At 50.1% G+C, this 67,788-nt stretch overlaps 5 protein-coding genes across 5 annotated transcripts in view; 2 read left to right on the forward strand and 3 right to left on the reverse strand.

The window, feature by feature from the left end:
* Positions 1-1,210, forward strand: part of STX4 (syntaxin 4) — a 5,680-nt gene extending 4,470 nt beyond the window's left edge. Inside the window, exons 9-10 of the mRNA XM_007950264.2 lie at positions 936-1,046; positions 1,127-1,210. Of these exons, the coding sequence (XP_007948455.1) occupies positions 936-1,046; positions 1,127-1,210 (195 nt within the window). The remainder of the gene's footprint in view (positions 1-935; positions 1,047-1,126) is intronic.
* A 26,868-nt stretch (positions 1,211-28,078) lies between these two features.
* On the reverse strand, positions 28,079-30,631 carry ZNF668 (zinc finger protein 668). Its single transcript, XM_007950265.2, has 2 exons — positions 29,982-30,631; positions 28,079-29,291 (listed from the first exon to the last, which is right to left on the reverse strand). The coding sequence occupies exons 1-2, from the start codon at positions 30,626-30,628 to the stop codon at positions 28,079-28,081; spliced, it is 1,860 nt and encodes a 619-aa protein (XP_007948456.1). The 5' UTR covers positions 30,629-30,631.
* Positions 30,632-40,749: 10,118 nt separating this feature from the next.
* ZNF646 (zinc finger protein 646) lies at positions 40,750-47,427 on the forward strand. The gene is given in 5 exon segments (XM_042782235.1): positions 40,750-45,524; positions 45,526-45,701; positions 45,704-45,721; positions 45,724-46,048; positions 47,310-47,427. Coding segments are annotated over 5 exon segments (5,412 nt in total).
* Positions 47,428-48,220: 793 nt separating this feature from the next.
* On the reverse strand, positions 48,221-53,014 carry PRSS53 (serine protease 53). Its single transcript, XM_007950306.1, has 11 exons — positions 52,957-53,014; positions 52,002-52,022; positions 51,747-51,909; positions 51,200-51,465; positions 50,895-51,049; positions 50,533-50,752; positions 49,506-49,653; positions 49,176-49,420; positions 48,947-49,092; positions 48,486-48,702; positions 48,221-48,240 (listed from the first exon to the last, which is right to left on the reverse strand). The coding sequence occupies exons 1-11, from the start codon at positions 53,012-53,014 to the stop codon at positions 48,221-48,223; spliced, it is 1,659 nt and encodes a 552-aa protein (XP_007948497.1).
* Positions 53,015-55,259: 2,245 nt separating this feature from the next.
* VKORC1 (vitamin K epoxide reductase complex subunit 1) lies at positions 55,260-56,795 on the reverse strand. The gene is made up of 3 exons (XM_007950267.1): positions 56,623-56,795; positions 55,857-55,966; positions 55,260-55,468 (listed from the first exon to the last, which is right to left on the reverse strand). The coding sequence occupies exons 1-3, from the start codon at positions 56,793-56,795 to the stop codon at positions 55,260-55,262; spliced, it is 492 nt and encodes a 163-aa protein (XP_007948458.1).
* Positions 56,796-67,788: the final 10,993 nt, after the last annotated feature.

Below are 67,788 nucleotides of genomic sequence, written 5' to 3' on the forward strand. Positions count from 1 at the left end.
GCAGGGCTGGGGAAGGGCTTCTCAACAGCTGGGAGACTGGCCTGGAAGAAAGGGTGAATTCAGACAGATTTGTGAGAGAACAAAGGTTCCCCGTCTGTGAAAAGGTTGGAGCCACCAGTGCAAATGAGATTATGCTGGGAGCAGGGGAGAGGGATCATGTGATGACAGCAGGGGGCTTGGAAGCCACCACTTGGGAATCTGAACTTCTGTCAGGTCTGATCCATCCTCCATCCTTTGTTAATGCGGTGTCTTTTGCTGGGAATATCTTGCAGTCATTCGAGGCTTGGTATTTCAGTTTACTAGTGCTGCTCTGACAGGAACAGACCACAAATGGAAAGGTTTAGACAAACAGGAGTTTATTCTCTTACAGTTGTGGAGGCTGGAAGTCTTGAGTTCCAAGTGCCAGGCTCTAGGAGCTGGGTGAAAGCCCCTCAACCTTGGGCTTCAGCTCTGCCTCTTGCTCCCAGCCCACTGGAGCTAGAGGCTTTTCTTCACTCAGGCAGCTGCTGGCTGCTATGGCTGACAAACCCAAGGCTGACAAGTAAAAAGGCATAGTCCCAGTGTTACCAGACAATACAGCAGGCCACTAATTCAAATCCAGAAGAAGTCCTAAGATCAGCAACGACTTGACTACATGCAGGGTTCAAGCGTGCCAAAAAGCTAGAGACCTTCCTCAAAGCTGCTGCTTACATACGGGAAGCAGCCCATGTCCCTAAAGCAGCTACTCAGCCGCTCCAGTAGATCCCACCATGGAGTTGATTGCCAGTCTCATCATGGGGAATAACTACCACCAGCTGCCCAGCCACTCAACCAGGCCCAGCCAAGTTGACACACAAACTTTTAACTACCACCCTCGGGTAGGCAGACAGAGGAGCTACTGGGCCCCTATCCCCAACCATCCCTATCCACCTGAGCTGCCGCCCTCCTCTGAACAGGGAGAGATGATCAACCGGATTGAGAAGAACATCTTGAGCTCAGCAGACTACGTGGAACGTGGGCAGGAGCATGTCAAGAAAGCCCTGGAGAACCAGAAGAAAGCCCAGAAGGTGAGCCTCTCCTTGCTTTGGCCTGAGAGCCCCACCCTCCCTTCCTGAGTGAGCTTCCCTGAGCCCCTTTTCTCCTGCAGAAGAAAATCTTGATTGCCGTCTGCGTGTCCGTCATTGTCCTCATCCTGTCTGTCATCATTGGTATCACGATAGCGGTTGGATAGCATCACACATTCGGTGAGATACTGCAGGCCCAACCATTGGCCTGGCCCATCCTTAACCTTCCTCCTCCCCTCCCGTTTGCTCCTCCTCTCTGACTGTCTTTCCCTCCTTCCCTTGCAGGCACTGGGAGCACCAGGAATCTAAAGCCTGGCCTTCTCTCCCAGCAGCTGAGGAATGGGACAGAGCCTTCAGCTGGACTCCCTTCCCCACACTGGCTTCTATGCAGAGGAGGGGACAGTTCTTCTGGGGTTGGCACCTTGGCATTCATGGGGGCCTCCCCTCTCAGGCCACAATGCCTGGGGAGGAACTGCAGCATCCTCTTTGGCTGGGACACATGGTTTTGTAAGAAATTAAAAAAAAAAAAAAAGAAAGAAAGAGCTTGGAGACTCCCCTGTGCATGTGTGTTCCTGCAGGGACTTGCCCAGGGCCTCCAGGTGTCCAGCCTCCCCATCCTGTTACCATCCTTGTGGTCAGGCCCATCCCAGGCAAGCTTGGATCAAACTGACTTTGACCACAAGCAGGCTGGGACTGCTTTTCTCTCTCACCCTGGGCTCTCCCAGCTCAGTATCACCTGTGAGGAAAGACCACTATGAGTAGCTGTCCCTGAAACAATGAAACTGGGCCGGACCAGTCTGGGACACAGGTGAGATGGGGTGGCATCAGCTCCGTACTCCTGAGGCCAAGAGGAAGAAGAGCGTGGAAGAGTGACTGAGGTGGTAACTTTGGATACAGTGCTTAGAGAATGTCATCTGTTAGAGGAGGTGACATCTGAGTGGAATATAAATGAGGAGGAGCAGATTATAAGAAGTAGTGGAAGAGGTTGCCAGGCAGAAAAACCAGCAGGCCAGCCCCTGTGACCAGAAAAAAGCATTGCCTTTTATAAGAATTAAAGAGCCAGTGACCCCAGATCGGGCCCCCTGGTTTCTAAGGTGGTATCTGGCAGAGGAAGAGGAGGCAGTGGAGCCTGACCCCTGGTTTCCAGGAGGCATCTGAACCCTAGAACCAGACTAAACTTCTAGGTTCCCAGTGCCTGGCTTCAGGAGGGGATGTGGCTCCTGGTCCCTGACACACCAGATGCCAGGTTTCTAGGGGTAAGCTGTCTCCGGGCTCACGCTTCCTTGGAATGTGGGTCAGCGCCTGCATCCCCCACTCCCCCATCCCGCCGCTCGCCCCCAGGGCTGGGTCTGGGGTCCTAGTGCCAGCCGTCCGTTTTCGATCTCACAGGCTCCTGCTGCAGCTGTTACTGATGCTCCCGGCTGCCTGGCCTTGGCTGTGCAGTGCGCACCACAAATGGGTGCTGGGTTTGACACGAGTCACGGAAGGGCTGGATGCTGTGTCTCCGGTCGGTGGTGTGGCCTTGGACCCCGGCCCTGGACCTAGGGATGGGGGGAGGGATCAGGGAGCGGACTGGTCCCAAGGGCAGGGCCAAGCCAGGGTCCTGCCTGCCCTGCTTTAATGTCCGGCGGCTGCCTGCAGCTTCTTTCAGTAGCCTGAGCCTGGTCCGAGCTCCCGAATACCACTGTGGCGTAGAAGATACAGGGCGAGGTTGAGGCGGGGGCAGGGTCGGAACTAGAAAACGATTGGGCAGTGGACCTGAATGTTGCCCCTTAGGAAGCTCGGGATTGGTCTGTAGGGAGCTCCGCCGGAATGCCCATGCGGTATTAAATGGCGATTGGACCTAGGAAGCTGGTGTGGGCGGGGCCTTAGAGAGTGAGTACCCGCAGACGCTCCGAAAAGTAACTGGATCACTGCGATCAAGGGGCGTGGTCAAACCTTCGAAAGAGGCGGGAGGCGTAGACTTTATGAGACTAGTCCGGGGTTTAGAACCCAAACCTTGGCCAGGTTCAACCCCCCAATCACTAAATTCCTGGATGCCCGAATACGGGAGGACACCTATGACTTTGGCCTGCGTGAGAGCCTATGTCTGTGTACAGATAAAGCCCTGGATAGCTACAGGAAAGATCTTCTCATTCCTAGGAGTGTGCAAACACAGTCTGGATGCCCATCTGATGAGGGCAGGGGGATCCCCAATGGAAGACTGGGGCCCGGGACCCTCCGGGCTTCCCTGATTTTCTTCCATTCCTCCTGCAGCCTGCATTTCTTCTGGAATCGCGTTCCGTCTGCCATCTTTGCCCATGTCTTACATGTCTGCCCTCAGTGTAAAAACCGCAGGACCTGTGGCACCTCCCAGGAACTGGTGGAACCTTCAGCACCCATTATGCTCATCTGTGCAGGTGGGTGGAAGCTCTGGTGGCGCAGTGCCTAAGGCATTTGACTGCTAACCAGAAGGCTGGTGGTTCAAACCCACCAGCCTTTCATCAGAAGGAAGATTGGGAAATCTACTTCCGTGGAGATACTGCCTGGGAACCCAAGGAGGGATCACTGTGAGTCGGGATCCACTCGATGGCGGTGAGTTTGAGTTTGGTTTTGGTTTTGGTTTTGGTTTTGGTATTCAGCCGGGTGACCTTGTGTGGCCTGTGTCTTCTGCCTGGCCAGGGTGGACAGTGCCACTGGCAAAAGCCTGCACATCTGTCTCACCCACCAAGCTGCCCAGAACCTCCTGGCAGAGGTGGCTAGACGGCCAGGTGGGGTCTCGGATGCCAGGTTTTACTAGTTTTGAACTGTCCTTGTGGGCAGTGGGAATCCTTGTGTTAGGGATTCAATTATAGCCCCCCAAAATATGTTTTGGAATCCTAACCCCTATACCTGTGGATGTAACCTCATTTGGGAATAGGGGCTTCTTTATTAGGTTAATGAGGCCGTATCAGTGCAAGGTGTGTCTTAAACCAATAGCTTTTGATATAGGAAAGAGCACATTAGTCCCAGAAGCAAAGGAGGACAAACAGAAGGAGCTAGATGCCAGTAGAGATCTCCAAGGAATGCAGAGAGGAACCACTGGAGAAGCTGAGACAAGGATTTTCTCCCAAAGTGGACAGAGAGCCTTAGACCTAGAAAGCCTTCACTAGGGCTGGTGTCCTCAATTCAGACTTCTAACCTCCTAAACTGTGAGAAAATAAATTTGTTTGTTAGAGCCATTCACCTATATGCTATTTCTCTTACAGCAGCCGTAAGAAACTAAAATATCATGGCAGGTTTCTAAGCAGGTGAGTAGCAAATCTAGAGCAGACCTCGCACAGGCAAATGGACAAGTGGACACACCCACTGGAGATTTCACAGGCTCCCCTGTGTATACTCTTTTTTTTTTTTCTGTGGGACACTGACTTGAATGAGGGGCAAAGGTTGTTTTCCATACAACAGTTCATACACGTTTTGTTTCATAACATTGACTGCAATTCCCTACAATGTAACATCTCTTTTCCCACTTCCTCCCTGTAGTTACCTCTTCCCTGTGTCCTTCTTTCCTATGCATTCCTGCCCCCTGAGCTATTTCCCTGTATAAATACTGCCCTTCTGATTTCCCATGATTGATCGTTCTACGGAGTGTTATCTGTGTGATATAAATGTTCACCCTATATGCCTGTCTGGTGTTTGGCAGGAAGCCACGGGAGTGAGTTCAATTCCAGACCTGAAGGGTAACTAGGGGCCATAGTCTCAGGGGTCTCACCAGGCTCTATCAGATCAGTAAACCTTGTCTTTTATGATTTTGAGTTTTGTTCCACGTTGTTCTCCCACTCTATCCCGGATTTCCTGCACTGATCCCTTTCTGAGAGGTTGAAAGTGGTAGCCAGGCACCATCTAGTTCTTCTGGTCTCATGGTCGTGAATCACAACTTTTCATCTGTAGCTTTCTCCACTTATTGCCTCCCTCACGCAATAGTCCATGGTTCAAATTCCCAAGAAAAGGAATCTGATTGGTTTAGTTAACTTCCCAAGTCAGGCTACATTGACCTGCCTGTGAATTGTCTGCTGTAGATTGTGTTATTGTTCGAAATGGTTACCGTCCTTTCCTACTGGTTCTCTCAATATAGGAGGATTACACATTCATGGCCCACTTACACCAGGCTTGGCTATGACTTGACCAGTGCAATGTGAGTGAGAATGTCAAGTACCTCTTCCAAATAGAAGCTTTATGTGCCGTGAATAGTTTTCCAGCTTCACTTATCTTTTTCTTCTACCATAAGCCTGGAAATTTCCAAGATTTCTCCTTCAGCCTGGAATCCAGAATGAAGATGATGAGGATGTGAGCTGTAGCCCAACAGTAAGGTGATGTACATACACAGTAAGTGAGACATACACTTTTCTTGCTTTAAGCCACTGATATTTGAGGTTTGTTACCATAATTCAGTCTCAATGAACTGCTTCAAAATTAGTGCCCAGACTGAACTATTAGGTATGTCTATGCAGGGGAGCGTGTGCCTAAGACCATGTATAGGGTTGGCAGACAATGTTTCTACAAGTGTATTCGTATGTTCTGTAAGATTCCCAGGCATATAGTAGAGCTGACAAGGGACAAGGTTGTAGTCACTTCTTGGCACAGCCAGCTACCCAGAGGGACCGAGTAGTTGGACCTGTGGGCTTGGGACCATAGTCTCAGGGGACATCAAGCTCAGTTGGCATAACATGCTATACAAAAACATTGTTCCACATCCTACTTTGGCAAGTACTGACTGGGATCTTAAAAGTTTACAAGCGGCCATCTAGATGCAACGATGGGTCTCTCCTCATCCAGAGCAAAGAAGAACGAAAAAAACCAAATGCACATGGAAACAATTAGTCCAAGGGACTGGTATACCATGCAATCCTCAGCTTATATGACCATGAGACCACAAGAACTAGATGGTACCCAGCTACCAGTGTCAACCACTTGGAGGGGATCTATGTAGGAGATCCTGGATAGAGCAGGAGAACAATGTGGAACAAAACTCAAAGTCATTGGGGGGGAAAAAAGGGGGGGGGGGAGCAGGTTTACTGGTGTGATAGAGCTTGGTGGAACCACTGAGACTATGGCCCCTAGCTGCCCTTCGGGTCTGGAATTGAACCCCTGTGGCTTCTAGCCAAATAAAAGACAGGCATATGAGCTGAATATTTACACTAGGTAGATACACTCCTTGGCGAGAACAATCATGGGAGAATAGAAGGGCTGTGTATGCACAGGGAGACATCTCAGGGGTCAGGAATGCATAGAGGGATGGACACAGGGTAATTATGGGGAGGAAGTGGGTGGGGAGCTGTTGCATTGTGGGGAATTGTAGTCAATGTCATGAGACAAAGTGTATGTGAGCTGCTGTATGGAAAGTGAATTTGCTCTGTAAATGTACCCAAATCACAATTTAAAAAAAATGTACAACACAATAAAACAACAACAACAAAATTAGTGCCTAGAAATGGGGTGCTGTTACAATAAAAAGTAAACCTAGATTATGTGGCTGGGCAGTGCATGGTGAAGAAATTATCAGTGGAGGGTGGAAAGATAGTGATCCATGTTATACAGTGGTAAAACATTTGGTTAAACTGTAAGCTGACAATAAGTAAGAAGATAAATAATGTCCAAATGAGCTTCGGGCTTTAGGGAAAAAAGATTGGGAAAGAATATTAGTAGCATGGCTCGGTTGCTATAGGATACATCTGGTAAGTTAGAGAGAAATGACTCAGAAATGAATTTGTCAGTTTTTAAGCAGGAATGGGAGAGAAAATACAAACTTCAGGCAAGCGATCCACATTTTCAAACAGTAAAAATACAATTGAGACGGTATTTAAGCAACAAAGCTTAATTAAAACTCGTCTTTCTAGCAAGGGCCCTATCAAGTGTATGGTTGTTGTGTCTGTAAAAAGCTCTGAATTGGTCAAAGTGGTTGGTGTTCATTAAATCCTCTCAGTCGAGCAGATTCAGAGAAAAGAGATTATAGTTCTTCTAATTGAATTAGCTGGTTCAATTTGCCTACAATTAAGTCTAAAGAAAGAGGCATGCTAGAACAGTGGGGAACAAAACTCAAAAATACTAAGTTTACTGGTTTGATAGAGCCTGGGGAGACCCTTGAGACTGGTTACCCTTCGGTCCTGGAATCGAACTCACTCCTGTGGCTTCCGGCCAATGAAAGACAGTCATGTAGGGTGAACATCTATCCCAGGTAGATACATTCCTTAAGGAGCTCTGGTGGTGTAGTGTCTAAGGCATTTGACTGCTAACCAGAAGGTTGGTGGTTCAAACCCACCAGCCACTCTGCAGAAGGAAGACTGGGCAGTCTACTTCTGTAAAGATTTACTGCCTCAGAAACCCAAGGAGGAGTCACTATGAGTCGAATCCACTTAATGGCAGTGAATTTGGAGTTTTGTTTTGTTTTGTTTTTTGAGATACATTCCATAGAACACTCAATCTTGGGAGAACAGAAGGGCAGTGTTTGCACAGGGAGATAACTCAAGGGGCAGAAATGTGTGGGAAAGAAGGACCCAGGAAAGAGGTAACTACAGGGAGGAACTGGGAAGAAACTGTTACGTTGTGGAGATTGCAGTCAATGTCATGAAACAAAATGTGTATGAACTGCTGTATAGAAAATGAATTTGCTCTGTAAACTTTCACCCAAATCACAATAAAAATTTTTTAAAAAAAGAAGAAAGAAGTGTGCCTGAGAAGAATAGTGGGTACGATGATTGGAGTCGGATCTGACTCATAGTGACCCCTCCTTGGGTTTCTGAGGCAGGATCTCTATGGAAGTAGATTGCCTCGCCTTCCTTGGGCCCCATATTTCTGTGGACGGGAAGGGGGCTGAGAAAGTTGCTCTACTGTTAATGAGGCATGCGCTCTAATATCCTCTTGGAAGGTGGCTGTCTTAGTTATCTAGTGCTGCTATAACCAAAATACCACAGATGAGTGACTTGAACAAAGAGAAATTTACTTTCTCACAGTTTAGGAGGCTAGAAGTTCTAAGGCAAGGTGCCAGCTCTGGGGAGGGATGTCTGTGTCAACCCTGGAAGAAGGCCCTTGTCTCTTTGAGTGTCCCCTGGGTAATGTTCATATGGCTTCGCATCTCCCTTCCCCCATCTCGACCCAAGATATATCCTACACTAACCTTGTTTCGGGAGCTCTGGTAGCATAGTGCCTAAGGCACTTGACTGTTAACCAGAGGGCTGGAGGTTCAAACCCATCAGCCACTCCTTGGAAGGAAGATTGGGCAGTCTACTTCCGTAGTGATACACCTCAGAAATCCAAGGAGGGGTCGCTATGAGTCGGTCCAGTCGGTCCAGCTCCACGACACACAACAACAACAACAACAATCTTGTTTCATTGACATAACAAAGACAATGCATTCTCGAATGGACACAGGCCTAAAAAAAATTAACCAAAAACCAAAACTCACTGCTGTCTTGTGGGATCTGATTAATAGTGACCCCTCCCTGGGTTTCTGAGGCAGTGTCTCTACAGAAGTAGATTGCCCCATCTTCCTTCTGAGGAGTGGCTGGTGGGTCTGAACCACCAGCCTTCTGGTTAGCAGTCAGATGCCTTAGGCACTACGCCACCAGAGCTCCTAACACAGGCCTAGAGGTTAGGATTTATAACACATGTTTTTGGCAGACACGATTCAATCCATAACACTCCACCCTTTTGTCTTCAAAAGTTCACATCCTTGGCACATGCAAAACACATTCTCCCCATCACATCATCCCAAATGTCTTAAATCAACTCCAAGTCCAATATCTCATCTTCTGAATCATCTAAGTCACATATGGGTGAGATTTTAGGCATATTCCATCCTGGGGCAAAATTCGTCTTCCTCCAAGACCCTGTGAAATCTAGACTACAAGTTATCTGCTTCCAAAATACAATGGTGGAACAGGCACAAGGCAGACATTTCCATTACAAATGGGAGACTTGAAATTAATCTTTTGTTCTCTGAGACCATCTGGGCAATGGCCTGGTCCTCCAGACCCTGGGTGTTATATACACTCTGCATTCTGTGTGGAGGCCCTTAGGCCCCCTGGGATGGCAACTCTTGTTCTGTTGGCTTTCGGTGGCCCCATTCTCCCAAAATATCTGATTGGAGACCTCACCCCCTCAGCCTCATTCTTCAGCCCCTTGATCAATGCAGCCCTGCCCCTTCAACTTTGGGCAGCAGCCCCATCCCCCTGGCACACCTTATCGGCACCCCACTCTCCAGAACCAAGCTGACAAAATTCAAGTCTTCTAGGAGGGTGTGGCCCCACCCTTTGAAACCGAGAAGGCGGCTTTCCTTCCTGTGCTCCTTCCGGCAGTTCTGCTGGTCTCTGAGCTGCTCCAGGGATGGTTCTTTCCTTTTCTTGGAGGACAACAGATGTTGCTCCTTTGGCCTATTTCCTGCCTGTAGAAGAGGCAGACAGTGTTCTTTCCTTTCCTTTCTTTATCTGCCCCTTTGGTCTAAGCCAGTGGGTTTTCTGCTGTGGCAGTTGGTTAGATACGTCAATCACAGACTTAATCTCTCTAACAAAAGATTGTGTGGCCACATCCTTGGTGAACATTCTAGGCACATGCCCTTAGTTAGTACAATAGAATTTTCCAAATTTTTAAGTTCTGTTTTCATTTTGCACAGTGCATTTTTTTTGTTTTGTTTTTTAATTGTGAGTTGGGTGGAAGCTTACAGAGCAAATTCATTTTCCACACAGCAGTTCACACGCATTTTGTTTCATGACATTGATTGCAATCCCCACAATGTAGCAGCTCTCTTCCCACTTTCCCCCTGTGATTACCTTTTCCCTGTGTGTTTCCTTCCTGTGCATTCCTGCCCTCTGAGCTATCTCACTTGTTGTTGTTGTTATTTGCCGTCGAGTCGGCCCCGACTCATAGCGACCCCCTCCTTGGGTTTCCGAGGCAGTTATCACTACGGAAGCAGGATTGCCCAACCTTCCTTCCAAGGAGTGGCTGGTGGGTTTGAACCGCCAGCCTCCTGGTTAGCAGTCAAGTGCCTTAGGCACTATGTTACCAGAGCTCCCTTACACAGTTCATTTTTAAGTCCGTTTTTTTCTTGCATTTTACTATAAGCAGCAAGGAGAAACCACGTGGCCCCTTTAAGATATTGCTTAGAAATCTCAATCAAATATCAAAGTTTATCATAAGTTTTATCTTTCACCAAACATTTGAACATAATTCAGATTAAGTTCTTTGACACTGCATAAAAAGCATCACCCTTCCTCCATTGTGCAGTCACATGTTCATCATTTCTTTTCAAAGCCTCAGCAGAAGCACATTTAATGTCACATTTCTAGTAACATTCTGTTGCTGGCATCATACATATTCTCTAAGACGATAGAGACTTTCTCTACAGCTCTCTTCACTTGCTTGTAAGCCGTCACCAGAATTGCCTTTGATGTCCACAGTTCTACCAACAGTCTGTTCGAGGCAGTCTAGGCTTTTACGGTTAGGCAGCTTAAACCTCTTCCATCCTCCCTTACCCAATTCTAAAAACACTGTCACACTGTAGGTATCTTTTAAGGCAGCACCACACTGTTGGTACCAAATTCTGTCTCAGTTATCTAGTGCTGATAGATATCACAAATGGTGGTTTTAACAAACACAGATCTATTTGCTCAGTTTAGGAAGCTAGAAGTTTGAATCCAGGGTGCTGGCTCTAGATGAAGGCTTTCTTTTTTTTTTTTTTTTTAATTAGGATTTGGGTGAAGATTTACAGAGTAAATTTACTTTTCATACAGCAGTTCACATATACTTTGTCTCATGTCATTGACCAAAATTTACAATGCAGCAGCTCCCCTCCCACTTCCTCCCCATAGTTACCTCCTCCCAGTGTCCATCCCTTCATACTCTTCTGCACCCTGAGCTATCTCCCTGTGCATAAGCAGCCCTTCCTTCTCCCATGATTGTTCTCTCCAGGGCGTGTGTCTACTTGAGGTAAATGTTTAACTCACATGCCTATACTTTGTTTGGCTGGAAACCACAGGTGTGGGTTCAATTCCAGACCTGAAGGGCAGCTAGGGGCCATAGTCTCAGTGGTTACACCAGGCTCTATTGGACCAGCAAACCTGGTCCCCACCTTCTTTTATTTTTTATTTTTTGGAAGGCTTTCTTTTTGTCAGCTCTGGAGGCAGGTCCTTGTCTCTCTCAGCTTCTGCTCCTGGGCCATCTTCATGTGCCTTGGCATCTCTCTTCCTCCATCTCTGCCTGCCAGCTTGTGTCTAATCTCTTTTATTTGTTTAATTTCTTTTATATCTCAAAGGGAGCTCTGGTGGCGTACTGCCTAAGTGGCGTCAAACCCACCAGCCACTCCTCCAAAGTAAGGCTGGACAATCTACTTCCATAGTGATACCACCTTGGAAACCCAACGACGGGTCAGTGTGAGTTAGGATCAACTCCATGGAAGTGAATTTGGTTTTTAGTTTCACATCACAAAAGAGATTAACTCAAGATATAACCTACACTAATCCTGTCTCAACACAACAAAGATAACACATTCCCAAATGGGATTATAAACACAGGCACAGAAGTTAGGATTTATAACACGTATATTTTGGTGAACACAATTCAATCCATAATTGTGGCCAAGGAGGATAATAGAAAAGGAAAGGGTCCCTCTAAGGGCAGAACCAAAGACAGGGAGAAGGATGAACTAATGAACTATTTCCAGGAAGCAGAATGGGAATCTAATCTAGAAACAGCTCCACTCCCAGGAGCAAAGTAGGGCCCCTCTCACCATCTCCACAGCAGGATTTTACAGTTACTAAGGCATTTGACTGCTAACCAGAAGGCTGGCGGTTCAAACCCACCAGCTACTCCTCGGAAGGAAGATTGGGTAATCTACTTCCATAGTGATACCGCCTCGGAAACCCCAGGAGGGGGTCACTATGAGTCAGGACTGACTCGACGGCAGTGAGTTTGGTTTGTTTTTTGGTTTATGGACCAATGAGGAGCCTTGGTGGTGGTGCAGTGGTTAAAGTGCTTGGCTACTAACCAAGGGGTCAATAGTTTGAACTCTTCAGCCACTCCATGGAAAAAAGATGTGGCAGCCTGCTTCTATAAAGATTACAGCCTTGGAAACCCTCTGAGGCAGTTCTATTCTACTCTATAGAGTTGATATGACTTGGAATCAACTCGATGGCAGTGGGTGTGGGCCAAGGGTTACTGAGTGAGTGCCTCCCATTCTTCCTTCTGAATGGAGTGTTTACTGCTGTGTTTCTGTCACTGTTTACTTTGTATGTTGGATGTGTAGGGATGTATGTGTTGTTGCTGTTCATAAATCTCTGGATCAAGAGATGTCACATCTAGAACTGACATAGATACTAGTATAGATCCTGGACTTGAACCTGATACCATAATTAAATGGGCCATTTAGGGGGTCTCTTTTGGGGAGGGGATACATTTATTTTACATGTGGAGGGGAAAAAAAGTAAATATAGTATTTGTGACACAAAGGGAAGACGGGAAGATTTTATAATCATTTAAAAATATTTGCTGGTCCTCGTTACGGGGCCTACCATAGGGGAGGATTATAGATTCCCCAGACCACTGACATCAGGCATGTGGCTTGCTTCAACCATGGAACTTGAAGTGACATGTACCACTTCCAAGCCATTGTGGGGTCTGCCACCTTTCCTTTCTTCTCTCTGTGCCTCGAGATTGACAAGTGCCAGGCTGAGGCTGTTCCTTCAGAGTAGATCTTGAATGAAGCCTGGAATGAGGAGATATAGAGCAGAGCCACAGCTTTCCCATGGAGAACATAAAATATGCATGAGAAATAAACATTTATTGTTCTGAGCCACTGAGATATTTGGGTTCTTGTTACTGCAGCATAACTTGGTCCTAGCTGACTGGTAGAAGTTCCTGCCATATTCCAGAGTTTCTTATTCAGTTCTCCTTTCCCATCACTATGACAAATTGCATTCTGTCATGAGCTATGGTGATGTTAGGAGGTCTGAACCTACAATAAACTCTGCCACCTATTCAGAGATGTTGACCCTCATGTCCTATCTACTGAAACGTCTTCATTCTTGCTGGCTTTTGGCAACTGGTGACAACAATTCATGAGAACTAGAAAAACATCCAGTGGCCATGGAAACCCAGGTTTAGCATCAACTTGGTGACTAGTAAGTGGCGATCTCACATACATCCTAAGACCATAATGGCACGATTACAAAGGAGCTGCCCAAAGAGAAACAACAGGCAGAAAGGTAAAGCCCCAACTCATGTTAATTCCATAGATGACCACTCTTCCAAGTAGCTGCAAAATAATAGACAGTAAGTAAAAATTCTGTATTAGTTTGTGAATGAGCACAACTGTATGAAACAGAGAGCCCAACTAACCATGGCTTAAACTATATGAAAGTCCAAACTGGTATGGTGGTCTTTCTATGAAGACGTAAGGACCTAGGTGCTTTATATCTTGTTTGCTGTTCCATTCCTTCAGTGTTGCCCTCACCCACATGGTCCAAGATGGTCTACTACCACTGCCGCAGTCAGCTCTTGTAAAGGCAGAAAAACTAAGGAAATGGCATGCCCTTTTCCCTAAATTGCATAGCCCAGAACTTGTACAGATCATTTCTGCTCTAATCTAATTGGCCAGAATGTAGTCACATGGTCATATTCAGTTGAAAGGGAGGCTGAGAAATATAATACTTACTCTGAGCAGCTTTTTGGCCAACTAAAAGTTCTCTTACTCTGGAAGAAGGGGAGAATGAATATTATGGGATCACCAGCAGTTGCTGCCACAAAAAATGAAGGTTAACTCATTCCTGGCCTCATTATTTTCTCATTACTGCTGTAACAAATTACCACAAATTTAGAGGTTTAAAACAACAATGTACTCTCTTAGGGTTCTTGTTCTGGTTCCCTAGTGCCGCTCTGACGGAAATATACCACAAATGGGATGGCCTTAACAAACAGGAGTTTACTCTTACAATTTGGAGGCTTTAAGTCCAAGTTCAAAGTGCCAGGCTCTAGGGGCTGGGTGAAAGCCCCTCAACCTTGGGGTCCAGCTCTGCTTCCTGCTCCCGGCCCACTATTTGTTTGCCTGGATTTTGAAATTGCTGTGGCCTGATGACTCCGTTTTACCTTCCATTTTTCCCCTTTCTGAATGAGAATGTCTATAACCACGATCCTATGCCTGTCCCACTATTGCATGCTGAGAGTCGATAACTTGTTGCTTTAGTTTCACAGGTCCACGGATAAGTGAGGAATGGGGCCCCAGGATGAATTATACCCAGAGCCCGATTTAGATCGGATGATTTAGGTGCTGAGATTTGAGACTTTTGAACTGAGGATATATATTTTTTAAAACTTTTATTTGATGCTATACTGGGATGAGAACTTTGGGAATCCTGAGGGGGTGGTGAATGTATGGGATAGATGTGAATCTTTGAGGGCTAGAAGGCAAACTGAATAATGGTCCCCCAAGTGGCTGCAACGATGGGCTTAAGCATCGCAAGGACTGTGAGGATGGCATAGGACTGGGCAGTATTTTGTTCCGTTGGACACAGGGTCACTATGAGTTGGAGCTGACTTGAGGACACCCAACAACAACAACAACAAGATTCCATGCCCTAATCCCTAAGAATATACTACGTTAGTTGGTAAAAGAGATCTTTCAGTGGTAATTAAGGTTACTAATCAGTTGACCTTAAAAATAAGGAACTTATCTTGAATTATTCAAGTGGGCCTAAGGTAATTGCAGCAACTCTTAAAAGCACAGAAGCTTCTCTAGTTAGCAGCAAAAAAGGAAGACAGAAAATTCAGAGAGATTAGAAGCAGAAGAACTCAATGTGCCATTGCTAGTTTTGAAGATGCAGTGGCTACGAGCCAAGGAATGTAGAGCTCTGGGGGTACAGTGCCTCAGGCACTTGACTGCTAACCAGAAGGCTGGCGGGTCAAACCCACCAGCCACTCCTCGGAAGGAAGCTGGGGCAATCTACTTCTGTAGTGATACTGCCTCAGAAACCCAAGGAGGAGTCGTGATGAGTCGGACCCAACTCGACAGCAGTGAGTTTGATTTTGGTTATACCAAAAAAAAACTCCAAACACACTGCCATCAAGTTGATTATGACTCATAGTGACCCCTATTGGGTTTCCAAAGTGGTAAATACATATGGAGGTAGATTGCTCAGTCTTCCTTCCACAGAATGGGTGTTGAGTTTGAACGACCAACCTTCTGGTTAGCAGTCAAATGCCTTAGGCACTGTACCCCCAGAGCTCCTTAGATGGCCTGTAGAAGCTGAGACTTACCTCTAGTTTACAGGCACCTCATCCTTAAGCCATATGGAACTGAATTCTGCCAATGACCTGAATAAGCCTAGGAGAAGATTCTATTCCAGAGCCTGTAGTTAAGAGCCCAGACTGGGCAACACCTTGACTTTAGCCTTGGGAAATTCTAAACCGAGTACCCAGCTGAGCCTGCCTGGACTTCTAAACTGTAGAATTATGAGATAATAAATGGATGTTGTTCTAGGGTCTAAGTTTGTGGCAATTTGTTACACAGCAATAGAAAACTAATACAATGACAGGTGAGCTAAGAACTGAACGATAAGAAAGAGCATCAGTGACACATGTAGAGCAGTAGGTTTCCACCCAGAGGAAGAGCAAGTGCAAAAGCTTTGAGGCTAGGAAGGACTTGGGAGTTCTGGAGGAACAACCAGAAGGGACAAACAGGAGGCTGGAGCCTCCTGAGAGAAGGAGCAGGTAGGAGATAAAGCCAGAGCTGGGCAGGAGCTGAAAGGATGCCAGACCTCAGTGGGAAGGATTTCTGTTGAGAGTGGGCTGTATGTAAGAACTGATCTCTGAATCTCCTCTGCGGAGTCCAGAATGACTGTCCCACTGCTTGGATAATTTCTTTTAGAAGGATCAGCACAAGGCTGGTCCCTGTGAGGTGGGGGTTAAAGATGTCCCAAAATGTCCAACTTTTCCAAACGACTGTGCCACTCCGTCATCTCTGACATCAACTTTTCTTCCTCTTCTCAGTAATCTGCCCCCATCTTAGGGTTCCCTATTTTGCCGTAACATCTCACAGAACTCACAGACTCCCAAGGCAACTGCTCACATGGTGGTGATGGAGGCTGGCAGTCTGGCAAGTCCCAAGTCTATGGGTAGGTCTGGAGGATTTTCCCAACTCACGTGGTTTTAGGGGCTGGCAAACCCAACTTGGTGGTCAGAGGACTGGCTGCTGTCTCAAGTGCAGGGGTGAGATGATGACAAACCAAATGCAGCAGGGAACTTTTCTATTCACATATACACCCTCAAGGAAGCTAAAGGTGGTGACTTAGGTCACACCCTCCAGTAAGGCAGGACTCAAGATACATCCCACCCTGAACAAGTATAGAGTCTAGGATTTACAATACATCACAAAATGGAGGACGATGGCTAGAAGAGCCATAGTAAGCAATTCATTGACCTGCACTACCTACCAAACCTACTGTTAGGACCTCTGTCTCAGCCCTTGTCCTGAAAAATTCCCCTGTGAGGAGCACCAATTAATTTGGCTGGGGATGGGATGATGACTGCAGCCCACACTGTGACTGAGGGGTGATGCCAGCTATTGCCCCAGCAGCAGAATGTGTGGTTTTGCATTCTCCAGAGGCATTTACCACCTGGGATGACCTGGGACAGACCTGTGGGGAGTTGGTGATGTAAGAGAAGCAGGGCAGAAGAAAGGTAAGAATCAGAAATCAGACTGTCTAGATATTACCAGAACACTGGGTAAAATATAGAAGCTGACAATTCATTTAATAAGATAATTTACCCTTAAACATATAAAAGTGTTTCCCATTCATAAGAGATAAATGCAGCTATTGGATTAGCAAGTATTTAAACTCTTGACAATGTACTCTGATGACTGGGTTTTAATGTAAGCAGCATTCTAAATCATTGCTACTGGGAATGAAAACCAATAATAAGTCATCACAAGGTCAACATTTGTTATAAATATAGGTGCAAAAATCCTCAATAAAAATACTAGCAAACCAAATCTAGCAATATATAAAAAGACTTATACAGCATGATCATGGGGTATTTATCCCAAGAATGCAAGGTTGGTTTAATATTCAAAAATCACCTGATATCTGAAGGGAAGGGCAGTGTACCAAATGTGAGTGATCAACATAGTGGCATTGAGGAAGAGGAAGACAGAGAGAGATGCATGGGTGGAACAGACAACAAAGCAGAATGCTTTTGCACATACAACACTGTGTTGCCAGTGATGGCAAACATTGACTGGTGGATAGATGGGTGGACAGGCTGAACTATTAGGTATGTCTGTGTGGGTGGGAGTGTGCCCATAACCATGTATAAGGTTAGCAGACAGTGTTTCTACAAGTGTATTTGTATGTTCTTTAAGAATTCCTAGGTAAATAGAAGAGCTGACAAGGGACAAGGGTATAGTCACTTCTTGGCTACAGCCAACTACCCAGAGGGAGCAAGTAGTTGGACCTGTGGGCTTGGGACCATGGTCGCAGGGACATCAAGCTCAATTGGCATAACATACTACATGAAACATTGTTCCACATCCTACTTAGTGACTGGGATCTTAAAAGCTTGCAAATGGCCATCTACATGCAATGATGGGTCTTTCCTTGTCTAGAGCAAAGAAAAATGAAGAAAACCAAAGACACACAGAAACAATTAGTCCAAGGGACTTGTACACCATGCGATCCTCACTCTATATGCCTATGAGACCAAAAGAACTAGATGGTGCTTGGCTACCACTGTAACCACTTGGAGGGGGGATCTATGTAGGAGATCCTGGATAGAGTGGGAGAACAATGTGGAACATAACTCAAAATCATTGAAATAAAAGGGGGACCAAGTTTTCTGGTCTGATAGAGCCTGGTGGAACCACTGAGACTGTGGCCTCTAGCTGCCCTTCAGGCCTGGAACTGAACTTACCCCTGTGCCTTCCGGCGAAACAAAAGACAGGCATATGAGCTGAACATTTACATTAAGTAGATACACTCCTTGGAGAGATCAATCATGGGAGAATAGAAGGGCTGTGTATGCACAGGGAGACAGCTTGGGGGGGGGGCAGGAGTGTATGGGAGAGAAGGACACAGGGAAGAGGTAACTATGGGGAGGAAGTGGGAAGGGAGCTGTTGCATTGTGGGAGATTATAGTCAATGTCATGAGACAAAGCGTATGTGAGGTGCTGTATAGAAAATGAATTTTCTCTGTAAACTTTCACATAAATCACAAGAAAAAAAATTTTTAATCACCTAATATCATATAAGGAGCTCTGGTAGCATAGTGGCTGAAGCACTTGACTGCTAACCAGAAGGCTGGCGGTTCAAACCCACAGGCCACTCCTCGGAAGGAAGGTTGGGCAATCCTACTTCCGTAGTGATACTGCCTCGGAAACCCAAGGAGGGGTCGCTATGAGTTGGGGCCGACTCAACGGCACATAACAACAACAACAACAATATCATATAGTATATTAATAAAAGACAAAACTATATCGTCATCTCAATAGACACAGAAAGTGCATTTGACAAAATCTAACATTATTTCATAATAAAAACACCCAAGGAACTAGGAATAAAAGGGAACTTACTCAAATTGATACTTATCAAAGGGCATCTGTGAAAAACCGACTGTTAACTCACACTTAACAGTGAAACAATGCTTTCTCTCTAAAATCAGGAACAAGACAAGGATTTCTGCTGTTACGCTTCTACTTAACATTGTACTGAAGGTTCTAGCCAGGGCAATTAAGCGAGAAGAAGAATGAAAAATACTAAGTTTGGAAAGGAAGAAATAAATGATCTCTTATTGCATATAAGATGGCTTGATCTTATATATAGAAAATCCTGAGGAATCTTAATAATAATAATAATAATAAAACTATTAAAGTTAGCATGGTAGTTAAGTTTGTGTGTCAACTTGGCTGGGCCTGGTTGAGTGGCTGAGCAGCTGGATGTAGTATTCCCCATGATGAGGCTGGTAATCAACTCTGTGGTGGAATCTACTGTGAAAAGCTGACTAGCTGCCTTAGAGATGTGGTCTGCTTCCTGTATGTACGGAGAAGCCTTGGGAATGGTCTCTAGTTTATGGCATGCTTGAACCCTGCATGTAGCTGAGTCATTGTTCAGCAGCCTGCCATGCTCTGCTGACCTTGGGACTTTCAATAGCCTTGAATTAGTGGCCTGCCATGTTGTTTGGTAACACTGAGACTGTGCCTTTTTACTTGTCAACCTTGGGTTTGTCAGCTTCAGCAGCCCACAGCTGTCTGAATGAAGAAAAGGCTCCAACTTCAGTGGGCCGGGAGTAGGAGGCAGAGCTGAAGCCCAAGGTTGAAGGGCTTTCACCCAGCCCCTAGAGCCTGGCACTTTGAACTTGGACTTAAAGCCTCCAAACTGTAAGAGAATAAACTTCCGTTTGTTAAAGCCATCCTATTTGTTGTATATTACTGTCAGAGTGGTACCAGGTAACTAGAACAGTTAATAAGTGAGTTCAGCAAGGTTACACAATATAAGATCAATGAACAAAAGTCTATTGTATTTCTCATCACCAACAATGAATAATCCAAAAATGAATTAAAGAAAAAAAATTCCATTTACAATAGCAACAAAAAGAATGAAATACTTAGGGCATAACATACTACACAAAAGCATTGCTCTACATCCTACTTTGCTGGGTAGTGATGAGGGTTTAAAAGCTTGCAAGCTGCCATCTAAGTGACAACAATGGGTATCTCCTCATCCTGAGCAAAGAAGAATGAAGAAAACCAAAGACAGATGGAAACAATTAGACCAAGGAACTAGTGGACCATGGGAACCTCAGCCTACATGACCCTGAGACCAGAAGAACTGGATGGTGCCCGGCTACCACTGTCAACCACTCAGAAGGGATCAGTGTAGGAGCTCCTGGATAGAGTGGGAGGAAAATGTGGAACAAAGCTCCAAATCATAAAAAAGACAAGGGTTACTGGTATGATAGAGACTAGTGATAACCCCAAGACTATGGCCCTTAGTCACCATTCAGGCTTGGAATTGAAGTCACTCCCATGGTTTCCAGCCAAACAATAAAAAACCAACCAAACTCACTGCTGTTAAGTTGGATCTGACTCATAGCGATCCCTCCTTGGGTTTCTGAGGTGGTATCTTTATGAAAGTAGATTGCCCAGTCTTCCTTCCAAGAATAGACAGGTATATATGGTGAATATTTACACCAGGTAGGTACACTGCTGAGAACAATAAACCATGGGAGATCATAAGGGCAAGGAGATGGCTCAGAGAGCAGAAACGCAGGAAAAAGGACACAAGATGACAATACTGCACAAATTGTTCTACGGATTCAGCCCCACCAAAATCCCAGCTAGCTTTTCTTCTCTCTCTCTTTTTTTTTTTTCCGGCATAAATTGAGAAGCTGATCCCAAAATTCATATGGAAATGGGAGGGATCTACAATAACCAACATAATCTTAAAATAAAAGCATACGTTGGAGAACTCCCACTTCCTCATTTCAAACTTACTACAAAGCTATAATAATTGACACAGTGTGGTGGTGGCATAAGGTTAGATATATAAACATGGAATAATATTGAGAATCCAGAAATAAACCCTCACATTTATAGTCAATTTATGTTTTAAAAGAGTTCCAATTCAATAGGGGAAAGCACGATCTTTTCAACAAATGATGCTGGGACAATTGGATGTTGTGGTTGTTGGGTGCCGTCGAGCTGAGACTCAGAGTGAGCGTATGCACAACAGAACAACAGCTGAATGTCTGCAAGAGAGTTAATGTATACCGGTTTCACACCATATACTAAAATTAAATGGATCAAAGATTTAAATGTAAGAGCAAAGACTATAAAACTCTAAGACAACTAAATTGCTGTCGAGTTGAATCTCACTCATAGCGACCCCTCCTTGGGTTTCTGAGGCGGTATCACTATGGAAGTAGATTGCCCAACCTTCCTTCCGAGGAGTGGCCTGTGGGTTTGGACCACCAGCCTTCTGGTTAGTAGTCAAATGCCTTAGGCATTATGCCACCAGAGCTCTCTGTCTACCAACAGATGAATGGAAAAACAAAATGTGGTATATTTGTACAATGGAAGATTATTTGACCATTAAAAGAATGGAGTACTGATACATGCTACAACGTGGGTGAACCTTGAAAAGATGATGCTAAGTGAAAGAAGCCAGTCACAAAAGACCACATATTGTATGATCCCATGTGTGTGAAATGTTCAGAATAGGTAAATCTAATGAGACAGAAGGGAGCTCTGGTGGCTTAGTGCCTAAGGCATATGACTACTAACCAGAAGGCTGGCAGTTCAAACCCACCAGCCAGTCCTCAGAAGGAAGGTTGGGCAATCTACTTCCGTAGTGATACTGCCTTGGAAACCTATGGAGGGGTCACTATGAGTCAGATTTGACTGATGGCAGTGCGTAATGAGACAAAAAGTAGACTTGACTGCTAACCAGAAAGCTGGCGGTTCAAACCCACCAGCCACTCCTCGGAAGGAAGGTTGGGCAATCCTACTTCTGTAGTGATACTGCCTTGGAAACCCAAGGAGGGGTCGCGATGAGTCGGGGCCGACTCGATGGCACATCACAACAACAACAACAGGGCTTGGAGAAGGGGCTGGGAGAACAGGCAGTAGTATCTCGTAGACATGGGGTTTCCTTGAGTGGGATATATCCTACAATCTGTTCATTATGGTTGCATAATGCTGTGAATATGCTAAAAATCACTGAATTGCACACGTTCAACAGATGAATTGTGTGGTATGTATGCTGTATTTCACTAAAGCTGTTAAAATATTTTGTTTTAAAGTCAGATTGAGTCCTCAGGGACTGGAGTAGGGTAATGGGAACCAAGGAATAGATTGTCTGGGACCAGAAAGGAAGCAGGGGTTGCAGATCCCTCTCAACATCCCAGGGACTCACTTCATCTGTTGACTAGTGTATGTATCTGTGCCAGTTTTTACAAAAAAGCACCTCACTCACTCCCAAAATAAACCATTTTTTTCCAAGGTCATAAAACAAGTCAGTAGTAAACAAAGCCACCCTTCTTCCAAACCCCTGGTCCAGTCTTCATTTCTTTCCTGTACCCCATTAGACTTTGGTCCCTGTCTGGATGGGCAGGAGGCCTGAGGTCAATGCTTGCCCTGCTCTAGGTCTAGGAGTGGACAGTGAATGTTGTTATTGTTGTTATGTGCCATCGAGTCACATCCGACTCATAGCGACCCCTCCTTGGGTTTCTGAGGCAGTATCACTACGGAAGTAGATTGCCCCATCTTCCTTCCGAAGAGTGGCTGTAGCATAGTGCCTAAGGCTCTTGACTGCTAACCAGAAGACTGGTGGTTCAAACCCACCAGCCACTCCTAGGAAGGCCAGTGAATAAATATCCTTAATCAAACTGGTGTCCTCCTTTGAGCCATGATGCCCCTTGCCCCTATTGTTGCCATCTGGTCATTGTTCTGCTGTGCAGACCAGGAGTGGGTGCCCCTCCTACAGCTGGTGTCTGAGTTTGTGGGCATAACAATGCTGAGTAAGGCCCCTGCCACCAAGAAGACATTTGCTAACCTGCTCCTAGGCTCTGGCCACCTGCAGCAACGTTCCCCACCACTCGTGTACGTACCTGGAGATGGTCATGTCCTGAGTCTGCCAATTTGGTGACCCCCAAGTCTTGAGAGAAGAGCAGAGAAAGGAGGATTGGGTTCATCCTGACCTTTGGCTTAGTTTCAGCTTATAAACGAGGACCTAGTGGCTAGAATTTAGAACCCAGAATCGGTTCTTAAGTACCCTTCTAGAAATAGTCCATGGAAATCTGAGCACTTGAATGTAATTTGGCCCAAATGGAAGCAAACAGAGCACACAGCTTTGCACCTTGTTTTTTTGTTTTGCTTTTTTCACTTCATTTGTTTTGGCTATTTTTCAACAACATGGTATTATTTTTTAAAATGGCTACATAGTATTTTAGGAGCTCTGGTAGCATAGTGCCTAAGGCACTTGACTGCTAACCAGAAGGCTGGCGGTTCAAACCCACCAGCCACTCCTCGGAAGGAAGGTTGGGCAATCCTACTTCCGTGTAGTGATACTGCCTCGGAAACCCAAGGAGGGGTCGCTATGAGTCGGGGCTGACTCGATAGCAAATAACAACAACAACAACACATAGTATTTTACACAGTGACTAGCTAGCTGTATTTCATAAGTTCTCTGCTAATAAGCATGTATGGTATTCCCAGTCCTTTACTACCTTTAACTTCTTCTATCTTCCTTCTTGCCATGGAAGTGAAGGAAAAATCTGTGGCACAAATTCCTTGATGTGTATTTGCTGAGTCAAAGGTTATGCACAGTATACTTTTATTTTTTGCGAAAAGTATCTTTATGATAAGCTGCAGTAGTCACAAAGTCATATTCTCTTACAATTCCATCAGAAAAATTACAGTTGGTTTCTTTCTTTGTTCTAAGAATGAACACCTCACAATTTAAGGAGCGCTCGTGGCGCAATGGTTAAGTGCTCGGCTGCGGATTGAAAGGTCGGCTGTTTGAATCCACCACCAACTCTGAGAGACACCTGGTGATCTGCTCCCATAAACATATGCAACCTAGGAAACTCTGAGGGCGTTTATTCTGTCCTATAGGGTTGTTATGACTAAGAATAGACTCCATTGCACACAACAATTTTAACCTAAATTTTGTTAACTACAAGCTTATATAAGGAGCTCTGGTGGTATGGTGCCTAAGGCATTTGACTGCTAACCAGAAGGTTGGTGGTTCAAACCCACCAGCCACTTCACGGAAGATGGGGTAATCTACTTCTGTAAAGATTTACCGCCTTGGAAAAAGGGGCTGCTGTGAGTTGGAACTGACTCAATGGCAGTGAGCTGTTTCTTTCTTTTTTTTTTTAAATAAGCTTATGTAAACTTACTCCTGTAATATTTTTATTTCACATTAAAAACCCAATCGATCTTTTACTTCTACCATTTATCTTTTGAAAAACAATTACTGTAGAGAAATATATATAAAAGTTTGTGACCTTAACCATTTCTGAGTGTACAATTCAGTGACATTCGTAACATTCACCATGCTGTGCTACCATCACCAGTATTCACTTCCAAAAGTTGTCATCACCCCAAACTGAAACTCAGTAGTCCTTCAGCAATAACTCCCATCCCTCTTCCCTCCAGCCCCTGGTCCTCACGGCCATCCTCATTGCCTGTTGAATCAGATGCGACTCATAGCAACCCCTCCTTGGGTTTCCAAGGCGGAATCACTACGGAAGTAGATTGCCTCACCTTCCTTCTGAGGGGTGGCTGGTGGGTTTGAACTGTCAACTTTCTGGTTAGCAGTCAGTTGCCTTAGGCACTATGCCCCAGAGCTTCCCCAGCCCCTTGCAGCTACTGAGAACACTTTGTTTGTATGCATTTGCCTGTTTTAGAGATTTCACTGACATGAACTCATAGGATACTTGTCCTTTTGTGTCAGGATAATGTTTTCAAGGTTTATCCATGTCATAGCATGTATCAGAATTTCATTTCTCTTTGTGGCTGAGTAATATTCCACTGTATACATACACCATATTTTGTCGATCCATTCATCTGTTGATAGACCCCTGGGTTGTTTCCACCTTTTGGCTATTGGAAATAATGCTGCAATGAACATTGGTATACAAGTATGTGTTTAAGTCCCTACTTTTAAGCCTTTTGGGCCTATACCTTGAAGTGGACTTGCTGTGTTTAACTTTTTGAGGAGCTGTTCTAGTTACCTAGTGCCACTCTGACAAGAATATACCACAAATGGCATGGCCTTAACAAACAGGAGTTTATTCTTACAATTGGAGGCTTTAAGTCCAAGTTCAAAGTGCCAAGCTCTAGGGGCTGGGTGAAAACCCTTCAACCTTGGGGTCCAGCTCTGCCTCCTGCTCCTGGCCCACTGGAGCTAGAGGCATTTTTTCACTCAGACAGCCGCTGGCTGCTAAGGCTGAGAAGCCCTAAGGTTGACAAGTAAAAAGGCACAGTCCCAATGTTACCAAACCACAGGGCAGGCCATTAACTTAAGCCCATTGTAAGTCTCAAGGTCGGCAGAGCATGGCAGGCTGCTGAACGACGACATGGTTACATGCAGGGTCCAAGCGTGCCATGGGCTAGAGACCATTCTCAAAGCTTCTCCTTCTATACAGGAAGCAGGCCACATACCCAAAGGCAGCCACTCAGCTGCTCATAGTGGATTCCACCATGGAGTTGATTACCAGTCTCATCATGGGGAATACTCCATCCAGCTGCCCAGCCACTCAACCAGGCCCAGCCAAGTTGACACACAAACATAACCACCACAGGAGCCAAAACTGTTTTCCACAGCAGCTGCACCATTCTTCATTCTTAGCAGCAAAGTGGGAGAGTTCCAGTTTCTCCACAGCTGGCCAACACTTGTTCAGTTGTTTTGTTTTTCTCCCCTGATAATACCCATCCTATTAGGAGCTCTGGTAGCATAGTGCCTAAGGCATCTGACTGCTAACCAGAAGGCTGGTGGTTCAAAACCACCAGCCACTCCTCGGAAGGAAGGTTGGACAATGTACTTCCATAGTGATACTGCCTCAGAAACCCAAGGAGGGGTCTATGAGTAGGGTTCCTTTCAACTGGCAGTGAGTTACCCATCCTAGTGGGTGTGAGGTGTTAGCTCATTGTCGTTTTGATCTGCATTTCAATTGGCTAATGAGCTTGAGCTTCTTTTCATGTGCTTATTGGCCATCTGTATATCTTCTTTGGAGCACGTACATTTAACTTTTTGGTAAGTATGATCAAACTATCTTCCCAAGGGGCTGTACTAATTTATACTAAATGTCGGGCCTTCTTCTTCTTCTTTTTTTTTTATTTGGGCCTTGGAAAAATTATTTAAGTAATATGAATATTCCAACTATAGAGGATACAGAAAAAAATATGACTGTCATCCTGTCAGTACCCTCCAATCCTGGTTCCTTGCTCTGGGCTTTTTCAGTGATTTGGGAATTAATCCTTCTCTTTCTATGAATCTATTTATGTTGGTTTATAGTTTGGGGAATTAGTCTCTGCAGAAGGTTTACACTTGCCCTACAATCTTACTTTCTCATTCAATAAAATATTTTAGAATTTATTTATGTCCATACTTTTAAAAGCTAAGCAGTCTATTCTTTTTCCACTGACTTAAACAATCACATATCAATTTAATTTAAGAGATATTCAGGGCTATTTCTGAACCCTTTCTCTCACTCTACTGATTAATTTGCTTATTCCTGTGCCAATTGTATCCTGTTTTTGTGTCTGATTATCTACTACGTCGAATATCTCACCGGTTTTTATAAAACATATTGATGATGAACTTTAGACTTTTAAGGTTCTATTAAAAAATCCTTTTGGGTGGCAATGAATTTAAGGATTATACTGAAGAGAATCCCCATCTTTTAACAATGAGTCTTTCCTATCATATACCTAGTATATTTCTCCATTTAGAAATATACATTATCCATTATCCTTCAGAACAGAAATATAATTTTCTCCATATAGGTCTTATAAGTTCTGGTAGCATAGTGCCTAAGCCATTTAACTGCTAACCAGAAAGCTGGCAGTTCAAACCCACCAGTCACTCCTCAGAAGGAAGGTTGGGCAATCTACTTCTGTAGTGATACCACCTCGGAAACCCAAGGAGGAGTCACTATGAGTCGGGTTCGACTCGATGGCAGTGATTTTGGTTTGGTAATATAGGCCTTGCATGTTCCTTGTGAGATTTCTTTGTAGTTTGTGGGTTTTTTTATTATTGTGAACGGAATCCTTTCCCCCCCTAATATATTCTCTAATTTGCTATTGCAATATACAGGAAAGATAATAATGTTTGGCCTTATAATCTGTAAAAGGATAAAAGTAGAAGTAAAAGATTTCCATGGTCAAATAAACACAGGCTGTAGCTGTTAGGTGTTTTAGTTGATTAACACTCATCATGACCCCACGTGACAGAGAACTGCCTCACAGGGCTTGTCAGTTCTTTCTCCCGCAGAGTGTCTGGGTGGGTTCAAACTGTCAACCTTTCCATTAACAGTGACAGTGGCAAACCAGGGCTTCATCAAGCCCAGTAGAGTTGTTCATTGCAGGGCTCCTTGAAGCTTTAATACACTTTTGATCACCAAGAATCCCCAAGAAGGGCATGCAAGGAATTTCCTGTACTTTCTTAGCCATGGAGGCCTTTGTCATAAGACATCATAACGGGACTGGTGTATTCTGAAACATACACCAGTTATGTTTTAGGCAACAATGCCCAACCCAAGCCATGGTGTTTTCAATCACCTCATATGCATGTGAAAGCTGGACAATGAATAAGGAGACCGAAGAAGAGTTGATGCTTTTGAGTTGTGGTGTTGGAGAAGACTGAAAGTACCCCGGACTGCCAGAAGAACTACCAAATCTGTCCTGGAAGAAGTGCAGCCGGAATGCTCCTTGGAAGCAAGTGGCCAGACTTCCTCTCACTCACTTTGGTCATTGTCAGAAGGGACTATTCCCTGGAGAAGGATGTCATGCTTGGTAGAGGGTCAGTGAAAAAAGGGAAAACCCTGAAGGAGATGGACTGACACAGTGGCTGCAACAATGGGCTCAGGTGTAAAGTGTTGTGAGGCTGGCACAGGACCAGGCAGTCTTTTGTCCTATTGTACAGAGGATCGCTGTGAGTCGGAGCTGACTCAATGGCACCTAACCACAACAACAGTCCAAAACAAAGACTCTTCTGGTATCTAATTTGTAAATGCAGGGGTCTTCACTGAACCTCATCTGGTGTCTGATGCCCAAACTCCCACTCCCGCCCCAACCAGAACACAGGACAACCCAGCTCAGAGTGAATGCTTTAATGACTGTTGCTTAGAGAGAACCTTGTGTTTCAGCGGCCACTGCCAGGCCGCACTGTCCCCAGCTCTGTGGGTAGGCTCTGGTGAACCAGCTGCCACAGGCAGGGATCAGGAGTCTAAGGAGTAAGCTGGGGCAAAAGGAGGTTCAGGAGGCACCCTGTAGGGGCTTGGCTTCTGGGAGTGTGACTGAGGTGGGATGGGCCTCAGGCTGGGCCCTCTTCAGGCATTCCTAGCAAAGCCACAAGGGGCTCCAGGGGCGTGGGGGTCCCAAGGGGCACCGGGTGTGTGCGTTGGTGCTTGCGGAGGTCGCTGGCACTCAGGAAGCCCTTGGGGCAGTGAGGGCAGGTGTAGGGGCGCACAGAGCTATGGGTGCGGCTGTGTTTGCGCAGCCCGGCCCGGTCAGAGAAGCTCTTCCCGCACTGGGTACAGGGAAAGGGCCGGAGCTCGGGGTGCGAGCGCTCATGCCGCCGCAGTAACGTCAGCGTGGAGAAGGCCTCCTTGCACTCCCGGCACGCAAACTGTGGGGGCTTCTCGTCCACCTCCTCACTCCCCGCCTCACCTGACCCTCCCAAGGGACCAGACGCCTCCCCGGAGCCAGCATTCTGGCTCTCCACGTGCTCCACCGTCATGCCCACTACTTGCCACTGTGTGGCCATCACCCCACTTGACTCCGGAGGCAGCCCTAGCAGCCCTGCCGGAGGGTCCCCGAGCCCCGTACCAGCTGCTGGTGCAGCCGAGCCCTCGCCGGCCACACCAACAGGCAGTGCCAGTCCCACTACCAGCTCCTGTTGCGGGGGAGCCCCTGCGGCCTCGCTGCTTCGGTGGGTCCGCTCGTGCTTCCTCAGGCTTGACGACACCACGAAGGACTTTCCGCAGGCGTTACAGTGGTACGGGCGCTCCCCCGAGTGCACTCGGCTGTGCTTGGTGAGGCTGGCTCGTTCGGCGAAGGCCCGCCCGCACTCCTCACAGCGGAAGGGTCGCTGGCCCGAGTGGACCAAGGCGTGTCGCTTGAGGTCCCAGGACGCCACGAACGTCTTGTCGCACTGCAGGCACTTGAACGGCCGGTCGCCTGTGTGCACGCGGCGATGCATGGCCAGGTCGGCGGGCTGCCGGAAGTCCTTGCCGCACTTCTCGCAGCGGTAAGGCTTCACGCCCTCGTGCGCCCGCTGGTGGCGGCGGAAGCTGGAAGGGTCGGAGAACATGCGGCCGCAACGCGGGCACAGGAAGGGCTTCTCGCCAGAGTGCGTGCGTTCATGGCTCTGGTAGGAGCTGAGCTGCGTGAAGCCCTTGCCACAGGCCGGGCAGCGATAGGGCTTCTGCGCCGCGTGGATGCGCTGGTGACAGGTGAGTGAGGACGAGCGTGAGAAGCTCTTCCCACACTCAGAGCAGAGGAAGGGGCGCTCGCCGGTGTGGGACCTGTGGGAGAGGCCCAGGCGTGAGGATGACCCTGCTCCCTGTGTGGGCTGCAATTTAGGGGCCCCTGGTGGCGTAGTAGTGCCTAAGGCATTTGACTGCTAACCAGAAGGGTGGCGGCTCAAACCCACCAGCCACTCTTAAGAAGGAAGACTGGGCAATCTACTTCCGTAAAGATTTACTGCCTCGGAAACCCAAAGGGGGTCACTATGAGTTGGAATCGACTCCATGGCAGTCAGTTTTTTGGTAACATCCTTGGGGGCCTTGGCATAATCCCCTAAGGACGACAGGACTGCATCCCAGAATAAGAAAACTTCAGACTTTAGGGGCTTATGGGCTGAAATTCCAGATAAGACCCTCAGCAGACCAAAGACCTAGACAGACCTTTCTCACCTCCACCCAAGACCTTTTGAGCTGCCCCAATTCTAGCCCTGCCCCCTTTCCTGCTCTCTAGGAACCCAGGCCAATCAGACCTCACCCCAGACCAACGCAGTTGGAGTTTCCCACCCTCACGCCCCACCTGGGTCCAGCTGCCACCAGCTTCTCTCCGGTGTCCACCCCTTCCCATAGTTCCGCCTACCCACCTTCCCACTGGCTCACTCCAAACACTCTTTGAGGCAACCCTGGACTCATTGGTCACAGGCAGCCATTGTAGTCCCACTTCCGCCCCATCTGCCAGCTCCAGGCCCTCACCTCTCGTGGTTGCGGAGGTCCTTGAGCTCAGCGTAGGCCTTGCCGCAGCGCTCACAACTGTAGGGCCGCAGGCCGGCGTGTGTGCGCCGATGCTTGCGGAACACCGAAGGGTCTGCGAAGCTCTTGCCGCAGTCGGCACAGGCGTAGGGCCGCTCGCCGGTGTGGCCGCGCTGATGGATCTTGAGCTTGGAGAGCGCGCCGTAGGCCTTGGGACAGTGAGTGCAACGGAAAGGCAACTCGCCGGCGTGCGAGGCCAGGTGCACGCGCAGGCACACGGGCTGCATGAAGCGGCGGCCACACTCGGGGCACGGGAAGGGCTTCTCGCCCGTGTGGCTGCGCCCGTGACTGCGCAGCTCAGGTGCCGTCTTGTAGGCCTTGGGGCACAGTGGACACGCATAGGGCCGAGGCTTAGCCGCTGCACCTGACACCTTGTCCCCACTGGCCTCTTCCGGCTTGGGTTCCGCTTCCGGCTTTGGCTTGACCTCGGCCATCTCCTCTTTACCACTTTCAGATCCATGTGTGGCAGCGTGCCGCGCGGCCCTGGGGGCATTTGGAAAGGTCTTGGTACATGACAGGCACTTGTAGCGGCGGCCAGAGCGCTTGTAGCCTGGGGCTGGCGACAGGGCCTCTGCAGACTCCACCTCCATGGCCTTGGTGGGCGGGGCTTCTCTGTGAGAGAGGCAATGTTAGACAGAAGCCCTATCCCTGCGCCAGTTCTCCAAGGCCTCTCTTTAGCAAAGCGCTCTCAAGGCCTCAGAGGGAACCCTACCTTATCTGCATTTCCCACCCAAGGCTTCTCAGCCTGAACCATGGGACCCCAACTTCCTTTTTTTCCCAAGCACTACTGGCTCTGACAGCCCACACCCAAGTTTCCCCTCTCATCCACTCACTGATGAAGGAAGGTTGGACCAGGGGACCTCAGAGGGGCGAAGCACCAGAAGGGTCACCTACACTTCCCTTTCCCAATCTCTGGCCTTCTCCAAACCCTGACATTCCCAGAGGGCCAAGGGTCCGTCTGTTCCACCATCTTCCTTCTTTAGCTCAGTGGCCAATGCCAAGCAAGGCTGTGGATATAGAGGGTACCCAGAGGGAAGCCTAGCCTGAAGGTCTCCGAGTGCCCAGGGCAGACAGACCTGAACCCAGAGGAGGGTGGCACCATCTGTCTGGCAGCTACACGTCCCCAGCATGTGTTTTGTCTTTCTCCTCTGGTTGGTTAGCTCTTGAGGCAGCAAATGTTCACACAGTATTCTGGCCTTGCACAGCTGTAAGGGACTCCACCCTAGACAGGAATCCTGGTCCACCCTGTGCTCTAGATTCCGTCTGCCTTCCGCTCCCATACCCCTGCCAATGGGGAGCTCATTCTCTCACAAGGCAGCGTCAGCCATTGCTGGCAATGAGATGTCTCGAGACATAATCCATGTATCTGATCTAGCAGGGGTTCCTGGCACACCTGCTGTGAGACCCCTGCTTTCTTGGTCCAGAACCAGGCACTCTCCACCCAGATGCTCCTGCGGATCATTGTTGGAAGGAAATAGGATTGCTGCTGTGTTAGTCTTAACACCAGCTCATCCTCCCCGGGGATGAAAGGAAGAGGATTACGTCTGATCCACTTAGGGAGGGCTCAGCAGCAGCTGCTGGGGGGTGGGGGGTGGGAGTAGGGGAGGGTATTGGTGTGGAGAGGGGAGGAGAGCCAGGTATACACAGAGACTAGGCTGGGAGGTGAGAGCCCTCGATTCTACTCCCAGCCCTTTGATAACTTGCTGTAAAATGAGTGCTCCTCTTAAGGCCTCTTTTCCCTCATCTATACTCTGGTTGGGAGCGCTGATAGCATAGTGACTAAGGCACTTGACTGCTAACCAGAAGGCTGGCGGTTCAAACCCACCAGCCACTCCTCGGAAGGAAGGTTGGGCATTCCTACTTCCGTAGTGATACTGCCTCAGAAACCCAAGGAGGGGTCACTATGAGTCAGGTGTGACTCGACGGTACACAACAACAACATACTCTGGTGGCATAGTGGCTAAGGCACTTGACTGCTAACCAGAAGGCTGGCGGTTCAAACCCACCAGCCACTCCTCGGAAGGAAGATGGGGCAATCTACTTCCGTAGTGATACTGCCTCGGAAACCCAAGGAGGGGTCGCTATGAGTCGGGTCCGACTCGACGGCACATAACAACAACAACAACAATAGACCTCAGGACTTGGTGGTTTCTAAGTAAAGACATTGGGGGAGGCTGGAGCTGAGCTGTCCAGGAGGGTGCTGGGGAAGTACAGGTCTCTAGACCTTGCCCCAGGAAAGGACTGTGGGAACAGCTTGCCTGGTTGACCAGGGAGAACACAGGAGCCACCAGGCTGAGTGCATCCTGTTTGGCCTGGTGGACCTGCCTCAGTTTCCCCTCTTCCCTGTGCACCATCTATTTTTTAAAGTATGTACTGCAATTTGGGTAAAAGTTTACAGAGCAAATTCATTTTCCATACAGCAGTTTACACACATTTTGTGTCATGACATTGACTGCAATTACCCACAATGTAACAGTTCTCTCCCTACTTCCTCCCGGCAGTTAACCTCTTCCCTGTGTCCTTCCCTCCCATGCACTCCCACCCCCAGAGCTGGCTCCCTATGCGAATACTGCCCTTCTCTTCTCCCACAACTGATTGCTCCAAGGTGTGTCTCTACCTGATGTAAATATTCACCCCATATGGCTGTCTGTTGTTTGGCTGGAAGCCACAGGAGTGAGTTCAATTCCAGACCAGAAGGGCAGCTAGGGGCCACAGTCTCAGGGGTCTCAACAGGTGCTATCAGACCAGCAAACCTGGTCTTTTTTCTTTTTCTTCTTCTTTTTTTTTTTTTTAATGATTTTGAGTATTTTTCTACATTGTTCTCCCACTCTATCCAGGATCTCCTGCACTGATCCCCCTCCGAGTGGTTGACAGTGGTAGCCAGGCACCATCTAGTTCTTCCGGTCTCGTGGTCATATAGCCCCAGACCCAATCTAAATATTCACAGGCATTGGCCACAGTCGTCTCCCTAAAGCACCATGGGATGCTCTCTGTCCTATGATCAAGAACTTCCATGCTTCCCATCGTATCTTTCAAGTTCCCAGAAACTTCCTGGCTGCTCCAAATCCCACTTCGTTTGAGCCCCACCTCCCCTGGGAAGCTCTTTCTAAATCCCCCTCTGGGTGTCCTCAATCCGACACAACCGTGTTTACCATCATCTTGGTTACTTTACTTTTATCACTAAATCCTGGGGCTGAAAAGGTGAGTCAAAGGGCTTGAGGTCCGATCTCCCCCACGGCTTGAATTCCTTCCCTAGTTTCTAAGGGATCCCGCCTCCTTCCTGGATGAGGCGCTCCTTCCCTTCCTTCCAGACGCCCTCTGCCAGATGGAAGATTCCTCTTTAATAAAAATGATAACTCACATCGGCTGAGCAGTTGCCAAATAGCAGGCAGTGTCCTAAGCTTTTTACAGGTTGTAACTCACTTAACCTTGATATCATCACTATGAGGAAAGTTCTATTAGAAGCCCTGTTTCACAGATAAGGGAACTGAGGCCCAGATGGTGGTATAGCATCATGGTTACATGCACCAAGTCTTTGAAACCAAACTGCCTGGCTTGGAATCCTGCCTCCACCATTTCCCAGCTGATGGGGCCTTGGGCAATTTACTTTACCTCTCAGGACCTCAGTTTTCTCATCTGAAAAGTGGAGCTAATAATAGTACTTACCTCAAAGGGTTGGGTGAGGACTGAATGAGGTAAGAATAATTATTGAGTCTTCTTAGAGACAAGCACCCTACTCAGCATGCTAACGTAGTTACTCATAGCTTCCGAAATGAGGATTCCTGTTATTTTATAGACAAGTAAACAGGTCCCAAGAGCTTGTCCTCCATCACACAGCTAGTAACCCTTGTGGCTGGGACTTGACTCCAGGTCTACTTAATTTGCCTTCTTTTGAGCCCTGCTCAGTCATCTGGGGCCTCCAAACTTTGCTGCCTGGGCACAAGGGCTAAGTAGGCTAGGCCACTGCTTAGAATCTCACCATTAACTCCACTCTTCACTGTTTACTGAGAATTCTTCCTACTACCATTTCCCTAGAGTGAGGTCTCTCCCAGTTAGGTCTGTGAAACTCCTGCATCAGAGTCATCATCTAGGGGCTTGAGAGAGAGCTCCCACTCTGTACTTTAAACCACATTTCTCAATCATTCCTATCCAACACTTCAGAATTAAACACTCATCCCTGGGTCTTCACAAGCTCCTAAGAGGGAAGCTTTTTTTATTTTTTTCCCCTAATATTTTACTAGGAACTCTGGTAGCACAGTGCCTAAGGCATCTGACTGCTAACTAGAAGGTTGGCAGTTCAAACCCACCAGCCACTCCGTGGAAGCAAGACTGGACAATCTACTTCTGTAAAGATTTACCATCTCAGAAACCCAACAGGGGTCACTATGAGTCAGAATTGACTTGACAGCAGTAGGTTATTATTTAATTGTGTTTTTGGTTTCCATAGCAGTTTAGGTTCCTATTCAACAATTTATACACATGCTATTTAGTGACATCAGTTACAGTCTTCACAATGCATGAATATTATCTCACTTCCATTCTGGTTGTCCTGTTTCCATTAATCTAGTTTCCCTGCCCCTTACATTCTCATTCTTGGTTTAAAGTAATTGTTGACAGTTTAGTATCATACAGAATACAAAGGAGTGTAGTATTTACAGGTGATAGTCATTATTTTTTAAGCCAATTTGTTAATTTAGCTACAAGGTGACCTCAGGGTTAGTTTCAGTTGAAGGATTGATGAGTATCTCAGGGCAATAGTCTTGGGGAGTTCTCCAGTCTCAACCAGTGAGTAGGACTTTTGTTCTGTTTAATTTTTAAGAATTTGAGGTTCTGTTCCACATTTTTCTCCCATTCCACCAAGGTCCATCTCTTGTGGCCCTGATCGAACTGGTTGTTGGTAGTAGCCGGGCACCACTCTTCTGGTCTCAGGGTAGATAAGTCCATGGTTCATGTAGACTATTTGTCCTGTAGACTAGTTTCTTCTCTGAGTCTTTGGTTTCCTTCTTTCTTTTTTGCTCCAGACAAGTACCAAACAATAGTTGGATGTCAGATGGCCATTCACAAGCTTTTAAGACCCCAGATGCTACTCCCCAAACTAAGATGTGGAACATAACTTTATATTATGCCAAATGACCAAAATGTCCCATGAGACTATGGTCCTTATTCTTCAAACCCAGAAACTGAATCCCTAGGTGCTGGTTATATCTAGACAGTATCTATAACTATACACATACAAGGAGCTCTGGTGGTGCAGTGGTCAATGTTTTAGGCTGCTAACCAGAAAGTTGGTGCTTTGAACCCACCAGCCACTCTGCAGGAGAGAGATGAGGCAGTCTGCTTCCATAAAGATTCATGGCCTTGGAAACCCTATGGGGCAGTTCTACTCTCTCCTAAAGGGTTGGTATGAGTTGGAATCAACTAGGTGGCAGTGGGCTTGGTTTTTTTTGCCTAATACATATACATACACATATATAAACCGCATATATATGTATTTTTGGGTTGATTTTGCTATTGCTTCAAAATTATATAAGCCATAGCAATTACCAACAGGTCCTTTTTTCTTGCGTACCTTTAGTGACATCATTTACTTTTACCAAGCTGCATGCTCCTCACACTCATTCAGTATTACCTTTCAGAGAGGGAGGGAGGCATTTTGACTACAGCCCTTGGTCACTATGAATCAGAAGTGACTCGATGGCAGTGTTTTTTTTCTGACAGATTTGGAGACCAAGGTCTCCAAAGGGAAAAAAAAAGTTGTCCAAGGGCACAGAGCTAGCCAAAGACCTACATTCACTCAAGGTTTATTAGGCAAATCCTGAGACTTCTCACTACTCCAAGGACAAAGAGAAGGCCCCAAACGGGACCAATCTAAGCCCTGCCTATATTATCTCTAACTACCTGCCCCCTTCCCGCCCCCAGTCCCAGTAGGCTCCACCCACACAGGCCCCCTTTCTTTTTCTCAAAGGGCTAACTCACCTCAGGGCCTTTGCACTAGTGGTTCTTCCAGAACCACTTTTCCTCCAGGATCTTTGCCTCTCTCACTTCACTTGGTCTCAGCTCCCTGTCATCTCAAGATGACATCATTTTCTTAATGCTGCCTGCACTCCCATTCATCACTCTCTAATCTCCTTTAGGGAGCTCTGGTGGCATAGTGCCAAGGGCATTTATTTGACTGCTAACCAGAAGGCTGGCGGTTCAAACCCACCAGCCACTCCTCAGAAAGAAGACTGGGCAATCTACTTCCATAGTGATACCACCTGGGAAACCCAAGGAGGGATCGCTAGGAGTCAGACTGACTGGATGGCAGTGAGTTTGGGTTTTGGTTTTTTTTTTTGTATCTTCTTCATGGTGCTTATCTGGGTAACACTGTGCAAGCTTACCATGGGCCATGTTCCATTCTAAGCATTTTGTGTATACTACCCAAGCTACCCTAACCCATCAGCCACCCAGCAGAAGGGGCAATCTACTTCCGTAAAGACTTACGCCTTGGAAACCCTATGGAGGTCACTATGAGTCAGAATTGACTCAATGACAGTGAGCTTGGTTTTTGGTTTCCCAAAACTAAACCTCACACTGCTAACTGAAACAGTATTATTTTTCCCATTTTACAGATGAGGACTGAGGCATAAAGAGGTGAAATAATTTGTTCACAGTCACAGTCAAAGTCGTTATTCGACCCCCCGAAACTTCTGCTGTTTGATTATTGCTATGTCAGGACTTACACGTTTATAGTTTGCTTGTTAATTCTCTGTCTCTAGCACCACAGCCCAAGCTGGTAAAGATCATGAGCTTGGATTACGCTGTACCCTCTACACCTAGAGGCAGGGTGGGTGCTCCAAAGAGAACTGAAGGAGTCAGTCTTCGAGATGGAATTCAAACCCAGGTCTGTAGCTCTGGTCACCTTGGATTCAATCAACCAACCAACCAACCAAACCCTGCTGTCGAGTCAGATTCAACTCATATGCACTACGCCACCAGCTACCTTGGATCCAGGGCTGTTTAACCTGCCCCATTTAACCTAAGATCACCTCCTCCATAGTGCTAGTGCAAGGAGTTGGTGACAGAGTGGGATAGAGCCTTCTATCTGTGCTTCCTACTGGCTTAGGAGGGAAATGAAGTTGCCTGAGCCAGTTCTCAACTGCCAGGGATGCAAAGAGCTTGGGCCAGCACCCTGAGGCAGGGACCAAGTGGGAAAGGAACCACTTTTAGTGCCTAAGGTATTTGACTGCTAACCAGAAGGCTGGTGATTCAAACCAGCCACTCCTCAAAAGAAAGATTGGACAATCTACTTCCTAGTGATACTGCCTCGGAAACCCAAGGAGGGGTCACTATGAGTCAAAATCGACTTAGCAGCGGTGAGCTCCCCCCACCCCACCCCTGCCGCCCCTCCAGCACTTCAATCTGGATTTCTAAACAAGCAGTCGCCACACAGACACAACAGGTTGTGAAAGACACGGTAAGCTGGCAGATAGGGAACTGTGCAAGGTACAGAGGTGAGCGCTAATCACCTCCCAGGCCTCCGACTGGGTCAATTACCACTTGATCCCAACCTATTCTTTCCGCCTCAGTTCCAGTTGCAGCATCCCTCTCTCCTGCCAGCGATCTAAGCTCCAGCCACAATCCTCATCCTTCCCCACCTGCAGGCATCTCCACAGTTTCCTCTGCCTCAGAAGTCTTTGCTCGCTTTCTCCCATAAGAAAACTCTTCTGATATTATCTAAGGGATACTTAGTTGGCACTGGAGATAGGGGCTCCACGGCGCTCTGTGCCTCGCCACTAAAATGTTGCCTCTGAGGCATGTGGGGGTTTGCAAGGCATTAAGGCCGATGAGACGGGCTGCGGAGGGGCCGTGAGCTGCAGAAACGACGTCCTGCATCTAAGCCTGCACTGCTCGCTTTCTGCAACCATCCAAGTGTCCACACCCTACTAGACAGGCAGCTTTCGCAAGGCAGGGACCCAGGTTGTTTCGTCTCGGAATAAACCCTGGGGAAACGTGGCCTCGGAAAACATGGCAAGAAGGAATCCACGATGAATGAGGGAATGAATGGACGGAGGGCCGGGCGCGAGACAAAGGCTTGCAAAATGGCGTTCTCTAGGACCGCGGGAGGGGCGGCCAGGGACACGGCGGGGGAGGGGGGCCGTAGACGCCGGGGACCTTGCTGGACTGCCGCGCGACTGGGACAAAAGCTCGCAACAGGGCGGGCTCTAGGACCCCCGGGTCCGCGCTGCCCATAGCGGGCAGGCGCGTAGGCCGAGTCCCGGCGCCCGCATTCACCTGGCCCGCGAGGATAGCCGGCGGGTTCTAGGACCCGCTGGGCCCGGCGGCCGCTCGCGCCCGCCCGGGGCCGCTCTCTTCCCGCCCCGCCCGCTTTGTCCGCGCCCTGCCGGCCCTGTCCTCCCTCGGCGCCTACAAGGAAACTGAAGCCAGCTCGGATCCCGTCCACGCTGCAGCTGGCCACGGACTCGGTGGCTTCCCGCCGGTGTTTCCTACCTGAATGGAGTTGGATTGGCTCTGCGACGTCAGCGGTGGCTCCTCTCACCGACTGAACCCGGGACTCTGCCAGAGAGGGGGCAGGCACTAGGACCCAGCGGGGGGGGGGGGGGGGAGGGAAGGCGGGGCCGGCGAGCGGAAGTAGAAGGGAGATTTCACTGACTCCGGAGGAAGGAAAAGGTTTATGGGAGTACCCCAGCCGCTGGTGGCGGGGAAGTATCTTTGCTAGGGGTTTGTGGTGCTGAAGGAAAGGAACGCTGGACGGGTTTATGGTATATACTTGGCTCTTGCTCTAGCTTGGGGCCAGGTCTCCAGAAATGTCCCCAAAAACTAGAAGGTGGGAGGACAGAAAGGCCATGCTCAAGGCTTTGTAGTTCCTAAATCCGCTTATAGTCCACATTTCCTTTAATAGCGAGAAATGAGTTTAATGAAGCTTTCCCCATCGGTCTTGGGAACAGTCTTCCAGAGAGCCCCGCGAAACGTATCGTCAAGGTACTGAAGCCAAAGCTGCAGAACCCTTCCCTCCCCCCTCTTCAGCGTTCACCTAATATGCAGCGGAACGACTTTTGAGACTTGCCGGAAGTGTGGCTAAGGTTAGTGCGTAAACGGCAGCGCCGTGACCTACGTGGGCAGGACCAAAGTCGCGTTTGCCTGCTTCATCCCTGACGCCGGAAGTGTGTCTTCGTAGACGGCTGTTTAGAGGCGGGACAGGAAGTGTTCCGGAGGCTGAGGTTTCGCGGGGACGCATTTGCGGCTCGGATACTTCCTGTTTCCTAGTAACAATAGGAAGTGTCCGCGGAGCTCGGGAGTACACTCTTGATCGTACCAGCTGCGTTCTCATCCTTCTACCCTCTTTTTACTCCTCTCCTGCCTCACTTTCTTTTCCTCCCCTCGCACCTCTAGGGGAGCCCTGTCTGAGTGCGTACGTGGGCGCGCGCGAGCCCCCCCCCTCCGCCACCCCTTGGGGCGCGCGGCTGCAGTTAGGGTAAGGGTCCCAGTGCGCAGGCGCGTGCTCGTTCGCTGTCCCACTGCCGGCCGCCCGCAGTCCCCAACGGACGCGCCCGCTGCGGGAAACAGAAGGGGTTGTCCGTGCGAGGTGGGGTTCCTGAGAGGATATTGGCAGAGGAAATGAGGGGAGAGAACCTTGGTGGCGATAGACTGAGGGAGGGACTCTTTAGCGAAGGGGTTTTGTGAGGTTCGGTGGAGGGGTTTAGAGTCGGAGACAGGAATGATAATGGGGCCCCATGGAAGTGAAGAGTCAGAGACCGAGAAGGCCAAGGTGAGGTAGGAGGAGGCACGAGTTGCTGCTATGAGGACCGAGCAAGGGCTTTGGAATGAAGGCTGCCTGAGTCATTGCGTTTGCTCATGTGTAAACTGGGTTTACAGAGGCATTACAGTGTGTTGTGAGGATTAAGTGACAATGAGTGTACTTTGTTTAGTGCGGTGCCTGCCACTTAATGCGCAGCATAAGTTGCTGTCGTCATCAGTAATGTTTAGGAGAAGTAATAGAGGAAAAAATGAGAAGGCATGATGAATCTAGGGTGAGGAGCCATGGGAAAGAAGAGGTAGGCGTTGAAGAGCAACCGGAAATGAGATAAGATTTCCACAATGGAAGGTCGTCTGGGTACAGCGGAAGTAGGTGAAGGAAATGGTAGAGACAGTTTTTTGGGAAGGAGACCTTTTGAGACTGACAGAAATAGGGGATATAGAAGAACAAGTCAGCCCTTCCAAAGGGGCTTCTGACCTTTCAGGTCTCTAGCTGTTAGCTAGAGAAAGAGCCTGCTTTTTTAGTACCCACAGCCACTATCATTAGTCGTTTGTCTTTAATTGAGAGGTGAAAGAAGGATTGGGCTTCTCTAAGGTCTGGTAACAGAAGTATTTTGCATTCCTCTGAACTTTAATTTCCTCATCTGTAGCTCTGGAAATGAGTTAGGTCTAGGGGAGCTTCCATACTTGGGAAGTTTATATATAGAAAGACTTTAAATGATGGTGCCCGTAAGTCAAATCCAGTAGAAAGTAGGTCCCTGGGCATTGATACTTAGAAAACTTCTCTTTGGTTCCTGGTGAACTTGTGGCTCATAGAGTCAAGAGACAAAGGTAATTTAGGCCAGCCTTCTGACCACTGCTCCTTCTTCCTAGGCCTTGGCTCCTCCGCCAGAGGAAGATGCTGCTGCCACCTGTCTGCTCTTCCTGAACCTCCAGGTTTCTGCTACGCTGCCCCATGGAGGACGTGTCTGCCCCGCTCAGCTGCTCTGATTGTCAGCGCCACTTTCCTAGCCTCCCAGAACTGGTACGGCACCGAGAACTTCTCCACCCATCTCCCAACGAGGACACTGAGGAGTCTGATTGCATACCCCGGCCCTACCGGTGTCAGCAGTGTGGACGGGGTTACCGTCACCCAGGGAGCCTGGTCAACCACCGCCGGACCCACGAGACTGGCCTTTTCCCTTGTACCACCTGTGGCAAGGACTTCACCAATCCCATGGCCCTCAAAAGCCACATGAGGACTCATGCTCCTGAGGGCCGCCGCAGGCGCAGGCCTCCCCGCCCCAAAGACGCCACCCCATGCTTCCAGGGCGAGATGGTGTCCACTGACTCATGGGACCAGAAGCTTGGCCCAGAGGAAGGCTGGGAAAACCAGACAAAACATACAGAAGAGACACCTGGCTGTGGGTCTGGGCCTGGCCCCAGGACAGCTCCAGGCACTTGGGAGGATCCATCCACTAGACAAAGAGAAGTCTGGGAAAGCCAGCCAGATCCTGAAGAGAGTGCAAAACGCTGGGGGGCCACTACCAACTCTGCGAGAGCCCCACCTCTCCCCACCCCAGCCAGCAGCCTCCTTAGCAATTTGGAGCAGTACTTGGCTGAATCTGTTGTGAACTTCACAGGGAGCCAGGAACCCACCCAGTCCCCTCCTGCTGAGGAGGAACGACGATACAAGTGCAGCCAATGTGGCAAGACCTATAAGCATGCTGGCAGCCTCACCAACCACCGCCAGAGCCACACCCTAGGCATCTACCCTTGCGCCATCTGCTTCAAGGAATTCTCTAACCTAATGGCTCTGAAGAACCACTCCCGGCTCCATGCCCAGTATCGGCCTTACAGGTGTCCCCACTGCCCCCGTGCCTTCCGGCTCCCTCGGGAGCTGCTGGAACACCAGCAGTCCCATGAGGGTGAAAAGCAGGAGGGGCTGTGGGAAGGGAAGGGGATACCAACCACCAATGGGCACATAGATGAGAGCATTCGGAACCAGCTCCCTACTACACAGATGCTAAACAGCTCTGGGGAGCTCAGCACCTCTGGGGAGCTAGAGGACAGTAGCCTGGAAGAATACCGACCTTTCCGCTGTGGGGAATGTGGACGCACTTACCGCCATGCTGGGAGCCTCATCAACCACCGCAAGAGCCACCAGACAGGTATCTACCCATGTTCCATCTGTTCCAAGCAGTTGTTCAATGTGGCTGCCCTCAAAAACCATGTGAGGGCTCATCACAGACCCCGGCCAGGACCTGGGGAAGGTAGACAGTCGTCAGTGATGTCAGGTGGGAACACCTCAAAAGAAGAAGAAGATCCTGCCACCCTGGATTATCGCCCCTATAAGTGCAATGAGTGTGGTCGAGCCTATCGCCACCGGGGGAGCCTGGTGAACCACCGCCATACTCACAGGACAGGAGAGTACCAGTGCTCACTCTGTCCTCGCAAGTACTCCAACCTCATGGCCCTGCGCAACCACGTGCGGGTACACTGCAAGGCTGCTCGCCGCAGCGCAGGCCCAGGAACCAACGGTCCCCCTAGCCACATCAAGGTGGGAGCAGAGGCACCCCCACATAAAGATCAGGAACATGGGTGTAAGCGTGAAGAGGAGGCCACTGATAACGCCCCAGCAGCAGGTGGGACAGCACCACAGATCTGTAGTGTCTGTGGGCTGCTCTTTGAGGACCCTGAAAGCCTTGAACATCATTGCTGGACCCATCGGGGAGAGAAAGGGGAAAACCACCGGGCAGAGACCAGGGTATCACCTCCTCGAGCGTTCTCCTGCCAAGACTGTGGAAAGAGCTATCGTCACTCAGGCAGCCTTATCAACCACAGGCAGACCCACCAGACGGGGGACTTCAGTTGTGGGGCCTGTGCCAAGCACTTCCACACCATGGCTGCCATGAAGAACCACTTGCGACTTCACAGCCGGCGGCGGAGCCGGCGGCACTGGAGGCGGGCTGGCAGTGCTGGTGGGGGTGGGGGTGCCAAGCTCCCATCAGCAGAGGACTGGGCCCAGGAGGATGGTGAGAGCCCAGAGTTTCCCCAAGACCTTTCAGAAGAAAGTCCGAGTGGGGCTGAAGACAACTTGGATAGTGACGGGGACTGTTTGCAGGCTGAATCTGAGGGGGACAAATGTGGGCTTGAGCGGGACGAGGCCTGTTTCCATGGTGATAAAGAGACCCGAGGCAATGAGGAAGGACTGGAAAGAAAGAACTGTTTTCTTGAGAACTTGGGCATCCCAGGAGATGAAGAAGGCAGTGGGGCACGCTTCTGTGACAGCCTCACTGAGGTGAATGAAGACCAGAAACCAGCCACAGACCTGCCCAAGCCCTCTTCCTGCTCTGCCGAAGCAGTCACTGGCTGGCAGGCTGAGGCCTCCCATACATGTTCTGACTGTGGGCATTCTTTCCCTCATGCCACCGGCCTGCTGAGCCACAGGCCCTGCCATCCACCAGGCATCTATCAGTGCTCCCTCTGCCCAAAGGAGTTTGACTCCCTGCCTGCCCTGCGCAGCCACTTCCGGAACCATGGGCCTGGGGAGGTGAGCTCAGCACAGCCTTTCCTCTGCTGCCTCTGTGGCATGATCTTCCCAGGGCGGGCTGGCTACAGGCTTCACCGGCGCCAGGCTCACTACTCTGGAGTGATTGAGGGCTCAGAGGAGGAAGGGGAGGAGGAAGGAACAGCAGAGGCAGCCTCTACCCAGAGCCCTCCGTTGCAGCTCTCAGAAGCTGAGCTGCTGAATCAGTTGCAGCGGGAGGTGGAGGCACTGGATGGAGCAGGTTATGGGCACATCTGTGGCTGCTGTGGTCAGACCTATGACGACCTGGGGAGCCTGGAGCGTCACCACCAAAGTCTGGGTGGTGCATTTGGGAACACCATAGACAAGGCACCCAGCCACTTGGGAGAGACAGGTAATGGCACAGAGATGGTTACAGATAGTGTCTGTGAGGGCACAGTGACCTTAGTCTCTGGGGAGGGTGCAGACATGAAGTCTGGAGAGGGAGTAGGTGCCACAGTTGCAGACAGCCTTTGCATGCAGGGTGGTGAAAGTTCCCTGGAGGCCCAGCCCCGCCCTTTCCGCTGCAACCAGTGCGGCAAGACCTATCGCCATGGGGGCAGCCTGGTGAACCACCGCAAGATCCACCAGACTGGAGACTTCATCTGCCCTGTCTGTTCCCGCTGTTACCCCAACCTGGCTGCCTACCGTAATCACCTACGAAACCACCCCCGCTGCAAAGGCTCTGAGCCCCAAGTTGGGCCCATCTCCGAAACGGAAGGCAGCTGTGAGCCCCAGAACCTGGCAGAGGAAGGCCTGGGGCAGGCAGAAGTGGAGAAGCTCCAGGAAGACCTTAAAGTGGAGCCCCCGGAGGAGGTGGCAAGGGTGAAAGAGGAGGTCTGGGAGGAGACCACTGTGAAGGGGGAGGAGATGGAGCCAAGGTTGGAGACCGCAGAGAAGGGCTGCCAGACTGAAGCCAGCTCTGAGCGGCCCTTCAGCTGCGAGGTGTGCGGCCGGTCATACAAGCACGCGGGCAGCCTCATCAATCACCGGCAGAGCCATCAGACCGGCCATTTCGGCTGCCAGGCTTGCTCCAAGGGCTTCTCCAACCTCATGTCTCTCAAGAACCATCGGCGGATCCATGCAGATCCCCGGCGTTTCCGCTGTGGTGAGTGTGGGAAGGCCTTCCGACTGCGGAAACAGCTGGCCAGCCACCAGCGAGTCCATGTTGAGCGGCATGGGGGTGGGGGCTCCCGAAAGCTGACTCGGGAAGATCGGCCCTTCCGTTGTGGGCAGTGTGGGCGGAGCTATCGCCATGCTGGGAGCCTCCTGAATCACCGGCGCAGCCACGAGACGGGCCAGTACAGCTGCCCCACCTGCCCCAAGACCTACTCCAACCGCATGGCGCTGAAGGACCACCAGAGGCTGCATTCAGAGAGCCGGCGGCGGCGGGCAGGGCGGTCCCGACGAGCAGCCGTGCGCTGTGCCCTCTGTGGCCGGGGCTTCCCTGGCCGGGGCTCTTTGGAACGGCACCTGCGGGAGCATGAGGAAGAAACCAAAAGCGAGCTGGCCAGTGGCCAGGGAGGCCCAAATGGCACCCAGGGAAGTGAGGGGAACCTGGCTGATGCCCGAGGACTCGAGGGCAGATCATGTGGTAATGAGACAGTACTTCCGCTGGAGGATGGCGCCATGAGGCCAGGTGAGCATGGTCAGAGCCCCGTCAGGGCAGCAGGTGCAGAAGTCTCAGAGCCACTCTCTGGGGGGGGGAACATGGGGAAGGCAGATGGGTGTCAAGGAGACAGGGGACCAGTGAATCACAACGAAGGTTGGGTTCCTCAGGGTCAGGTACTGACCAGTCCAAAAGATGAGTCAGGCTGTAGTTTCCCCGGCCCTTGCCACCTTGGCAACAGCCAGCCCAGTAGACTTAGTATGAGTCATGGAGATAGCTGGGACAATGGAGACAGCAGCTCTCAGCTTCAGCCAGAGAGCTGTCCCTTTTCCTGTTGCCAATGCGGCAAGACCTACTGCCAGTCAGGTGGCAGCACCCCCCAGCCAGCTGGCCACTGCTGTCCGCTCTGCTCCATGGAATTCTTGAACCCTGTGGCCACCAAGAGCCATAACCACGACCACGTAGCTGCTCAGACTTTTGCCTGCCCTGATTGTGGCCAGGCCTTTCAGTCCCACCGGGAACTAGCCAGCCACCTGCAAAGTCATGCCAGGGGCCTCAGTCAGGTGCCACTCCAGACAGGAGGCCAGGGATCCCAGAGCTGGGACTACAGAGGACCAATTGGGTCTCCGTGGTCAAGGGAGAGCCCAGGAGACCCCATCAGAACCCATCAGAGCTCCAGGAGAGAATGTTGGGAGAGCTAGTAGAGGGCGAGGAGTTAAACCCACGGTGGCTGAAGACGAGGAGCGGCCCTCTGCTGTGCCCAGTGTGAGCGTTCTACCACCGTGCTGGTAGCCTGCTGAACCACCAGAAGGCCCACGCCACTGGACTCTATCCCTGCTCCCTCTGCCCCAAACTTCTGCCCAACCTGCTGTCCCTCAAGAACCATGCCAGGACCCACACGGACCCCAAGCGCCACTGCTGCAGCGTCTGTGGCAAGGCTTTCCAGACAGCTGCCTGGCTAGAGGGCCATGGGCGGGTCCATGCACCCCGGGAGGGGCCCTTCACCTGCCCCCATTGTCCCCGCCACTTCCGCCACCAAATCAGCTTCCTGCAGCACCAGCCGCAGCACCAGGAGGAATGGACAGTGGCAGGCTCTGGTATGGGGGCATGAATGGGCTGGAGCAGAGCATTGACTGGAGGGTCCTTGAAGGAGGTGGGCATACAGCAGAGGACCAGATCAGGCCCCCGAGACGGGTGGGGGAGCAAGGAACGAGAGGAGAGGGTCACATGGATTCAGAGAGGCGGGCAGTGGCTTTGGCTGTGGAGGAAGAACTAGTTTGAGGATGCTGCCTGTTGAAGGGCTGAGATCTGAACTGACAGGTAAAAGGAGGGCACGCTGTGGAGGTAGTTGTCAGACAGCTGTCTGGGCTTCTCTGCTGTGCCGTAGCCAGAGAGGAGCGGTCTTTGTTTTAGGAGAGGGGCCGGCTGGGGACCACCTGACTCCAGATTTAGCCTGTAGTAATTCCCAGAGGAAAAGATGAAGCCACTGGTTGGGTCCCCATTCTGTTCCTTCCTATACCAGAGTAGGCAAGGAGCCAGGGAGTGAGGAATGGGGCGTGGGGGGCACCTCCACACTGGATTGCTTCACAGCTGCTTTGCTGACTTGGCCACAGGAACTGGGTCACTGGTTGGCACTCCGACTCCCTGTTCCCCTTTTTCTGCATCTCGTCTCTGCGCCTTCCTCTGTCCTTGTTTACCCACAGCTCTTCTTCCCTTTTATTCAACTCCTTTTGCTCTCCCTGAATCTCCTTTTTAGGATCCAACCAAACCACCCTTTCCACCTGCGTGCCTCCCCACTCCCAGCCCCAAGCACACCTTTGACCAGAGGCCTGAGTCACAGATAATTGTTTCTTTGAAGCTCACCTTAGCTGAGGCAACCACAGTCATTAGCCCCTATCTCGTCTTCTATCAAGAGGGTGATTTGCTTGTAAGATGGCCCCCACCCAGCCCAGGTGGAGACTCTGGCTTCACTTGAAGTTGCAGTTGAGGGGGGCAGCCTGTTTCCTCAGCCATCCTGCCACCTCTCCCCTTCTAGAGATTTGTGGCCCTTCTCCCAGGACCCATTACATTTAGTGGCATTCTGGGGTGGGTGTTCTTGAGATGGTGGGCTCTTGCCCGGAGATTGTCAGGGAAGGTGGGGATGAGGTGGGGATGGCGGGTGAGATTCTCCTGAGAGTTGAAGGGATGGCGTTCAGAAGAAAAGATTGCTTGTGACTTAAGGGAAAGAGCCACTTAGCCAGGTCTGGGGAAACGGTTGGTGGTTTCAAGTTTCCCAGACCACGGAATGGCTTTCAGGCTTGGACGATTACCATAGTATGTGTGGTCTGTGCTCTCGGTCAGTGACCTCTCTCTCTCCCTTCTCCCCAGGGGCTCCAGCGGCGGACAGAGGGGCCTCGTCGTTGCCCCCTCCACCTACCCCAGCTCCACTCCTGGACCCTTCACCCCAGTGGCCTGCAGACCTCAGCTTCTCCCTCTGAACTCCGAGACTCCAAAGATCAGAATATTGGGGGGGTGGGGGGAGGCGGGGGAGGGAAGGATTCGGTCTCCCGTGTTTCACTCAGGAGCGGTTTGGGCATCCAGACTGCTTAGCTCCCCTCCCCCTGCAAAGTAGACCCAGCTCTGGCTTCTTTTCCCAAGGAGGGAGTGGGGTGTCCTCATGTCCCTGCCCTCGAACCTCCCTCCCCCAGCCTTTGTCACCGTGCTCTGCCCTATGACCTGCCCTGCAGGAAGCTGGGTGTCCAGCTCCGCCGAGGTCCTGGGCAGGCCCTGCCGGCCAGATTCCAACCCCAGGGAGAAGCAGTCAGCGATGGGTAGGATGTTGCCTATGGAAGGGGAGCCTTTTGCTATAATTTGTAACTTATTTTCTAAAGTCTATTTTGTAACAATTTATTTAAGTTTCAAAAAAAGGAAAATTGCTCCCCCCCCCCAAAAAAAAAAAGAAATTTTTGAAACACTTGGCTTTGTGGTGATACTTGATCAGAGGGCTCGGAAGTGCTGGGGGTCGGCGCCCACGGCAGAGAGCAGAGCTCGGTGGTGGGAGCATTCTTAGGCCTTGTCTCCCTGTCCTGCAGGGGCTAGTGGTCAGCAGGGCGGGGCACAGGGGCAGTTGCCGGTCCTCCGCAGGTTCCTTCCCGGAACCCTCCTGGGCCGTTGGGTCTGCCTCAGAGCCTGGAGTCCAGCATGGGTGGGGGTCTGGGCAGGGCAGTGGCGGTGAAGCAGGAATTGCCTCGTTGTGTTTGTGGCATCTTGCAGTCAGCCCAAAGCCACCTGTCAACAGCCGGCGGGTTGGCCTGTCAGGGAGAGGAAAGAGGTGGGGTTGGCCTCATCTTCACGGCTTTCCTCTCTCCGGGGAGGGAGGTGTTGCCCCGTGAGAGACAAGGAAAAGATGCAAAGAGGCTGAGTGGCCTGCTGTAAGAGTGACTGGGAACCAGAAATTGATTCTAAGTAGGTCTGTCCCACCCAGGGCTGGTGTTTCCCTGCACTGAGAGAAAGGGCCTGGAGGGGGATTTGGCAGGGAGGCCCCAGGCCCACATACTCATGTTGGCCGGGCAGCTTCCAGTCTCGGTCTCAGGCTCTGGTTCCTCAGCGAAGTAGACCTGCCAGTCCAAGCTGCTGACCCACTCCTCGTATGCCGGGAGTGCCACGAAGACCGCAGGTCTGGTCGGACCTCGGCAAGCATCTCCAAAACTGTGCAGCCCAGCCAGGAACCATGTGCCCCTCACCTCATGCACCAGCGGTGTCCCAGACAGGCCCTGTCAGGGATGAGGTGACACTGGGCGACTCTTCCTTGTGCCCCCCTAGACAGCTGTGGGGAGTGGGAGGAGGCAAAAGGGGGTGGGAGCCGAGACCCTGGCATGCTGGGGGCCAGTGGGCAGCAGACCTGGTTTCAAATGAGAAGCCAGGCTGGAGGCCAAGCCTGGCACTTGGTCGTTTCATGAGCTGAAGGGTGAGGGATACCAGGAGTCTGAAGGGTAAGGCCTTGGGCCTAGGGCTCACCTCACAGAGGGGTAGCTCGCCCACAACACTGCTACACACCATCCCTGGCAGAATGGGGATGCCGTCACTCCCGGGGGCTGCGTGCAGCCGGCTACAGGCCCTGGGCCCCAGGAGGGTCACGGGCACTTTCTGGAGGGAGCTCGTGCCTACAGGGCAAGGGAAAAGATGGAGTTGTCCTGGTGGCCTTTAGGCTGGAGGGACAGCTGCTGGGGGCCCCGGCCGTACATACCTGCTCCTTGGCGGGCCAGCCCCAGGACCCAGCCACGTTCCCCATCAGGCATGCGGTGGTTGGCGTAGGGCAGGCAGAGGGGCCGAAGACTGGGCCCCAGTGTCACGGGCTGGGCCAGCATGAGGAGAGCCACGTCATGTCCCCCTTCTGGGTGGGTGTAGGCCCCATGCAGGGTGAGCTGTTTGAGGCCGTGTACCTCTGGCCCAGCCCCCAGCCCTACACTCCATTCCTCTGGGTTCTGGCGCCTGGGAGGAGGCAGTGTTGACAGTAGTGGGCGGCTGGGCTGGCAGCAGGGGTGGGTGGAGCGGATGAGGGGGGCGGGGGGCTCACCCGATGAAGCAGTGCGCAGCGGCCAGCACCACCGCCTCGGACACCAGGGCTCCGCCACAGGCCAGCTTCCCCTGGTGCTGCAGCCTGGCGTCCCACGGCCATGGGGAGGGGGCTCCCACCCACGGGCCTCCTCTCAGAGACCCACAGGCTGCGAGAGACAGATGACGTCATCTGGCCTGCTGAGTTCTCACTGTATGCCAGGCACTGTCCTAAGCACTTTCCCACAGCATCCTCCTGAGTTGAATTTTATTAGCCTCTTTTTGTAGATGAGGGAATGGAAGCTCAGAGAAGGGAAACCTCCAGCTTTGTAAGCACAGGCAAGTTAGACGGCTTAGGACTGAAAACCCAGGGCCCGAGCTTTTCACCCGGACGGTCTGGATGGTCCTGTCCCAGCCTCGTGGGAGTGGCCCGCTCATGCACCCCTCCAGACCTGGACAGGCCCCAGAATTCCTGGCTCACAAGTGCTTCTCCTATCAAGATAGCGTCCTTGCATGAGATTTGCATGTTAGTCACTTAATGCTGGAATGCTGAATGGGAACCTTGCCTGGAAATGCACAGCTTTCCCTAAAACCTACACGAGACCTCAGAGAGCCATCTTTCTACTTAAACTCCAGACTCATCAACGGCGAGAGCATCTATGGCCTTCATCCCTCAGAGGCTGTTCCCAGCCTAAGGGCTGGAAAACCAGAACCAAACCAAACTCACTACCACCAGTCGATTCCAACTCACAGTGACACCCCCATCCCCACCCCACATTGGGTCCCAAGGCTGTAAATCTTTAAGGAAGCAGACTGCCTTATCTTTCTTCTGTTGGGCAGCTGGTGGGTTTGAACCACTAACTTTTGGTTAGCAGCCAGATGCCTTAACCATTACACCACCGGCTGGAAGGGGCCTTAAAAGCCCCTGCATCGATTCTCTGTTCCAAGCTGCGATAGGTTTCTCTTGGCACTTCACCCACTGTCCAGTTGTCATGCAGGCCTGGGTGTCCCCACTGATCCCATGTCACACCCATTGCCCCTGGTCATACCTACACAGCTGTCCTCATCACTGATCTCAGGGGTCTCTGTGCTCTGGGTCAGGAAGGCTGCCCCCTGAGCGCAAGCCTGCAGCCAGGAGCTGTGAGCAGCCAGGTCAGTCAGTAGTGCTGGAGTGTCCTCCTGGGCACAGCTTGACGCGAAACTGATGATCCCGGCCTGGACCCAGTGTCCACCAGGTTCACGGCACAGCAGAGGGCCCCCAGAGTCCCCCTGGAGCCGGGCAGCGGAGCCCAGAATAGATGCCTGAGTCCCAGCCCTGGGCAGGACGGTCCTCTGCAGCCCTTCCATCCTCCCCCCCAGGTTGAGCCCCCAGCGGAAGACAGAACTCCCACCCCTCCTGTGCCCCTCAGACCTGGCAGGGCCCCTGCACCCCGGGCTGGGCACCCCCACACAGCATGCCGGGCCGAGCCGGGCTGGCCAGCAGCCGCTGGTGCAGTCGGTTGTAGAGACAGTTACATGTGGGGCGGCTGATGAGACGCAGGCGCAAGTTCCGAAGGGTCCTTCGAGCTGACAAAAGAGAAGGCCTGAGGCTGGAGTCTGGGCTCTGGGGGTGGGATGGGGGGGGGGGCAGAGGGAGACTGGGAGCCAGACAGTTGGGAGCTCTGCTGTGTGACCTGGGGCAAGCACAGTGCCTCTCTGGTCTGGGACAGCACTTACTATCGTTGCTGCCTTGATCCCAGCCGGTGGCCCAGCAAGCGGTCCCAAACGGGAAGCGGTGGGTAGGTAGAGGCAGGCAGAGGGGTGTGTGGGCTGTGGGGCGGGCCAGCCGCAGCAGGGCCAGGTCTGAGCCCTGGCTGTAGTGGTTGTAGGCCCTGGGCAACTGCAGCGAAGCCACGCCCACCTCCTCAGCCCCTGGGCTCAGCCCCTCCTGCTGCAGAGAACCCAGAACAACTGACCAGGAGTCCAGTTCTGTCGCCGCCATCCTGGAAGGGGAGGGACAAGGCCCAGTGAGTGCAAGGGAGGTGGGGGGAAGTGCATCATCAGGCAATGGAAGGAAGGACAAATGTCGCCTGTAATTCTTCCCTCTCTCAAGCTCCGTTTTCTCTCTCTAAAGCTACCATGAAAGGCTATTGGATCAACTAAGTAATACCCATCTGGCACGTGGTACTTTTATTATTCTAGGAGCAAAAGAGTCTGGTGGGGCTTGGGGAGTCACCCTCCCTCCAAAGGCAGAAACCCCCGTCTGACCCTGGTCATGACTCACTTTTCAAAGCAGTGGGCAGCGGTGAGGACCCAGGCATCTGCCACCAGGGAGCCGCTGCAAATGTGGACACCTCGCCGCCTCACGCTGGCCAGCCACGGCCACTCGCCAGGCACCGAGCTGCCCTCCTGAGGCTCGGGAGGGCCGGGGCCACGCTGCCCACAGGCTGTGGAGAGGGGTGGGTCAGGCTGACAGGCAGACCTCTGCCCTGCCCTCATCGCAGGCCCAGCAAGGAAAGCCCACATTCCCAGAGCTTACCCTGCTGAGTGGCCTGAAGACCTGGGAAGAGAGAGACATGAGTGAGATGTGGGGGCGCCTTACCCGCCCAGGTGGAGAGGATGGGTTGGGGGGGACAGGTCCCTGCCTGTGACTCTGTGGCAATCTCACCAGCCCCTCCCAAGATGAAAATATTTATATGAGGCAGACAAACACCTTTTATTGGAACCTATTCAGAGTGTAGACTCAGTCATTAATTTTCTTCGCTCTGCCGTGCTCAGCACTCCTGGACCTGAGGAATAGGGCCTGGGGGTCGGCCCGCCCAGGCCAGCCCTCCCCCAGACTTGGGAACCCCAGACTCCTGCCTCTGCTGCTGAGTCAGGGGAGGCAGCCAGGGGAGAGCATTAGCCTAATTGTCCTCTCAGCCGTGGAGGCCTGAGAGGAGGGATTACAGACCTGCGTGGCATCCAAGTGGAGGAGGGCCTCAAAGAGTTGAGACTCACCCCACCCTTGTTCTAACAACTCAAACTCCCCACCTTCCCAGAAACCACCAGAGACCCTAGCAAAGAGCTCCCTGCCCTCCCCGTTCCCCATCACAGGCACACACAGATTCGTCCTCTGAACATCTGAGCCTGGAGACACAAAAGGTGACCAACGTAAAGACAGGGAGACTGAGGAACTTGCCTGAGGTCACTCAGAAGTAGAGGCAGACAGGTCCAATTACAGCAGGACGGACGTACACACAGGCAGGACTCCACACAAGTACGTCCCCACACAGGCCGTGAGTTGCTCCCAAGAATATCACACCCATTTTGACAGAGACTGGCTCCCCACACACAATTATATGACCACAGGCAGACTGTCACATAGGACTGGTGACTGCCCACAGGTGGGTCCCCTCACACACACCAAGCTGCAGGGGCTGCTCGGGCAGAAGGTGGCCCCCAAGCCCCACCACACCACCCCCACCACCCTCGCATCCCACACACTGGCTCACCCCCTGTGAGGACCATCACTTCCAGGATGAAGAGCCCTGGTCCCCAGCTCAGCTTCATGATGCTCTGGGCCACTCCACCACCAGCAGCGACTTTGCTGTGAGAGAGGGACCGGACTCTCCCTGTCTCCACCTCCGCTCCACCCCTCGTTGGCTAGGAGTCAGTGTTGCTTTGCCCGGGATGGAAGGGAGTCAGCAGCTCCCAGCCCTGGGGCTATGGCTGTGTGACCCTGGGCTGGTCGCTACCCTTCTCTGAGTCTCAGTCACAGAGGTTCAAATCCCAGTCCCATCACTTGCTTGTGGCTTGTCTGAATAGCCCAGTTGTAGAAGGTAAAAGGAGCTCTGGTGGCTAGTGCCTAAGGCATCTGACTGCTAACCAGAAGGCTGGCGGTTCAAACCCACCAACTGCTCCGCGGAAATAAGATGGCACAATCTACTCACCCACTGCTTTGAAAAGTGAGTCATGACTGGGATCAGATTTACTGCCTTGGAAATCTAACAGGGGTTGCTATGAGTGGGAATTGCCTCAATGGCAGTGAGAATTTGAACATGTTTAGAATAGCTCTTAGCAGAGGTTTCAGTTTTGTCAGCCTGGACCAGTTGTGAAGGGGACAGTGGGCAGGCCTTCCATTTCAGCTTCCCAGGCTCAGGTGTGAGAGGGCTTCACACACCTTCTCCCCATCTCTCCTGCAGGGGTAGTGTGTGCCGGGCAGGGTGCCGAGAGGCCGGGCTCTGCTACTTGTTGGCTGTGAGGCTTTGGGGAACGCAGATACCTCTCCGAGCCGGCCTCCTCCCTGGGCAACAGTTTCAGCCTGTTGAGACTGGAAGACTCTCAGTCCGAAAAGAACACTGACGGTGCATCCTTTTTATCTGACCTCTCTGGTGGTGTAGTGCCTGAGGCATTTGGCTGCCCCCAGCCACTCCTCAAAGGAAGACTGGGCAATCTACATCTGTAGAGACACTGCTTAGAAAACCCAGAGGACTCACTATGACTTGGAAACGACCGGCAGTGAGTTGTTTTTTAAAAAAAAAACTCAGGCCAAAGGAGCGCTGGTGGCCCATGGTCTAAGGCATTTGACTGCTAACCAGAAAGTTGACAGTTCAAAACCAGCAGCCACTCTGAGGAAGGAAGATGGGGCAATCTACTTCCGTAAAGATTTACTGCCTCAGAAACCCAATGGGGGTCACTGGGAGTTGGAATCGACTGGGTGGCAGTGGGTTGGGTTTGGTTTTTAACTCAGGCCAACACAGAAGCAGCTGTGGGCAGAGCGAAACGCTTCCTCAACCCCCCTCCTCCCCAGCACTAGCTGTGTGGTCTCAGGCAAGTTACCTAGCCTCTCTGTACCTTGGACTCCTTATACAAAATAGGGATAACATGACTCAATACATGTTAAATCCTTACAATGACTGGCATGTGAGCAAATGCTTATTATACATTAAAACTCAGTGCCATCTAGTAGATTCCAACTCAGAGAGACCCCCCTGCCCCCATTGGGTTTCTAAGGCAGTAAATCTAGGGGCAGATTGCCTCATCTTTCCTCTTCGGAGCGCGTGACGGGTCCGAACCACTGACTTTTTGGTTAGCAGCCAAATGCCTTCACCACTACACCACCAAGCTCCTTCAAGGCATATTAGGAAAAACAAAAAATCCTCACCACCTAGCCCCTATCCCACCGTAGCTACCAAGACTGGCCTGCAGTGCTACCTCAGGCAGCTGGTGGGGTTAAGGTTAGGCTACAGGAAGAACTTTCCAGCAAATATGTATAGAACCAGAAGGGCAGCTTGGCTTCACAGGTGTGTGCCTGGCTTTCCCAGGACGCGAGGCCTGGCTTCCGTGGGCAGTAGGGACAAGCTGTCAGCTTGTTTCCTAGGGGTGGGGGCCAATTGTGCCCCAGGCTTTGCTGACTCCACATACTACTGATGGGACCAGACAACCTTCCCAGACACTCTCCCTCTGACTCACATCCTTCCCAGCATCAGAGAAGGCAAGGTGGGGGGTGGCCCAACACTGGGGACCCTGGTAGACAAACGGACCCTAGTAGACATGGCCAGCTTATTTAAGAAATTTTAATGCTCAGAACCTCCCCTCCCTGGGCAACAGCAGAAGTTTCGAGACTAGCCCTTGACGACAGGACTAGAGGCATTAGGGTGGAGGACGGAGGCTGGCACATTTGGTCCATCATCCTGTGTGGAGGGATGGTGCGGGCAGATTGCAGGGCTTTCTAGGGACCCAGACGTGGCCCTCTTGGGAAAGGTCCATGGGCCAAAGCAGAGCAGAGAAGGTCAGTCTGGCTTCAGGTGGGGGCTCAGTGCACTTTGGCCTTGCCTTGGGGTCCCTGGGCCCCTCGGAAGCTGAGCACTGTCAGGCCCACGTTGATGGCGTAGGTCGTGATGCAAACAAAGCAGAAATCATACAGCACGAAGAAGAGGATCCAAGCCAGGTAGACAGAGCCAACGAGAGACAGCAGGGAGCTCAGCACCAGTAGGACGGAGGCCCAGCGGCCCCGCAGGCAGCCTGAGGGACAGAGAAGGGTCAGGCATGGGCTTCAGCAATTGGCCTCCTCCAGAAGGCTGCCATGACTTCCTGGTGCCACCCCCCAGACAGCAGGGACTTTGGGGGAAGGGTCTTTAAAAACAGGAGACTCTGACAAGCCCCTCCATGGCCTTGGCTCCCCTAACTGCTCAGTGATCCCCGGGACCCAAAGGAATTTCTGAGTCTTTCCCCAAAAACTGGGATCCCAGGAAGTCATTAAGGGCCCTTCTGAGTATGACAGTACTTAAACCAAGTGAAAGACTCCTGCTGGCTCTCTCCATGTCCCCACCAAAACTGGGTCACCAAAACTCCAGGGAAGGGGCTGGATTGGCCAGGAGGGAAGGGGCGGGGCCAGGGCAGGCCCACTCACCTAGCAACAGCTGTAGTGTGTAGAAGATGCAGCCGAAAATGCTGTTGGACTGATTGAGGACACTGTCAGGGCCCAGCACGGGCTCCACCAGCCCAAAGCCCCGACCCCACCTGGGGAGGGGAGGGCCAGGTTAGGGATGTCAGCTTAGTGTCCTGGAGGGCTGGTTAACAAGCAATTGCTTGGGCTGTCTCTCTCCACCCCCACTGTGAGTCCAAGGGTCACTGACCTCTTGGGGTCCATCCCTTTGGACACGTCAGGCCTCCATGTCACTGTTCCCATCCTCCCCTATCTCCAGGCCAGGACTGGCCATGGATTCTCCATAAGCCCCTCTTTTCGTCCTCAAACCAAACCAAACTCACTGCCGTGGTCACAGCGACCACTCCTTGGGTTTTCGACGCGGCATCTCTACGGCAGTAGATTGCCCTATCTTCCTTCCGAGGAATGGCTGGTGGGTTTGAACCGCCAGCCTTCTGGTTAGCAGTGAAATGCCTTGGGCACTATGCCACCAGAGCTCACCTTTCCTTAAGTAATTCACAAGACGGCCAGGCTGGAGTAACGGTCGATTCAGCTTTACAGAGTTATCAGAGACTGGGATTCGGGGTGAGAGTCTCTTTGCCCTGGATACCCCCAAACCTCTGAGCTGCTGGCGAGTCGCCCACTGCTCCTTCTGTATTGTGCCAGGCCGTTAACCCCGCCTGGTCCCCATGCACCACTCCCCCAGGCGGCCTGCTCCGCGGCTTCTCACGCCTCCCACCCGGGCGCGCACCTGGAGGAGAAGACGCGCGAACAGCTAATGGAGGTGCCCACGTCGCAGAGCGCGCGGTAATCCTTGTCCCGGGCGTGCGCCGCCTTCACGTGCAGCGCGTAGAGAGATAGCACAAGGCCCGCGAGGCAGAGCGCGAACCTCCCCCACCCTGGGCTCCCCCAGGTGGCACCCATGTTTTCCGTCCAGCCGAAGGAGCTTACCCAAAGGAACCAGCCACGGGGCAGGGGCGGGGCGGGACACGGCCACGCCCTCTCCCGCCCTCCTGGCTGGGTGATTGGCTGACGTGAGCCCGTACTTCCTGATCCAATTGGTTGTTCCTAGGACTTGATGTGATGTGTTGTGAGGGTGCGTTAAAAACAGCGAGGAACGTAGGGACTGCTCCAATGGATTAAAGGACGTAGATACTCCTGGGCTAGGCGACTTGCTGGGTAAGACGGGAGTTGTAGTCGGAACAGCTGCAAGTCATCAACGGCAATGGAGTCTCCGTCTAAGGAGTTTTTAAAATTATATGAACGCTATGTTAGGAGATGGGAGCACTGGTGGCGTAGTGCCTAAGGCATTTGACTGCTAACCCGAAGGCCGGCGGTTCAAACCCACCAGTCACTCCTCGGAAGGAAGGTTGGACAATCTGCTTCCGTAGTGATACCGCATGGGAAACCCAAGGAGGGGTCGCTATGAGTCGGATCCGACTCCACTGCAAGTGAGTTTGGTTTGGAATTCTGATGTTAGGAGTTCTGGTGGCATAGTTGGAATCGGCTCCACGGCAACGGATTTCTTAACAGGTAACAGTATGCCAAGTCCCTGGGTGGTGCGGCTGGCAGTTGGAATGCATCCCTAGGCTCTGGGAAGAAAAGTTCTACTCTGAAACCACATGGAGTCGCCATAACAGTATGTAGCGCTTCCCCTGTGCCGAGTCCTGTTCTAAGCATTGCAACAGCCAGGAATCCTGCAGATACTGCATCCCAACCAGGAACCAAGCATTTCCCCTGAAATGAATGCTTCAGATGCCATTCGGACTATAGCCTCCTAGCTTTCTGAGTCTTATTAGCACCCCCAGCTTTGCACTTACTGCTTCCTCTCAATACATCTACCAGTGCCTCCTGCCAACCGCTCCTCCCTCCGTCAAATTCCCAGTTCCATCCCTTCAGCCATCCGAAACTCCCCATCCCTCTGCCCTGTTGTGGCACCTGCCTGGCAAAACCGAAGCCCCCTCCAAACGTCCTGGGCAGAACTCTTCCCTGCCCAGACAGCCCCATCTACGACCTGCTTCTCTCTCCCACCTGAGAAACACAATCTTTCACTCGCCTTTCCTCCACTAGCTCCCACCCTGCCATCCCTGTCCTCCCTTCACGGTCAAGTTTGTAATATTTACGTTCCCTCACTGCTTGTACTTCCTCACTTCTCCTTTGCTAGGCTTGGTGCATCATAAGCTAGCTTCTGTCCCTAATGCTCCCCAAAACACGTCCTGGTGTCTCCAGGATGCTAAATCCAAGGGATGTTTTCCAGTTCTTATGCTGCTTGACCTCTCAACGGTGTAAACCGGGGAGCACTCCCTCCTAGGAACTGGCTCTTCTTCAGGCTTCTGAGATATTTCACGCTCCTGTGGGCTTTTCTCCCGCTCTGGCTGCTTCTCCTGAGGTCTACCCCTCTTCCTAATCCCGGGACCCTGTGACTATGTTAGGTCACATGGCAACAGGGAATTTAAGTTACAGGTGGATTAAATTTGCTAATCGGCTGACTTTAAAATAAAGAGATTATTCTGGGTCAATGTAATCACACACACACACAAAAAAAAAAACTCACTGCCATCAAGTCGATTCTGACTCATAGCAACCCCCAGTGGGTTTCCGAGGCGGGAAATCTTTACGGAAGTAGACTGCCCCATCTTCCGCCCGCAGAGTGGCTAGTGGATTTGCACTGCCAACTTTCTGGTTAGCAAACAAATGCCTAAGGCACTGTGCCACCAGAGCTCTTTACTGTAATCACAAGGGGACTTGAAAGTGAAGGAGGAAACATAGAGAGTTGGAAGGAGATACGCCCATAGAAGAGAAGCACAGAGCTGCAACGTTCCTGGCTTTGAAGCTGGAAAGTGTTGTAGGAACAACATCCTGACCCCGTCAGGAAGAGCCGATGATGGCAGAAGGCTGAAGACTGAAAGCAAAGGGACTTCCTGAGTATGGAGACCCAAGGAGACAGAGAGAACCACTTCTCTAAAATGTCTGTTTCCTCAAGCAAAGGGGTCAGCATCATTACATAGGGAGATGGGACGGGGCCTGAACATCCATTGGACTGCCCGCAATGTCTTTGTTCCCGTCTTCCCTGGCTACTCCCGACTCAGCATCCCTCTTCCCAGAGTCGTCTTGCTTCATAGGCTGCGGTTCTCAGCCGAAACCAGTCGTGGGAGAAGGTTATGCTTAGAAGAATGTGTAATTGAAAATAACAAACCTAAAGAACTCAGCGTCTGTAAAGAGGCTGGCTATTCTGTTTACTTAAAAGAAAGCAAAAGGGAGGGAAAAATAGCAAGTTAGTCACTATGATGAATGTCTACTTTAATCATGCCTGCTAGTCTGTTAAAACGCTGTGATTTTCAGTGAGGGGCTGTGTTAGACTTGGGTTCTCCAGAGAAACAAAACCAGTAAAGCTTATGTAGAGAGAGAAAGAGAAATTTATCTTAGGAAAATGCCTCACACTCTTACAGAAGCAGCAAGTCCAAAGTTCTTGGGTCAAACATCAAGCTGGAGGCTTTTCCCGACTCACGCAGCCGCAGGGGCTGAGGAGCTCAAGGTTGGCAGGCAGTACACTGGCTGTTGACTGCAACGAATGACAAATCCAGGATCTCCAGGCCGAACGGTAGATTGTTCACTCATGGACAGTTGTAGGCAGCACAACAGAATCCCGATCCACAGAACAGTGTCTCTTTTCCCAGGATGTCCATAGATATACTGGAAGCAGGCCACACCCCTAGGGAAACTCCCTTTAAACAGATTGGCTGCTCAAAACATATACATCTCATCCCATCACTGGAATAACCACATCACAATTGTTAAACCACACAAAATTGTGGTCCAGCCAAGTTGACACACAGCTCCAACTATCATAGTCCACCCCTTGTCAACTTGGCAGTTGTGCATATCTTCTTAACCATATATAATCTCCAAATAAGGACAATTATAAAGTCATATTTGCACCTAACATGATATGCTAACACACGTACAACTGAATTGCATTACCTTATTTATATTTCACAGTTCATAAGGGAAACAAAAATATTTGATGCACATATACAATGAAGAAATATAATAGTCACAGTCTTCATTTCTGCAACTGGTCACGTGGTCGTAGCTGATATTCAGAAATACCTTCTTCCACCACCCATTCTGTATTTCCCTTGCCCTCAGCAGCACTTCAGCTAGTCATGGTTCTTCGCCTGGTGGGGTGACCCAAACCTTTATTCCTGAAGGGTCTGGGTCATTAGCAGTCATATAAGAATTGGGTTGCTGTAATTTTCCATTGACTTTAATCACGGGGCATGGTAGTACAAGAGATGTCCTAAAGAATCTCCTGTATCCCAGATATATTCTTCTTTACCTCCATTATGTAAAGCCAACCCAATTTCCCTTGGTAATCAGGATCTATCACACCAGATAGCACAGTAATGCCCTTCTTTGTCTGTTGATCCAGAGGCATGAGGAAGCCACAATGGCCAGGTGGCATTCTTAATTTCCAGTTAATGCACTCAGTATTGTGTCTCCAGGTGGGAGTGTTCCTCCCTTTGGGACTAAGATCTCCAGACCCACAGAGCATAAGGCAGCAGGGACAGGAAGCAAAAATTTTTTGAGTGGGTCACTAGGGGTAATAGTGAGTGGTACCACTCCCGTTTCCACCCCTTGGTTCCTGGACCCGTGAATCCTGGCTATTGGAGAAACAGAACTGTATCTTGGATGCTGGTTTAGAGCATATACAGCCTCCTGGAGAACATTCAGCAATGTCTTCCATGGCTTCTGCCTCAGGCAATGACCCAGCAGGAATAGTTGCACTAATCCCATCAAACTGAGGAGGAGAGGATAATGGTTTTACAGTAATCCCTTCAGATGGGAGGGATTCAACAGAATTTACAGGCTCTACATCCTGATCTTCCTGACTATCTGCCCATATGTCCCCATTCCAGGTTTCAGGGTCCCATTTTTTTTCCCAATCAATGCCCTCACTTTAACTTCATACACTATTCTGGGTTGGTAATTTAACTGGCATTGTAATTCAGTCACCCTTACAATATGACTCTCGGTTTGGTTTTCAGCAATATCAGCTCTGTTACTAGAAGAAATAAGCCTTTCTTTCAGAGCACAACTGGAGACAGTGAGGTCTTTTATGCGGCGCTTAAGCTGTCGCTTAAGCTGTGACTCAGCAACCCTGAGCTCATCTCACTCTTTTACCACTTTGTCTAGTGTAAGTAGTACTCATGAGGAATCTGTACCTTGACCAGGAGGCTGTCGTTCGAACAGAACAAGGGGACACTACATGGTTTAAAATCAAGAAGGGAGTGCGTCAGGGCTGTATTCTTTCTCCACACTTATTCAATCTATATGCTGAGCAAATAATCCGAGAAGCTGGACTATATGAAGAAAAACGTGGTATCAGGTTTGGAGGAAGAATCATTAACAACCTGAGATATGCAGACAATACAATTTTGCTTGCTGAAAGTGAGGATGACTTAAGGCACCTACTGATGAAGGTTGGAGAATACAGTCTGCAGTATGGATTACATCTCAACATAAAGAAAACAAAAATCCTCACAACTGGACCAATGAGCAGCATCACAATAAATGGAGAGAAGATTGAGGTTGTCAAGGAATTCACGTTGCTTGGTTCTACAATCGATGCCAATGACGTGTAGCATTGGGAAAGTCAACTGCGAAGGAACTGTTTCAAGTGCTGAGGAGCAAGGATATCTCATTGAGGACTAAGGTGTGCCTGACACAAGCCATGATATTTCCAATCACCTGGTATGCATGTGAGAGCTGGACAATGAATAAGGAAGACCGAAGAAGAGTTGATGCTTTTGAGTTGTGGTGCTGGCGAAGAATGCTGAAAGTACCGTGGATTGCTAAAAGAACTAACAGATCTGTCCTGGAGGAAGTGCAGCCAGAATGCTCCTTGGAAGCAAGAATGGCCAGACTTCGTCTCACCTATTTTGGTCATGTTGTAAGAAGGGACCATTCCCTGGAGAAGGATGTCATGCTTGGTAGGGTGGAGGGTCGACGAAAGAGGGGGAGGCCTTCAAGGAGATGGATTGACACGGTGGCTGCGATGATGGGCTCAAGTATAGGGGGTTGTGGGGCTGGCGCGGGATCGGGCAGTGTTTCGTTCTGCTGTGCATGGGGTCGCTATGAGTCGGAAACGACTCGACAGCACATAACAACAACAACAACAAAGTAGGACCAACCAACCAGCTTCCTTACACTCCTCATGCTGACAGAATTGCAGAAAAGTATCAAATATCCCATCACCCAGAGTGCCACTTCTCACAAGTACTTGATCTATTGGTGGTGCTATTTTGCATATTAATGTTGCCGCCTCACGCCATGGATTAGCAGAGCCCTCTTTACTAACAGAGGCAGGGTCACTAGTGTCTTTACAATTAATCAGATTGGAGAACCAATTTAGGAAGCCTATCCTTATGATTTTGTCTCTCTAGAACCACTCTTGGTACCAAATGTGTTAGACTAGGTTCTCTAGAGAAGCAAAACCAGTAAAGCTTATATACAGAAAGAGAAAGAGAAATGTATCTTAGGAAAATGACTCACCTGGTAAGTACAAAGTTCTTAGATCAAATTTCAAGCTGGGGGCTTTTCCCGACTCACGCAGCTGCAAGGGCTGAGAAGCTCAAGGCTGGCAGGCAGTGCACTAGCTGTTGACTCCAACGAATGACAAATCCAAGGTCTCCAGGCTGAATGGTGAATTGTTCACTCATGGACAGTTGTAGGCAGCACAACAGAATCCCGATCCACAGAAGAGTGTCTCTTTTCTCAGGATATTCATAAATATACTGGAAGCAGGCCATACCCCCAGGGAAACTCCCTTTCAACGGACTGGCTGCTCAAAACATATACATCTCATCCCATCATGGGAATAACCACATCACAACCGCTTAAACTGCACAGAATTATGGCCCAGCCGAGTTGACACACAGCTCCAACTCTCACAGGGGCCCTTTCAGCCTTCTGCTTCTGCTTTCCACTGAAGGAGGCCATGAACTAAGGCATGTGAAAGACCATCTCTTACCCCTACTTCCCATAATATGTGCAGAAGTTCGCTTCTCTCCACTACCCTGATCCAAGGCATCATCACTTATCTAGATACCTGTGGTAGCCTCCTCACTGGCCTCTCAAACCCAAGATCATTCTCCACACAGCGGTCAGACTGAGCCTTTAACGACAAGGACGTAAAAAGGATAATGAGAACAGTTGCACAACTTGAACGTAATCCATGTCACTGAATTGTACATGTGCAAATGGTTGGGATGCATGTTTCGTTGTACATATTTTCACCACAATAAAAAAGTAAAGATGTAGTTTTTTCATACTTGGACTTAAAAACCTTTCAAAAGCATCCCGTTTCAACAGCTCCTAGTATAAAGCTCAATATTTTCTTCATTTATTTAGCAAATGTCGTGTCCATTGAGGAGCTCTTATGGTATAGTGGTTAAGTCACTTGGCTGCTAACCAAAAGGTCACTGGTTCAAACCCACCAGTTGCTCCGTGGAAGAAAGATGAGGCAGCCTGCTTCCATAAAGATTCACAGCTTTGGAAACCCAGTGGAGGTTGCTATGAATCAGAATCGACTCCATGGCAGTGAGTTTGGCTTTTTGGTTTTAGTGTATGTTGAGCACGTTATGTGTCAGGTATTATGTTAGAGGTTTGGGATAAATCAGTAAAGCAGAAAAATCTTCACGGTCTTGTCTTACGTTTTTAGAAAAGGCTACAGATAAATAAATAATTCATATGTATATAGCATGTTGTTTGGTGATAACTTCTGCAGATAAAATAAAAAGTAGACCAGACTGCGCTGAATAGAGGCAATCGCAGTTGTAAATAGGATGGTCAGGTGACATTTGTGCAGAAGCTTGAAGGGGGTGAGGGGACAAGCTATGTGGCTGTCTAGAGGAAGGGTGTTCCACGCAAAGCCAACAGACAGAGAGGCCCTGAGGTGGAATATGCCTGATATGTTCAGGGAACAGCAGGGTGGCCAGTGTGGTGGGAGCTGACTGAGTGAGGGGGCCAGGAGGAGGTGAGGACAGACAGGAAAGGGAAGACAAGTCTTTCTGGGCCTCAATTCTCTCTCTCATCTGTAAAATGAAGATAATAATACCTACCTCATAGGGTAGGAAGTCAATCAGTAAAGCACTTAGGAGAGTGCCTGATCAACAGGAAGCGCTGTATGAATTTTAACTAGCATCGAAGTCACCAGTACTACTATCATTTGACGAAGCATCCTCAGCCTGGAAGGGAGCTCATGGAGGTGCATGTTCAGCCTCCGCCGCTAGGGGGCAGCAGCGAGTTCCGAAGGAGCTCTACTCAAGCACCCTCAGCTCGGGTCCACACCACGGCCACGTGCGCACCAGGACGGGCACCGCACCGTGTACTTTGCATCACTGAGCGTGCTGTCCTCCCTGCCAGGATCGGATCACCTTTCTTTCCATCACCGCAGGCTCTGGGAGGCGGGGCTGAGGGGCCTCTGGAGCCACTCCCCCGCGGTTGCTAGGATGTTGTTGAACAAGGGGGTGGAAATGAGGTGAGGGTGGGAGGCAAAGAAGAAACACTGAAGCTCAAAAAGCCGCCTTTTCGGTGGTTCTCAGATGGGCCAGGCATGGTGAGTGGTTCCATCTCTGCTGAAGTCTAAAGATGCCACCTGCTACACTTAACACTTCCTTTATTTAAAAATTTTCAAATATTTAGAAAATACATAACCATGGCAAAGAAAAATTCAAACTGTGCATGTTGTTAGATCCCACTGAGTCAATTTCAAGTCATGGCAACCCCATGTGTGCAGGGCAGAGGGGCTCCATAGTTTTCAAGGCTGTGATGGTTCAAAAGCAGATTGCCAGGCCCGTATTTCAAGGTGCTGCCTCTGGGGGCGGTTTGAACTGCCAAACAATTTTGGGCAAATAATCGAGTGCTTTGTGCCACCCAGTGAGCGCTTTAACCACTGCGCCATAAGGCGCTTCCTTATGATACACAGGTCCCTGGGGTAGCACAAACAGTAGTCTCTCTCCCTGTATATATGTTTATGAAAGGAGCCCTGCTGTTACCCAAAAAATGCCCGGGTCAAGCCCTGGAGCGGTGTAGCCAGTCATCAGTCCACACCAGAGTTCAAGGAGAAGAGAGTTTAACCAGGACGTGCACCAGCAGTTGGTGGAGGGTCTCAGTGGCACCAAAAAACACCCGCTTTGCTCAACGCTTACAATCGGGTTCTTATACTAAAGGAAAAAGAGACACAGCCCGTATGTAGGATTAATGAACAATGTTCTAAAAGTTAGACAGGACAACGGGTAATTAAGAAAGGAATGTCTCCGGTGAGTCCCCAGAAGTCAGGAAATCCTGAAGAGGCTCCATGGTTGTTTGTCAAAGCCCAGGAGGTAAGTCCTAAAGTCAGGCTCAGAAGCCTTAATTGACATAGATGGCTCTGTCTTAGATCACAGGCTGCAGATGGATCCGACTCATAGCGACCCCTCCTTGGGTTTCCCAGGCGGTATCTCTACGGAAGTAGATTGCCCAACCTTCCTTCTGATGAGTGGCTGGTGGGTTTGAACCGCCTGCCTTCTGGTTAGCAGTCAAATGCCTTAGGCACTATGCCTAAGGTTTTAAATACATGTATATATAAACCAAAACCAAGCTCACTGTCCTTGAGCCAATTCCGACTCATAGCGACCCTCGTTGGGTTTCTGGGGTGGTAAATATTTACGGAAGCAACATTTATTATCGATTTTGATCATAGAGCGATAGGTGATCAATACAGTTGTAAATTGTTTAAATGTAATATTTCTTAGATTACATGAATGGGAACAGCAGAACTGTCTTGTAAAATCTACACTGAATTACATTATTGGTAACTAAACTGAAATTTTTTTGATTTTTCTCTTTTTCCTTTAATTAAGGAGATCTGGTGGTGCAGTGGTTAAGGCATTTGGCTGCTAACCAGAAGGTTGGTGGTTCGAACCCACCAGCTGCTCCATGGCAGAAAGATGAGGCAGTCTGCTTCCCTAAAGATTTACAGCCTTGGAAATCCAATGGGGGGGGGCGCCATGAGTTGGAATCAAGTCGATAGTTTTCCCTTTAATTACTACTTCATTCTCAAAAAAAGTTATTGATAGAAGTTCACAAACACTATTTACCACAGTATTGTAGCTAAAACACCAGAAATTTTGACAAAATCAATGACTATAAAAACACCGGCAGCAGAGAAAACAGTAGTGCAGTGTGCGCTGACAGCATATGCAAACAAAGCCACATGATTCAAAGTTATCATTGTAACTGGGTAATAATGACAGCTCTGACTAGACTGCACTAAAAGCTTCAAATAATAAATTACCATAGAGTTTTAGCCTTATAAATATATTGATACATGTAAGCTGGGATTACAGAAAGTGTCTTTATTGTTGTAATAATGAAATCGAAACCCATTCGGAGTCACTGTCCAATTTCCTCCCCTGGCACAACTCTGGTGGCGTAGTGCCTAAGGCATTTGACTGCTAACCAGAAGGCTAGCAGTTCAAACCCACCAGCCACTCCTCGGAAAGAAGAATGAGCAATCTATTTCCATAGAGATACTGCCTCGGAAACTCAAGAGGGGTCACTAAGAGTCGCAATCAACTCCAAAGCGGTGTTTTTTTTTTTTCTTTTTGGCACAGCAAAATCCCCCATCAGTGTTTGTTGCAGGCTGACTGAATAATAACATTATTAACATTAACATGGTGTTTATTGCACACCTGACATTGTCCTAGGTGCTTTATATAAATTCGTGTAATCCACACAGCAACCTCCAGGTTGATATATCTTCGTTTTACCTATATAGAAATTAAAGCATCAGTTAATTAACTTGTTGCCATGCAGTGCGTGGATCACTTTTATGGCCTTTCTTGCCAGGGTCTTGTAACTCCCACCAAATGACTGGATGGAACTATGCCAATAGGGTGCTTGTGGCCCACCAAGGGGATTGGATAGCTTGTGGGGGTGGGATGATGGAAATAAGGTGTATGGAATCCTATCACGGGGATTGGGCAGTGTTGCCATCTTTCCAGGCTTAAAATGAGCCACCCTAGAGGGAGAAAGGGGGGACCTCAATACCATCAAGACAGAAAAGCTACGGGTGGAACACAGGATCTCTGCACCGAGAACAAAGATGGCAGGAGGTGGTGAGAAGCAACGGCGGAGAAACGGCAGCAGCAGAGGCAGCGGGACCGGGAGACGGACAGGAGACGGCAGGGTGGGCTTCTCTGCCCACAGAGCGACAGAGCTGAGTGCCCTGGGCAGAGGCTTACTGGAAGAGTGGGGTGCCCCAGGAATTATTGTTGCAGCTAAAGAACTTGGTAGCACCAACTGGAGCAGGGCAGAGGCCTGTCCGGGGCCGAGGGGCCAGAGGCATAGCGAGGGTCACAAGTGCCCGGGGTAATCTCTAAGTCTGTGCTTCCGACAGTGTGTGATTGATTACCTGGCTAGCCGTCTCTGGAGCGCCTTTGGACTTGTGCCAAGTGCTGTCGACAAATGCTCCTCTCTGCCCAGGATGGCTGAAGAGAGGCTGTCCTGATGGAAAAACTGTACCCTGAGTCGTTTCTGAGCCTCATTTGTAACCTAATAAACCTCATAACTGTGAGTGTGGTCTGTGAGTTCTGTGTGGCCACTGCAAGGAATTGATGAATCCAGCAGAGAGGGCTGGAAGGGACGTTTGGTGTCAGAATTGGTAAAAAGGTTGGAAGGTGGAGATAAGCTGGACCTCCACCTTTTGGCAGTCAGCTTTGGGCTGTTGATAAGTTCTCCCACCCCCCTGTAAAGTCAGGAAGTGTGACCCACACTACCAAGCCATTTTTACACCCAGGTACTAAGTGACCAAGAGCTCCTCTAGCATAGTGCCCAAGGCATTTGACTCCTAACCAGAAGGTTGGTGGTTCAA

This window comes from Orycteropus afer, unplaced genomic scaffold (assembly GCF_000298275.1).
Source record: "Orycteropus afer afer isolate SDZICR_OR568_19922 unplaced genomic scaffold, OryAfe1.0 scaffold00266, whole genome shotgun sequence".
NCBI lineage: Eukaryota > Metazoa > Chordata > Mammalia > Tubulidentata > Orycteropodidae > Orycteropus > Orycteropus afer.

What these genes read in the sequence shown, in the direction of transcription:
- ZNF668 (XM_007950265.2), bottom strand. Translation starts at nt 30,628, where the DNA reads ATGGAGGTGGAGTCTGCAGAGGCCCTGTCGCCAGCCCCAGGCTACAAG. An exon ending in GACCTCCGCAACCACGAGAG is followed by an intron (nt 29,292 to 29,981) that starts GTGAGGGCCTGG and finishes CCTCTCCCACAG; the next exon opens with GTCCCACACCGGCGAGCGCC.
- PRSS53 (XM_007950306.1), bottom strand. Translation starts at nt 53,014, where the DNA reads ATGAAGCTGAGCTGGGGACCAGGGCTCTTCATCCTGGAAGTGATGGTC. An exon ending in AGTGATGGTCCTCACAGGGG is followed by an intron (nt 52,023 to 52,956) that starts GTGAGCCAGTGT and finishes CTCTCTTCCCAG; the next exon opens with GTCTTCAGGCCACTCAGCAG. An exon ending in TGATGAGGACAGCTGTGTAG is followed by an intron (nt 49,654 to 50,532) that starts GTATGACCAGGG and finishes TGTCTCTCGCAG; the next exon opens with CCTGTGGGTCTCTGAGAGGA.
- VKORC1 (XM_007950267.1), bottom strand. Translation starts at nt 56,795, where the DNA reads ATGGGTGCCACCTGGGGGAGCCCAGGGTGGGGGAGGTTCGCGCTCTGC. An exon ending in TCGCGCGTCTTCTCCTCCAG is followed by an intron (nt 55,967 to 56,622) that starts GTGCGCGCCCGG and finishes TCCCCTCCCCAG; the next exon opens with GTGGGGTCGGGGCTTTGGGC. An exon ending in CACACTACAGCTGTTGCTAG is followed by an intron (nt 55,469 to 55,856) that starts GTGAGTGGGCCT and finishes TCTGTCCCTCAG; the next exon opens with GCTGCCTGCGGGGCCGCTGG.